The 72,089-nt window shown below is 39.5% G+C and overlaps 1 protein-coding gene across 1 annotated transcript; it reads right to left on the bottom strand.

Annotated features, from left to right (window-relative positions):
• Positions 1-13,341: 13,341 nt before the first annotated feature.
• On the bottom strand, positions 13,342-68,950 carry LOC103097295 (uncharacterized). The gene is made up of 12 exons (XM_007475690.2): positions 68,699-68,950; positions 64,688-65,156; positions 63,202-63,364; positions 43,938-44,049; positions 33,680-33,770; positions 30,747-30,833; positions 29,319-29,471; positions 26,686-26,815; positions 26,568-26,600; positions 21,834-21,937; positions 20,700-20,783; positions 13,342-14,588 (listed from the first exon to the last, which is right to left on the bottom strand). The coding sequence occupies exons 2-12, from the start codon at positions 65,120-65,122 to the stop codon at positions 14,472-14,474; spliced, it is 1,509 nt and encodes a 502-aa protein (XP_007475752.2). The 5' UTR covers positions 65,123-65,156; positions 68,699-68,950; the 3' UTR covers positions 13,342-14,471.
• Positions 68,951-72,089: the final 3,139 nt, after the last annotated feature.

Genomic DNA, 72,089 nt, shown 5'->3' with positions numbered 1-72,089 from the left:
CTCACACTAAATACCCAGTCCTCATCTGACTTCAGAGCCTGCACAGTCTCCCCTGTCCCCTCCTTGGGACTCCTCCTTTGCTTTCGAAATCAGAACCTCCCTAGGAAGAGCACATTTGGGGGCCCAGGGAGGGTCCCCAAGATCCTCCCCCATTCCAGAGGCCATCAAGACCTGCCTGCAGTGACCCCCACCCCCATGAGAGAGTTTTAGCAAGTGCACACATACTGGCTCACTGAAGGGAAGGAGACTCCAAGACTGGGGGGAGCAGGAGGCCCCCTGATAGTGCAGCCCTCGCCTAGAAGACTTCAGGACTTCAGCCAGACCAGAATCATTGGTTAAGCAATTCTTGCAAGCCCAGACTTGACTTGAACCCAGACCAGGATTATCTGCCCCAAAGGGCAGTTTTGTTTTTAAAAAGAAAGGGAAGCTCATCTTACTTTAGAACCCTGTTTAAACTGACTGTCTTCCCCCCAACCAACTGGTGGCAGCACTTGCTGACCCAAGAATCTCTCCCGTCTGGCTTTTCCTGAGTGAGCTACCTCAGGTGGTCAACAACATCCTGAAAAGTAGACCTTCCTCCATACAGGATCTATGGGGCACTCGGTCTCTGGGGGTAAGAGGCAGAGCATGGTATGTGGTCTCAAAAAGGTTCCAAAAGATTCACCATCACTGCCCTAGGACCTCATGTTCTCTAAAACCATAAGTAGAAAAATAGCAATTACTCAATTACTTTCTGGGCATCCAACCTGCCATTACAAATGGAGATGGGGGATGGGGGCAGCTGGGCAACTCAGTAGATTGAGAGTCAGGCCTAGATATGGTAGGTCCTGGGTTCAAATCTGGTCTCAGACACTTCCTAGCTGTATGACCCTGGGCAAGTCACTTAACCCCCATTGCCTAGCCTTTACCACTCTTCTGCCTTAGAACCAATACATAGTATTGACTCCAAGATGGAAGGTAAGGGTTTATATAAAATAAAATTTAAAAAAATGGAGATCAGGAATACAGCTCCAGCATAGGTGCTACAAAAGTGTGCACATACACATACATATGCATGTACACACAAACACACATGTATATATGTTTATATGTGTGTAAAAACATTTTATAGAGCTTATTATATTTCAGGCATTGTGCTCCACCTAATTGTCCATGTCAATATATGTGCATGTGTATACATATATTAATATTTATATTGTATCCATGTGTGTATATATATATATATAAAATTTGAGATATTTGTGAAAATAATGTACCAGAAACTAGGAGAATCAGGAAAGACTTCATATAAAAGATAAATAAATGAATGAATAAACAAATGGCATCTGTGGAATCTATATACACTGATCAAATAGCAAATAGTTCATGACATCCAAATGTGTTTTTAAGTAGCTACTTAGGTTGTTTATTACTCAGAAGAATGCCATGTCCTCCAATAAAAGCTCTGCACATCTTGTTCCAAAACAATTTGCATTCACAGAGAAGGGGTAGTACTCATGTTGTCCTCTTCTTTAGTCTCTGTTGGTCTCCAATGAGTTTCACCACCCAGGTACCATTTCACTTCTTCCCTTTGTGGCTAAACTCCTTGAGAAAGCAAACTAAAATTGATTTTCCCACTTCCTCTCTGCTCACTCTTTTCTTAATCCTCAGTAGTCTGACTCCCAACCATTACATTCAATTAAAGTTGTTCTATCCAGAATTACTGATGGTCTCTAAATTGTCAAAAATAATGACCTTCTTTCAGTGCTCAAACTTCTTAACCTGTCTGCAGCCTATGGCTCTATTGATCACCATCTTCTCCTTATACTTTCTTTTCCTTGGATTTCTGTTACACTACTGGATCTCTCCTGGTTCTCTTCCTAACTGTCTGACCACTTCTCAGTCTCCTTTGCTTGATCTTTATCTCTGTCATCCTTATTAATCTTGGGTGGCCCCCAAGGCTCTATTCTAAGCCCTCTTCTTCCTCTATACTATTTTTCTTAGTGATTGGATCAAGTTCCATAAATCTGCCATCATTATGCTGATGATTCTCAAATCTATTTATCCAGTCCTAACCTCTAGATTCCAAAAGCCTAAGAAAATCTCAAAGTAGATGTCCCTTTGACAAATTAAACTTTCAATATGTCCAAAACTGAATTCATTATCTTTCCCCCTAATCATCCCTTCTTGCTAACTTTCCTATTACTCTCAACCACCTTGGCACAAGCCTTCATCACCTCACATCCAGATTTATTTCACAGAACCTTCTGATTGGTCTCTCTGCCCCCAAGTCTTTCCCCAGCCACACCAATCTATTCTCCATCAACTATCAGATTGATCTTCCTAAAGCCTAAATCTGACCAGCCCTCTAGCCCATTACTCAACAAATCCCAAATGCTCCTTATACCTCCAGGTCCAAACATAAAATCCTCTGATGTTCAAAGCAGTTCATGACCTGGCCCCCTCCTTTGTTTCCACTCTTATTACACTTTATTCCATTCCACACAATCTGTGATCCAGTGACTCTCATCTCCTTGCCATTCCTATCTGCTGATTCTGTGAATTTTCACTGGCTATCCCCAAGCTTAGAAAATTTTCTCCTCTTAGTCTTCATCCCTTTCTTTCCTTGGCTTCTTTCAAGTCTCACCTAAAACCCTACTTTTTATGGAAAGGCTTTCTGAATCCTTCTTAATATTAGAGCTTTCCCTCTGTTAATTATCCTCAATTTATCCTATATATGTCTTATTTGTACCTGATCGTCTGTAGATTGTCTCCTCCTTTAGACTGTAAACTCTTTAAAGCTTTGAATTCTCACTGCACATCACCTTGCCTAGCACATAATAGGAGTTATAAATGATTGCACCTTGTTTTCAAATCTTGTTACAGTAAATAACATGAAAAATAATCCTCTCTTGAACATACAAGTTCTAGTCTGTTTATCAACAAATCAAAGAAGTCTCCCTTATTTTAATGGTTTGTCTAAGTATTCAAGGACCCCTCTTTGATTTTCTTGTATGGTTCCTAAACTGACTCCCAAAACTATTCTCAGCTTTCCTGCTGTAGGGACACAATTTTTGTTTGTTTCTTTGTTTTACTCCAGGGGCACAGTCCAACTTTCTCAATAACTTTCTTCGCAGATTTTGTTCCTCCAAGTGTACAGATTTCACAGAATTGAATTGTTCAGATTGGTATAATTTTCTATTGACTTTGAAGGAAACTCCAAAAGAGGAATTCCAAACAATTTGGAGCAATGGAAGTTTCTTTGAGATAAACATATACTCTCCCAACAGGACCATTTAAAAGAGGTACCTCCTGTGGAAGTACACATGTTGGTCATTTCTTGTATTCTCAAACCTGTACTCGAGCTGATGTATTAAGGGCACCGTCTGACACAATGAAGAGAACAAATCTGAAGCAACTTAGTTTAAATGCTCAAAATCATCTGAGAGTGTTTATTTTCAAAGCACATTTTTCCATCCTGTACATGTTCCCAGGCAATGCTATTTTAAGGCACTGAATGTATTTCCTGGCCTCAATAACATGTGCTGTGTTTTTTTAAGAGCACCCACAGATCACTGAAGAAATTCATGAATACTAAATATTGCTCGGCTGCATCTCTCTCTGACAGCTCACTCCTCTGGTGCCACTCACGACAGCCTTTTGTTTCTTCATTGAATCGTGTTATTGCATTGTCTTTGACTTCTGTATCTAATTTCACGATGAAGCTATGAATGGGAAATACTTGTAGGACATTTCCCCCTCCTTCTGTCCTTCCCTGATGGGAAAAACAAAAAGGAATTGTTTCTCAAATTTTTATTACAAATTCCTTTCAAATCTAAAATCATCTCAATTAGCTCCATTTTGCATTTAAGAAATAACTTCTGAGGTATAGCTTGATCCAAGCAGCCCTGAGAAACCAGGCCAAAAATTGTTGTCTAAATTGTACAGCTAAATACTGTACTTATATTTTAAAGCTTTGATCATTTAACAAGGGGAAATGACAAATTCTATTAGAGGATAAACTTGAAAATCTAAAGCTTCCAGGAGCTTCTCATGTGCTAGAGACTTTAGTGAAAGTAGACATTTTCTGGAAATGACCTTAGAGGTTGTGGGATTTAGATATGGAAGCAACCTTATATATTGTGTATTCTAACTCCCTTCATTTTTTTATTTATTTTTTATTTTTTTTAAACCCTTACCTTCTGTCTTGGAGTCAATACTGTGTATTGGCTCCAAGGCAGAAGAGTGGTAAGGGCTAGGCAATGGGGGTTAAGTGACTTGCCCAGGGTCACACAGCTGGGAAGTGTCTGAGGCTAGATTTGAACCCAGGACCTCCCCTAACTCCCTTCATTTTACAAATATATCTTATAATATCATAGTAGCCAAGCTGGGATTTGAACCCACATTCCTGATTTTAAATTTAGTAAGAAAGTAATTGGATAGTGTAAAAAACATTTGGATTTAAAGATATACAGTAAATCTACTCCTGCCTAGGAATAGTTCCTGGCATATAGTAGATGCCTGAAAATCCTAGTTGATTATATGACCATGACCTAATCTGTAGAATGAGATGTTGGGGATCTTATGGGCTCTAAGGTTTCTTCCATCTTTAAATCCTATGACCTCTCTAGTTTCACAAAACACTTCATTTACTTCAGTTCAACTCACAAGCAAGAGAGGAACTCCAATAATTTCAAAAACAATCACTCCATTTTTTAACTCTTACCTTCCATCTTAGGATCAAGACTGTATGTTGGTTCCAAGGCAGAAGGATAGTAAGGGGTAGGCAAGGGTTAAGTGACTTGCCCAAGGTCACATTGCTAGGACATGTCTGAGGCTAGATTTGAATCCAGATCCACCTGTCTCTAGACCTGGCTCTCAATCCACTGAGCCACATAGCTGCCCCCAAATTACTCCGTTAAAAAAGCCTATTTCTGAGGCTATTATTTGAATGGGGAAAAAAGAAAACATAAGTGGACAGAGCAATCTAGTTGCCTTATACTTATTTTGAAATTGATCAATAGAAAGGGGAGAAAACTAAGAAACCACTCAGTGATTTATAATATTTACAGCAAAGACAAAAAGAATTCTTTCTGAATATTGTTTCCTTGGAGGCTTGACATGTCTTGGTCTCCTGGAATAACTCTAAATGTTTTTTTTCTAAGCTGTTCTAATTAAGATTATACATTAGAATATGAACTCCTTCATTAAATTGTAAGCTCCTTGAAGGCAGGGACTTTCATTTCTTTAAATTCCTGGTGCTTAGTACAGTGCCTAGCATATAACAGATGCTTAATATGTGTTGATTGTTTAGTTGATTACTTGATTGACATCATCTCTAGGACACTGAAAGGCAATGTGGTATAGTGGTTAGAAATACTGACAACAAAAAGATCACTTCAAGACTTGTTTCCAGCACATTCTAGTTGTATAACTATGGGCAAGACAATGAATTCTTTGTGCCCAGGACTACTCTCTAAAAGAGCTCCTTTGGATTGATCACATGGTTCAATAGGTATATAATTGGGGATTTTGATCATTCTATTGCAAATATTAATAATTTATAAATAGGTCTTGATCATTGATACATGTATAACCCAGTGGAACTGCTTATCAGCTCAGGGAGAGGGAGGAAAGAGAGAGGGAAAGAACATGAATCATATAACCATGGACAAATATTCTAAATTAATTAATTAAAAATAATAAATTTTTAAAATAATTTCAAATAAAATAAAAGGACTCCTTTCTCTGGGGTTTGTGATTTTTTAAATTTATTTTGATAATTATATTTTAATATGATTGCTTTCCTTTGTAGTACTTTGTATTTTTATGCATTTTAAAACATTAAAACAATATCAAAACATCATTCTAAGAATGAATCCATAGTTAAGTAGGTTCCTACGGGGGCAAAAAGATACAAAAATTGGTTAAGAACTCCTACCTAAGACCCCAAATTTTAGAGAATTGCTCAACCTCATCTGTGAAAGGAGATTCCATATAGGAGCTCCTTACAATATACTCATAACATAACATACCAGTAACAGGGAAGCAGACTTTGAACTTCATTATGACCCCAGAGCTTACTTATCCTGAAGCTGATACTCAACCTCATCAGTACCCTCAGGTCTTAAGACCCCCTCAGACTAGAGGATGAAGTAGAGAGCTCTTCTCAAGACCTCCATGTAAGGAGGTAGCCTAGCCTAGTCAACTCTTAATTTCCCACCTGACTGGGCTCCTTTAAACATCATCATTCCCCCAACTGAGTCCCCTCCCTCCCACCTCTATCCTTTTCAGTTTCTTTTTGTGTGCTCTCTTCCCCTATTAGATTGTAGGCTCTTCAAGGGCAGATCTTTCTCTCTTACTTTTTTTTTCTTTTTTTTTTTTTTTGGTATTTGTATCCTCATTGTTTAGGACAGTGCCTGGCATGTAGTAGATGTTTTATAAATGTTCTAGCTGGATTGTGATGCTAATATTCCAGATAAGCCAGACAGATATTGGAGAGATGACAAGTTAAATTCTGCCATTCAAAAAATAAAAGATAAAAAGTCAAGTCATGCTTTCAAGAAGTACAAAAATACATAAAAATCATTGAAGTTAAAAGCTAAATGCATAGACAATCAAATGTTAGATGCATGAATACAGAGAACACCTTAATATAACAAGGTTTCTCCTTGAGATGCTATATTTTGCCTTTTCAAAAACTGTAAATTTTTATTTGTTTTATTATTTTTTCAATTTATATTCTGCTTTTCCTCTAAGGAGCTTCAAGGGACTCACTGTGCAAGGAGTCTTTAAACTGTGAATACTCTTTAAACCTTGCAGCAGTAAAAAGTAATAAGGGGAGTAAGAAAGAGAAACAGTTTAAATAAATCAAGATTTTTCTCTCTTCTTAAAGTCCTTTCCAATGAGTATGGAGCTGAATTTTCCAAAGAGCAAACTGTATAAAAGCAAGAGTGAGGGAGATTTTGATTAAATCAGTAGCCTCAAATTTCATATGACTGGACTACTCCTGAACCTACAAGTTCCATAAGCATTTTTGTATATTTGGTACCAGGCCTTGTAAAAAGAAAAAAAAATGAATAAAACAGTTCCTACTTTTCAGAAGTTTACATTCTTTTGGAATGCCATTTATTCTAACATGTCGGCTACAATCATATGTAGGGATTGAATCAGCTATGTTATGATCAGTTGACTATTTCAACCAACTCCACCAGTGGCTTGAAACAATTGACCCAGTATTTCATAGGACATCTAATTCACTGATTAAAATCATTAGCATGATCATCCAGGAAGCATAGTGGCTGAGGTCACCTAATCCCAGTCATCAATCTCCTCTCCCAATTTGGCATACCAATATTTACACCACACAATCAGCAGCAGCAGCAAACTATTGAAAGGAGTAACCTTATTATCATGTAGCAATTTGTTGAAACTATCAAAAAGTTTTAATATTCCAAGTTTATAGATACTACAGTGCTTCCAATTTTAGCTAAAGTGATTGCAATAAGAGGGATATGAATGCCAAAGGTGAAGTCAAAGATATCTGAGAAATTCCTGGGTGTTGACAAAAAAAGTGACGGGGGAATGGAAGGCTGCAGTAGACAGTACCAATTTATTTCTTCCAACAGTCTTATAATGCCTTTCAAATGGAGGCTTCCTATATGTAGACTTTGAATGATTGCATGGAAGAGCATTAACAAAAACATATGGATATTGACTGCTGAGGGAAATTAGTTTTTTAGCCATCCAACACACTCAATAATAAAGACACATCCAAAACCAAAAAGTTCACTCACATATACACATTTAATGCATACACACACATTAAAAACAAAAACTTTCACAAAAATCTCCCCAGTCCTGGGAGGTCTTCTGCATTTAACTAGAGTTAAATGAAAGGTAGAAAACAGAAAAATTGTTATGACCAGCACGAGTGCTGTTTGGGGACTCGGGGATCTGGATACCATGGAAATGGCAATTGTGTTCAAGGCTATTTTACATGATCCACATATCAATGAAGAAGGTTCATATTTGGGGAATTTAATGATCCACAGAAAATTGCTCATATGTTCAAAAACTATAGTGGTGAGTAGTATATTGGATTTCTCCACAGTTCTCAGTTTGATCTCTTCAGGGGAGGCACCAAAGAACCAATGCCTGCTCCAGTGAGACTTTAAGGCTGTTAAAAGGCAGAATACAAGGGTAAGGTGAGCACACTTGGAATTATTACCTAGGGTCCTGATTTCCTTCTGTTTCTTTTTCTGAGTTAGCTCATTTTGTTTTCATTCCATTTCTTCTTTTTAAAAAACCACAACCATTAAAATCTTTGTTTTTCACTTCTAGCTACCCTCACTGCTAGGAATAAATTTCCTTTTGGATTATTTGGTTCTCATCAATTTAACTCAACAAATACATATTAAGTGTTTGTTGTGTGATAGGCTTAATATTGGAGATACAAAGACAGAAAGGAAGCCATTCCTGTTTTCATGGAACCTACATTTTACTGGGAAAGACGACATGTACTCACATATTGTAAACATTGTAAAACATTGTAAAAAAAAGTCTCAAGTGACTACGTATAGCTTATTCTTTAGAAGAAAAAGAACACTTCAGTACTAACTTTCCTGGATCTTTCCATATTTTATTTAACACTTTTTTTTCCTAATTAGGATCCAATCCAGTTGTGCTTCATTTGAAAACCAAGACCATCATTTCCGTAATCCATGACCACTATGGATAAAAACTGTCTTGCACTAATTGGTTCTAGAGATAGTATTCCTTTAAATTATTTACCATTATCTGCCCAAGATTGCTAAATCCAAGAGTTCTCAATCTGTTTTTAACTAGCCAAAAAGTATGCATGAATCTATTATCATATCAAGTCATGTGGCTTTAGCATGCTCCAGTGAATGGCGTTATGAACAAAGCACACTTCTTCCACAAACCAGAATTATTATTTGAAGTCAAAAGTCAAGAAATATGGTGCTCCCCAATCTACCATTCATGGAACAAGTGACTTGAGCCTATGTTTCTAGGACAAATATGGTAGCCCTAAGGCCTGATTTCTCAGATAATTTTGATTTCAAGGAATTATACTTTTAGGAAGATTTTACTAATATACTTTTCCTAGAAGACACATTCTTAGTTCTAAACATGTGGTTACTAATAAATATAGCTATACTTTCTAATGTAAAATTGAAGATTTATTCCTGGAAAGTTATGTGTGAACTGAATTTTTGTAAACATATAAGTTCATGGAGAGGAAGAGAGAGAACTGAGGCAAAGATAACTCCAGAGATTTTTTTCATTTTCAATTCTGTCTTAAGTTTTATGTCTAATTTTTTGTTCAAAGTTAAGAAGAGAGAAAATAAAGAAGCATTACATTCATAAAATACAAACAAGCTGAAAACATACTAGGAAAACATATTCTATTTTAAAAAATTTCATGAGGTAAAGAATCTCTTTTGTAATAGGAATCCAACACACATAATCTAGCCATTTGTTTATGTCAGACTTTGACTTGTATTTTCTTGAAGTAAGTAGGGTTTACCTATAGTAGAAAAGAGTTCCATTCACAACATTGTGGTTCCCCCTTGTGATCAATGCCAACATTAACGAGGTTGATTGGTGTTATAGATACAGTCTTTGTCTATTGATGGAATGTTCCTCTGTAGGCCACTAATTGGCCTAGATAGAGATCAAACCCATGACCTTGGCCTCATTAGCACTGAGAACCAACAAAGTGGGCTAAGTAGACATACATGTAATGCAGGAGCTTTAGGAAAGCAATACTCAAAAACACTTTGAAAAGGTAGGAACTAATGCAGGAAAAAAATCATTAGGGGAATAACAAATTGGAGTGTATTCTGATTCATCATCTTGTCCTTACCTCTGCCTCTCCTACGTCAATGGATATGGATTAATGTAGTCTGTATTAAGAGTTTTATTCATTGAATAAATATAGGCCTGGGATATCTCAATTAGGAAGAAGAAAACACACCACCAGGAAGAAAATTAAAGAATAATTTTTGTTATTAAAAATATGTAGTTGAATGCAATAAAAAGAAGTATAATCCAAAATTTGGGGGTTTTTTCTGTAAAGCAAAAAGATTGTACCATCATCTTCAGAAAAGAAACCCGTTGAGATGAAAAGAACACACAGTTTAAGGAGGATTAACTAGAAATGCCAAGATCACCCTATGTCCTTTGTTTTCCTACCATGTGGATAGATGTAGATTCCTCTGTTTGGTGCTTAGCTGAAACAGATAATGTCTTTAAAACTAAGCAGATTGAGACAGTCTTTCTCTTTCCTAAACATTCTTTTTGCTACTTTCAGAGGGTGAGAGTCCCAGTTCACCCATTGTGAACTGGACTGTATGGGCATCATGAACTGAACAGTTAAGAGGGGAAAGGCTGAATTCCCTGATTGCTCTCTTGCTCCTTTGCTCTGTGGTTTCTCTTGACCTAGAGGTGTTTTGTTTCTATTCTGTATCTGTAGTATGCATTGTCAGCTTTGGATACTGGGCAGCGATCCCTGCTGGAACTAAGAGTTACACACCATGAGAGCCTTAAAGCCAAGATTCCATGAAGGATGGTGCAGCTAGTGAGCCTGCCTAGTAGAGAAGCCTAGGGACATCATGGTTCCTGAGACTCTGACCTAAGGGAGGTATTGGACTTGTCACTGTCACTGAGATCTAGAGGAACTGAGCTAAACTGTAAACCCAATTTCCTTCCTTCCCCAGAGAGAGAGAGAGAGAGAGAGAGAGAGAGAGAGAGAGAGAGAGAGAGAGAGAGAGAGAGAGAGTATATAAAAGAGGTGGAGTACTTTATGCCTCCCAAATGTTGGCAAAATGTTTGCATATTTGTGATTATACCTTTTGAAGTAAATGTATCTTCCTAAGAGCTCATTTAACTTTGTGGTAAAATTGAACTGGGGATCAGAAACACCTAACCTTATACTTGAACGAACACAACTGGTGAATGCTAGAGCCATTTGTGGAGAGCCTAGACACCCCAATCCCCTTAAAAAAACAGGGAACCCTGGGGGAGGGACAAAACATATCTGGCCTTCAGGCAATTGGAGCTATGATAGTATTACATGTAGGGCATTATCTGCCATAAAATTGGGTCCATTTTTTATGATACTCTACTCAGTTTTGATCTGTGAGATCCAAAAAAAAAAAATTGGCAAAAATAAAATTTAGTCTGTAAATATTAAGTAGATTTATTTTTACCTACTATATGTTCCCTCACCTCAGTTACATTGATATAATTTTGAAAATGTTTTACTTGCTGATTACTTTTATATTATTCATTCGAAGTATTGACATAAACTGATATGTTCTATACTACTGAGTCCTTTATAAGTATATATATATATATATTATATTTAATGTGAAAAATCTGGAAAGTAAATAGAAATGTTCATACTGTTCTTTTGTATTAAACAGACCTAGTCTGCTGTCCTTCTGTGAAAGCAAAATACTCTGCAATTTCTTGGGGCTAAGAATGCCTATGTCTAAAATCCAAAAGAAGTTAACATTCTTTGCCACCTCTCTGAGTTTACTTGTGTTGTCCTTGTGGGTGAATTTGTGATTCCAATTGTTTCACCCTATTTGTAGGAAGGATCCATGAGGGGAATTTCAGATGCCCTTTGGAATAAGGAAGTGTAACAAATTGCTTGAACCTTTATAGCAATGGTACAGGGTGACCTCTAGAGAATTATGATGTGTCTTGTGTAGAAAGGGAAACTTTTGTCCAGATCCCAGTTGGATGGCCTGATGTTCTGAAGGAATCATTGGAAAAATTTCCACCCAGGGCACTTTAATCATTTGAGGGAAGGGTGATGATGAGTTGACCCCCACATCCCAAATATTCCAAATTTCTGGGGGAAGAGCTCCATATAGTTTAGAAAGTTTGTTGTAGACCAGGTTTCCATCCAAAATAAGAAGCAGAGTTCTTCTACATCAAATAATCCAGGCATGCTCAAGCCAAGTGTCCTTACACCAATAACAACTCAAGGTAAAGGAACTCTATCTGGAAGTTCTGTGAGATTTGTACTCCCCAAAACAACATGAACATACAGAAGACAGTGAGCATCAGGTAAAATCAGTTTCAGATACTTACTAAGTGTACAACACTAAGCAAGTCACTTCAGCTTTTTTTTTTCAGTCCCAATTTTCACATCTGTAAAATAAGTGAGTTGGACTCAAAGATCTAGAAGGTCCCTTCCAGTTCTAAATCTGTGACCTATGATAATAAGTGACTGCAAATTGAATTGGATGACAAAACAGAGGCAAAGAGAAAAACAGAGCTGGAGGTAGTGATATGGGTAGGATGAAGGGGGAGCAGAAGATAGTTTCTAATAGCCAAATCTTCCTAATTAACTCATGAAAGAAAGTCCCAACCCATACCTAATTTTAGATCAAAAGCTGTAAAAGAAGAAATAGTGAGTGGATAGGATATTCAGTTTTAGTAAGTCACTGGAAGAGTAGAAAAGGAAAGAGATCTGGGAAGTTGGAATACTGATTCAGTACACAGGAGTAGAGTCTGATGGGTTATAGAATAAATGAGCAGGATGCTTCCTCCAGTATTCTTTTTTTTTTAATAACCCTTAGCTTCCGTCTTGGAGTCAATACTCTATATTGGCTCCAAGGCAGAAGAGTGGTAAGGGCTAGGCAATGGGGGTCAAGAGACTTGCCCAGGGTCACACAGCTAGGAAGTGTCTGAGGCCAAATTTGAACCCAGAACCTCCCATCTCTGGGCCTGGCTCTCAATCCACTGAATTACCCAGCTGCCCCCCAGTAGTCTCTTCTTAACCATGTTCTCTTTTCTTGAATTGATCTAATTCTTTTGAAGTGAATTTCCCACCTGGACTGCCTTTTCCTATTTCTCCAGGGGAAAGTAGATTTAAGGACAAATTGAGTTCCAAAATATCAATTCCTGTCTATAACATGAATCACCCCAAGAAACTGTCATCCAATCTTATACTTGAAAGTTATCTCCAAAGGAAAGTAGAAGGGAACAAGCATTTTATTAAGTACCTACTATGTGCTTAATATTATCTCATTTGACCCTCACAACAATCCTGAGAAGCAGATGTTTTTACTATATTCATTTTCCATTTGAGGAAACTGAGGTGTGCAGAAATAAAAGTACTTTTCCATGGATACCCACCAATAATTGTTTGAGGCCAGATTTTAATTCATCTTCCTTACTGCAGACTCAATGTGTACTACCCATTTCACCACCTGGCAATCTCTAAGGCAGCCTCTTCGGTACCTGAACAGCCCTTATTGTTAGTAAGTACTTCCTTACATTGAGCTTAAAGTTGCCTTCCACCCACTAGACCCAGTTTGGCTTCCTGAGTTCAAGAAGAATGTGTCTAATCACTCTTCTATATGATCCCAAAGCCTTCAAATAACCAAAGGCAGTAATTATGCAGTGTTTTTCTCTTGGTCCAATATGAGAAGCCTCTAAGGTTACTTTCTTTAGAGCTTGTGTGGAGTGGAATTTTGGGGATGCTTGTACCCCCAGAAATCACTCTAATGAGCAGACAGGAGACTTGATAAGATGCTGGCAGAGAAAAGCTGCTTTATTAGGAGAAAACAGAGGACAGAAGGAAAGGGGTGGTTGAGGAAAATGTATTCTGCCCACACAAGGGACTTTCTTGGGACAAAAATGTCCTCTCTTCTAGGTACAATTATAGACCTTTATAATAATTCTGACGTAAGACGCTCCTCCTCCCCTCTGTTCAATCCTACAGAAGGGGATCGGGGAGAGTTGTGACATTTCAAGTCTTGAGCGTGTGATTTTTGACATTACATACCCCTAAAGACCCCATGATCAAGAAAAACCCATGACTATCATGGCATTCCCAGGCTGGGATCATAATGATACTTTTGAAACTCACTACACTTTCCCTCCTTCAGCTTATCTTATAGTTTGGCTTTCTTCGCAGGGTACAGGTAAACTCTTCTCAAGGCTTTTGAAAATAGGTCAGGAAAACTAAAAGTTTTATGGGGGTGGGAAGTTTTGGTCTAAAGAATAGTAATACTAAGGGGTCTTGAAAATTGGGGTGATGGTAAGCTAAATACTACTTTGATAATTATACACTGAGTCTCAACCCACATAGAGTCCAGCATAGTGTAAATCCTAAATAACCACAACTAGTTACAAGAACTTCCTGAAGAGAGAGAGAGAGACAGACAGAGACAGAGAGACAGAGACAGAGAGAGAGACAGAGAGAGAGACAGAGAGAGAGAGAGAGAGAGAGAGAGAGAGAGAGAGAGAGAGAGAGAGAGAGAGAGAGAGAGAGATGGCCTCTTCTGGTTCATTGATGAGATTCATCTCTAATTTTTGTTACTATGGGGAAATATGGTACCATGTTAGGAACATTTTCATAAACAGCACAGATAAATCAGAAGCACTAACAGATTATCCAGCAATAACAGGCCCAGGAGGAAGAGAAGATGAAGGAGTTGTTTTGACTGCTACTTTGACACCTGAAGGTCCAGGTCTGCTTGGGCTTTTCTGAATTCTCTAACAAAGGTAGAGATCCATCCAAAGAGTTCTTGAGAGTCCTGGTCTGGTCGTTCCCCAAACTGCTCCTGTGAATGACAAAGACCTTTAAGGTTAAGCTTTGGCAAAGATTCTCAGACATGATATTTAGATCTTCCTTACAAAGTGCTTTGGATACTATGCCTCACAAGCCATCATGAGCCTCAAATGAGAGAGGTGTGATAAGTTTAATTCTCTTTCTAAGTCTTAACTATTAAGTGGAAAAAATAAAAAGGAGTCAACTCTCCTAACTCAATTTACTCTATGGGTGGTAGGGGGGAGAGAAAAGGAAAGAGAGAAGGAGAAAGCGAAAATATAATAGAGGTCGAATTATAAAGGGAGAAAAAGAGGGAGATGAGAAACCAGGAGAAATAGGGAAGAGAGAGAGGTAGTAGAGATAGAAGAGAGAACAATATAGAGATAAAAAGATAGAGGAAGTCTGAGATAAAAATGAAAGAGGGAGAAGTAGAGGTGAAGAGAGAGATAGAAGAGAGGCAAAGAGAAGGGGAAAGAGAGAGGGAGAGATAAGAGCTCAATAGAGGCAGAAAGACGGAAATAAAAATAGGCACAGAAAGATATGAGAACGAGACGAGAGAGAGAGAGAGAGAGAGAGAGAGAGAGAGAGAGAGAGAGTACAATCATAGAAATGAGAGAGCTAGAAACAGAGATAGAGGAAGGGAGGGAGAGTTAAGAGAGCATGGCATAGAGATGACAAAAATGGGAAGAAAAATAAAGATAGGGGTAGGAATTTTCTTGACTACAAGGAAATGGAACACAATTCAGAATTTCTCTGGAAACAATTTCAGAGATGGCAGTTTCAGAAGAACTATGGCAGTTCCATAAGGACCAAAGACTAATGGGGTTAGGGTCAGGTAGGGGGTGGGAAGGCTGAATGCTGAAGAGAGCTCCCTTCAGAAATCTCCATCAAAGGAATAAGACTAGCTCTCTCTAGCTGTAATTCTCCCATTAGAGTGACAACCTTCTGGCTCTTGCCTGATACTTTAATAGGACAGAACTTACTGTTCCCAGCGTTAGACAAAGATAAATAAAAGACTAAACATCTCACCAAGGCAAACACTGAATTTGTTTTTTTAAAGCAGCCCACACTTTAATTATACTTGTCCTTATTTGGATTTGTTTATTTGGGAGTTTTGTTACATTACTCTAACAAAAAAGATTATCCTCAAAACAATGACACTTGGGGCATTATGGAATATGGCAAGCCAGGGCATTCACATCTTAGTTGGTTCCTCAGTTTGTCCATATCCCTGTGGACTTCCTAGAATTTAAGGCAAATAGCAACCACAAAGGGAACTCTCTAGCTGAAGCTGACTTGAGTAAAAAGAGGAATGGAGGGAAAGTCGCTTGATTGAAATGAACATTGGCCCAAGAGGAGTATCACAAAACAAAACTACCTTTTTTCAAATTTAGCTTGACTCCTTGGCTGTTTCCTGGAACAGAACTTTGTATCCTTAAATCAAGAACTTAAGCTTCATGAGCTCTACTCTCATGTGAATTCCAATTCTGACTCTGGCATCTTCTGATAATGCCTTTCTACCGAATTTGTCTTCTCAAGGTAAATTAGCAGCATGGAATGCCATGTTCCTAACCTACACTTGCTCTGGGTCTCATCAACCAATCTCTCTTCTGTTCCTCAAGAAAGGGAGAGTTCAATAAGCATTATGGACCCTGCTCAGTCATGTTCCTTGCCAGACCCCCAACTAGGTCCTAGGGTCAAAACCGAATCAAGCATCATCTCCCATGTATAGGAGTAAAACAAAACTTAGGCAGTATAAGCCGTATTTGCTCACTCAAATAGCCTGGCAAACAACCATTTATACAAACAAGGGTCAAACTCCTTCATTTGGGCATTGGTCCAATGGCCCACCAATTAACCCATGATTTTTTTGTTTTGTTTTTTTCCAGCAAGATAAGAGTAAATCAGAGTTTTAAGCCCCTGAAAATTCAGCCTCCTAGTCAGACATACCAGGGGTTTCATCTGTCAAGGGAAAGTTATCCAACTATGATGTTCCTGTCCAATGATGCATTGAATGTTTCATATATTCTTTTTTAAGTAAAACTATACCTTACCATCCCCTATCATTCTAATTTACACTCTATAACATGCATGATCAATTATCTCCCTTATTAAAAACAAACTTTCATTTGATCTGCTAGTCTTTTAAGCTATCAACCTATATCACTCCTCTCTTCTTACTAAAATCTGACAAAAAGAGATCTATACTAGTTGCCTCTATTTAATACACATTGCATTCACTTCTCAAATATCTGTCATCTGGCTTCTGGCTCTGCCACACTAGTGAAACTGCTTTCCCAAGTTACCAGTTATCTCTTCATTGCTCAGCCCAATGATTTTTGCTAAATCTTCATGTTTCTTGACTTTTTCTGGGCATTTGGAAATGTTGGCTACCCCATCCTCCTGGAAAATTTCTCTTCCCTGGATTATCATGACTTGGCTCTCTTTTGATGTCCCTTCTATATGAATGTCCCTTTTCAATCTTTTGCTGAATCATCAAAGTCTATGTCTTAAATACTCTCTTCTTTCTCTGGGATTTTGTTGATTCATTTCAGTCTTGCCTCACTATTTGTGACCATATTTGGAGTTTTCTTAGCAAAGATATCAAAGTGGCTTGTCATTCCTCTCTCCGGCTCATTTTACAGATGAGGAAACTTAAGTGACTTACCCAGGGTAATACAGCTAGTATATGAGATCAGATTTGAATTCAACAAGATGCATCTTGCTGGTTCCTAATGCAGAACTCTATCCTGTACCATATAGCTGCCCTTCTTTCTCTAAATTCTCTCTCTATGTTAGCTAACCAATCTTTATAGGTCCAATTATCATCTCTATGTAAATCCTTGTCTCCAGTCAGGATTTAACTGGACTACCATCTCCAAATGGCTTTTCCTGATTCTCCCTAGTTGCTAGTCTTCTCCTTGCATGAAATTAATTTGTATATATTTTCTGTCTATTTATCTGCATACATATTCTGTCCCTTTTCTGTCTCCCTCTAGAAGAATGTAAGCTTCTTGAGGACAGAGACTTTTATAAATGTATTTATAGCATGGATGCCTAGAAGCATAGAGGAAGGAGGAAAAGAGAGAAACAGAAAGACAGAGAACTACAGATGGATAGACAGACAAATAGAGATAGACAGGGGAAAGACACCATGGAAAGAAATTTGGCCTTGGAGTGAGAAAAAAGTGGGTTCAAGTCCTACCTCTGATATACACTAAGTTACACTGGACAAATAACATAACCACTCCTTTAGCAACTCTCTACGGTAATAAGACTACAAATTGGGGGCAGCTGGGTAGTTCAGTGGATTGAGAGCCAGGCCTAGAGATGGGAGGTTCTGGGTTTAAATATGGCCTCAGACACTTCCTAGCTGTGTGACCCTGGGCAAGTCACTTGATCCCTTTTGCTTAGCCCTGACCACTCTTACCACTCTTCTGCCTTGGAACTAATACACAATATTGATTCTAAGATGGAAGGTAGGGGGTTAAAAAAAATAAGATTGTAAACTACAGACTACATACTCAACTACATGGGAAGAAAGAATTCCTTCTCTGAGAGTTCTCCATGCAAATATTATAGCAAATCACAGGCCAGGAACATAGTAGGCACTTTATCATTTGAATTTAAATTGAATTGAATTTGACCTCCCATTTGCTTAGAGATCCTAGAAATGATTTAGTCCATTCCTATGCTTTAAAAAGATCTCCTCCAGGACAGCTAAGTGACTCAATGGATATAGAACAAGACTTGGAAATGGAAGGATTTCGGTTCAAATATGACCTCAGAAATTTCCTAGCTGTATGACTGTGGGCAAGTCACTTAACCTTGATTATCTCATTCCTGCTCTTCTGTCTTAGAGTTGTTACTAAGACAGAAAATGAATGTTTAAAAAAATAAGAATCCCATCTAGAATATACCTGATAAATGATATCTTAGCCTTTGCCCAAGACCTCTAGTGAAGGAATAACTGCTATCTCCCAAGGTAGCCCATCGCAACTTTGGATTGTTAGGAAGTGTTTTCTTTGTATCCAATTTCCTCATAACCCATTTTCCAATCACTACTATTCATTCTGCTTTCTGGGTCCAAGCAGAACAAGTCTACTCCCTCTTCTAATGTATAAAAGAATTGTCATGTTTAATCTTTGCCATTAATACTAGAATACTTGTTTCCAAAAGTAGGTAGTTTATAATGGACTTGGAGTAGGGGAGAGTTGTGGATTGCTTGGAACTAAGAAACCTGATTAAGAGACCCTAAGGCTATGGAAATATAGTAAAGTCCCATTATAACACATGTCATTATTATATGGCTTTGGCTCTGCCATCTGTCAAATTATGTCCCCTGACATATTATACCTACATAGGATGAGAGCCTCTAATAAAAGAGCTAGTTTAAATGAACCTAACCCACAATTTTAGATTTCTAAAAAAAAAAAAAATCCCACTATACCACTACAAAGGAAGTTCCATGAGGGAGAACTGATGCTTATTTGTCCCAACTTTTCAATATCACAGACCAAGAAGCAATAGAAACTTAATCTGACTTGCTAATATATAGCAGAAGAAATGAATAACAGTGAGACGCTCAAGTTGACTCTCTGAGAAGGGAATAAAAAATAGTGCTATAAAAGGGATTTCACTGGAGGTGAATTCCACTGAACCTCAGAGTGGGATCCTGTGGGACTCTGTAATATCTCTACTGGGATGGGGAAAGAGGAGGAAGTAGTGGAGGGATCTGGTTCTTCCCAGATTCACAACCCAGGCTTCACCTCATCTAGTCATCTACAACTCTCCTGTATGCACTAACTAAAAGGGCTTCCTCCAAAGGAATAATGAATATGCCTATGGCAAACTTTATTCATATTCCATTTATGAAAGCAGTAACCTAGACATAGGGCTTTTCTTCAAGATTAATGGCTCATTGGGGTTATTAGTGCAAAGTTACTTCCAGGGGTTACTGGCTCCATCAAACTGATCGTTAGCCCCCAGTTTCAAATACTAAATGTTCCCTGCACTTGATGTGTTATTAGTTGCCTACAATGTACGTGCAATGACAATATTTGCCCTTATACCCAGAACATAATATTTTCAAGGCAAAAGAAAAAAAGACTTTAAAATTGGAAAAAGATATTGATTTATATTAAAAGTGGTCCCAGTTAAATAAGGCAGGAATGTTTGGTTTATAGACTTGTAAAATGTACATACATTAATATGCTTTCTCAGAGAAAGCATATTAATCATTCATTCAACTCTAGGGGCATTTGGGAGGCAATATGGTTTAATGGGAAAAATACCACAACAGAAATCAAAAGAGTTGGGTCCTGTCCCCAGGATGGTGCATATATACACTCTCTTGGATCATGAGACTTCAAACTAGAAGAGACCTTGAAGGTCACTTATTCTGACCCCCTCATTTTAAAGATGTGAAAACAAAAACTGAATAAGTCTATGTAAGAAGGTTTCATTTCCTCATGTAAATTGAGTGGTTTGGTCTAGATTGTTTCTAGGCAGTGTTCCAGGTCAAACATCCTAAGAATCTCAGAACATAGGGTTAAGATATTCTTCCCTATATTAAACTTAAACCTGTGAGATGGGTAGGTTTTTCATTTCATTTCATACATAATATTAGAAGAACTTTGTACTTCATTACAACCTTAATATTTTTGGTTCAACACTAAATGTTCTGATTGTAAACTCCTTTAATCATCTGGTTTTGTTCAACCAGAGTCACCATGGATCACCGCAACTTGATCAGACTTTGCATTCACTATAGTTGCATCATAGAAAGATACAGATTCTCAGAAGTAGCCATGTGTAATAAGCTTTTGAATTAGTATAAAGGGATGTAATCTTTCTTCTTCTACACGTAGACTTTTAACTTCATTTGTTCAAAATAATATCCTAAGAAAAAGTCAAAATGCTAATTGAAAGCATTTCATTCCTCATATGTTTAAAAAGAAAGAATGAATCCTGGAATTTGCTGTCCACACTAAAATTCTTCCATTCTATTCATATTTTAGATAGAAACTCTAATATCACAGCCTACTTCAGATATGTGAAGGTTTCAACATTTTATAAATTTTCTTAATGTAAGATTTGAGTTATTTTTTAATACACCATTTACCAGAATGTCACCATAGAGTTTCTTCATTTCATCACATCTTTTTGACAGCTGAGAAAGGTCCCCTTCATACTTCTGAATTAGGTCCTATAATAAAAGTGCAATCTTGACTTGAGACAGGTTTATGGCATGACCGCAATACCAGACTGAAAGCTTATAATTAAGCAATAACATTAATAGACGGTGAGCTTGTGCTCCAACAATATTCAAAGATTGGAAAGGATTTGAGTATTGCCTGATAGAGGGATTTCCCATTTAATAAAAGTATTTGGAATGATATTTCATCTAAGTAAGCATTTGCGGGTACATTTCTGTTCTCCATCCCATTTTCTGCCATTCTCAGGTTTAGTTCTCAAAATAACCACAATAAAGTTCAGCTTCTTCCTGCTAATACATTTTTCATCTTTAAGACTAGTGGGGAACACACACACACACACACACACACAATCTTGTAAACTCTTGGGTGGGATAGTAATTATTCCCAGCATGCAAGCAGGCAGCCCTTATCAGAAAGGTTATAAAGGCAGACCTGGGATTAGAAAGAACAGAGCAATGCCAAATTTTCAATTCTGAACCCCAGTCTTGGATTATTATGCCTTTCTTTTCTTCCAATCTGTATAAAGCACAATAAAAATGTTCAAGAATCAGAAAAAAATCTGGGCCATTTATTCCTGCTAGTTTTCCATATTTAAATCTTTCCCTTTCTGGGCCTCAGTTTTCTCCTCTGTGTTTCCACTTCCAGTTTTGTTGGTTTCTTGGATCAAAGGCTTTAGAACTGGAAGAGAACTTAGAATATATCTAGTTCATCTCTCTCATTCTAAACATGAAGAAACTAGGTTGTGTGATCCTAGGCAAGTAATTTTTTTCTTCTTGGAACCTCAGTCTTCACATCTGAAAAATTAGAAGGTTGGACTCAGTCACAAAGAGACTTGAGTTCTATTTTCTGTGATCTCGTGAATAGGAAGCATTTTGTTGTTATTAAAAGATATGCTGATAGCAGAGGGTAATTTTTAATAGAAATTTATTCTGACAAGTCAAATAATAAATTCACTAAATAATGCATACTGCTGAAAAACAAATGAGTGCTTTGCAGTCAGTATGAATTGTCGACAGACAAAGAATTCATTTAAAAATTACCTTAAGATCTTGGTGAAACTGGCTCTCCTGCTCCGAAGGGCGGAGGTTCTTAGGTTTAAGAATCTTCTTGTACTGAATAATTTTTTCTAATTCTTTCTTTAAAACTAATGGCAAAATAAGAATTAGCCAGTTATATATGTGGGAATATAGGCATAATAAAACAATCCTTCTTATCAATTTCTAGACTGATGACTGGTAGGACCTAAACCACCCACTATGGGAAAGAATATCCTACATGGGGAAAAATTTGTATATTCTATCATGCTATAAACTCCCCTTCCTACAAGAGGGCTCCACAGAGCCCTGTACTTCTCCAGGGAACACATTACAGAACTTAGTGTAGAAAACCGGATAGAATTTACTTGAGTTCTTTTGCAAGCTGCTGCTCTGTCTCTTGCAGCCCTAGGGACATGTGCACAAGTCTAAAGGGGCATCACTTTGACAGGCCCAAGCTTTTAAAAGAGACAGAGCAGAATAAACACAATAATAATTCTTGGGACTGACTTATAATAAGAAAGCATTCTTAGTTGACCAAAATAGCTGATTAACAGAAATTTCCCATTCCTTAGATATACCAAGTAATCATTTAATGTACTTTAAATGATCTCATTTCAGAATTACCATATGACCCATGGATGGATATAAATTTTCAAAGAACTAAAATGCAAAACAATATACTTAAAACTATATTTGACATAATCTAAGCTTTCTTCATCCTTGCAATTCTTTCATATCGTTTATGTTAAGGTCCTGCGATTTCATTGGTATAGCACTGGATGATACAATCCATCAAGAACTTGGGAGATGTCTAAAACTTCCGAATCATCAGAGTCACACATCTAATAAGGGTCAGAGGTGGGATTTGAACCCAGAACTTCTTGACTCTAAGTCCAAAATTTCAACCACTATTACTTTTCTTCTTCACTAAGAACATCATTTGAAATCTCACATAGTTAACTAAGAGAACTTGGGTTGAAATAAGGACTAATAAACATGTTTTTAGGTACAGTGTGCCAAAAGAGGGCCTGAAGTCAGGAAGATCTGAGTTTAAATCTGGCCTTAAACACTTACTAGTTGTGTGACTCTAGGCAATCACTTAGTTTCTGTTTTCCTCTTCTGTAAAATGAGGATAATAACAACATCCAAGTCATAAGGTTGTTGAGAAAATCAACTGAAATCCTATATATAAAGTGCTTTCTAAAACTTAAAAGTGCTGTATGAATGTTAAATTTTTTAACATGTTCCAATTAAAGTCTTATAGGCAATAAAAATTCCAGGAATAAGTATAATGCTTGGAAAGTCTTGGGACTTGCAGAATGTATGATTCCTGATGTCCAGAGATCTCTGGCACTATTGGCCACTCCAGACAAAATTATAGACAAAGGCATAATCCTGTTCCAAAGTAACCTGGGCAGGTTTCCACTAGGCAGTTTATAGAGAGCTGCATCCCCTTCTATTTTCCCTTTATCTCATTCTTGAAAAATGGGGGGGGGAATAAAAATCACTCTCTAATCCATTAGACAAAATCCTCTGTTCCCCCCAGAACTAGTTCATCCTTATTTGTAGCTTTTAATAGTCACCAGTTTTGTGTCTTCCCAGTTATGACTACATTTACTCTCCTCATGAATAGCTCAGAAACTCTGTCTCTCTAATAAAACCAAAGGAAATTCATGATGTCCCCTATTCTGTCTTAAAAATAGACTCTGAGAGCAAGGACAAGGTGAGGCCAGATGGTAGACTTTTTTAAGGCAAAAGAAGAGGAACCAGAGATTTGGATGACTCACATGAAGGGAGCTTGTCAGAGGTTCTGCCGCCATTTTTTTCTACAATGTGATGGAACTTCTGGGCAGGGACAGACTCGCAAGCAAAGTGATGAAGTAAAAGAAACTGAGGTCATAGCTGAAGCAGGGCAGCCAGCAAGATCAGTTGGAAGAGTAAACAGTTTCTAAACCTAGATTTAGTGTGGCTACCCTGAAGGAGGAAGCAGAGATGAACCAGGATGCCTCATGTCTTGAATCCTTCAATTAATTAAATACTAAAGGAGGGAGGAGAGGGAGAGAGAGATGGAGGGGAAGAGAGAGAGAGATGGAGGGAGAGAGGGAGAGAGGGAGAGAGAGAGAGAGAGAGAGAGAGAGAGAGAGAGAGAGAGAGAGAGAGAGAGAGAGAGAGAGAGAGAGAGAGTGAGTAAAGAAAATGGTTGCTAGCTAGCTTTTGGTAGAAGCAGTTGATTTGTACCTGAGCTAAATCCTGGAATTTGAAATATGTACATAGACTAGATAAGGGCAAACTGTGTTTAGAAGCCACACAAGTCTAATTCCAAAAATCTATCCATACGTACCAAAAATGTCCAAATAATTACCCTTTTAGAAACTAGGTCCCAGGGTTGGCAGTCTCATACTCACCTGAGAGTTTATGTATTTTCCTCAATACTAGGGGATATGTTAGGGAAATATTAAGTTCCTGATGGTTATCAGAGAGACAGAGAATAGGTGATGGGGATGGAGAACTTTCTGTCCCTTAGCTCTCTCTTCCTGGACAGCACTATTCATTTCATTAGCCTAAGGGATGGATTTATCCATTTAGATTTTTATGGCTCATGGTTTCACTCACTGGGAGACTCAGCCCTCTTCTCTGTTGCATTTCAATCTACCCCAATCACATGAGCATGGCATAACAGAACTGACTGCATGAACATGACTTGACTATATATAGTGTTTTACTCATTCCCATAGAAGTAAAAGGAATAAAATAAAATATTTTAGGGCATCTCTCACAAGTACAGATGCCTTCAATTTCTCCCACATACAAATCATCCCTAATGAATCTAGAGCTATGCCCCAAACCCCAAAAATCCAAGATGCAGTTCAGATTTTGAGACTCACATCTGCCCAACAACTCTTTCACTAAGAGCTAACAAATGTTCCCCAGTACCAGAATTACCCAACCTCCCCAAGCTGCTTCACCACTTGTAGGCTCCTGTAGTTTGATGTCTAGGCAGTTATTTATAAAAGTCAGGACCTGAATTATCTCAGGTAACCTCTGTTTCCTTCTCAAGGATGACCACCAGCAATCTGGATTAAAATGCTAATGCCTTTTCCAAAAGATTGTATCATTTGGCTGCTCTGCTTCAGTCATACCTCTGGCCCTACCATTCATCTTATGATCCTATTCTTGTCAAGAGAGGCTATCACAGACTTTTTGCAAAAATAGGGTTAGGTGTACTGGAAAAAGCCTTTAGATCTTGCTACTGGGGAAGGCTGAGGCTGGTGAATTACTTGAGTTTGGGAGTTCTGAGATACAGTGGGACTAAAGCCAGTTGGGTATCCTTACTAAATGCTGCACCAATATAGTGAGGTTTAAATAATAAGGGACCACCAGGCTACTTAAGAAAAAACAACTAGGATGACCCAAATCAGAAAAGGTGCCAGTCAAAGCTTATGTGCTGATCATAGTGGGGCCACACGCCTGACTAGCTACTTCATCTCAGCCTGGGTGAGATAGGGATACTCATTTTCAAAACAAAACCAAACTGTAGGACAGGAAGCAATCTCTCTCCTAATGGAGGTTGTCTTATCTTCTTTTGTGTCTCCTATTATTTTGTGTGTGCCTCTCTTAAACACCCTTCCTAATGCCCACTTCCTATCTTTGGTTCCTTTGGTAACATCTTTGGAAATTTTACTACCCAGGTTATATTGACATAAGACTTTTATTTTCTGCTCCCTAATAAATGAATGAATGGATGGAAGAAAAAATATTTATATAGCACCTACTATGTGTCAGGTACTATGCAAAGAGTTTTATAAATACATATTATTTATTTGATCTTCACAACATCCCTGTTAGATATTGCCATTATCCACATTTTGCAGGAAGGAAGGAAATTAAGGCAAGCAAAGATTAAGTGATATGTCCAGGGTCACCCAACTAGTAAGTATTTGAATCCAGATTTGAACTCAGGTCTTCTTGATTCCAGGCTCATCACTGTGTACTACAAAGGAATAACTGGTTAAACAAGATGGTATTAAATCAATATCCTTTGGATTGATATACTTAATACTCTCTTTTTAAAAAATAAAACCCCTTACCTTCCATCTTAGAATCAATACTATGTATAGGTTCTAAGGCAGAAGAGCAGCAAGGGCTAATCAATGGGGGCTAATTGACTTGCCCAGGGTCACACAGCTGAGAAATGTCTGAGGCCAGATTTGAACCCAGGACATCCCATCTCTAGGCCTGGCTCTCAATCCATTGAAGTACCCAGTTACTCCCCCATTTTTTCACGTAATACTCTTCAAAGCATTTTCAAATAAAGCATTTCTTTTGGCCTTCTCAAAGGAGATGTGATTATATCCATTTTTCTGATGAAGAAAATGAAGAAGAGAGGTTGAAAAGCGGTTTTATAGTGACAGAAGAGTCTTCTGGATGCTATTGCTTCAGCCTTATCTAAACTGAAGATTAGAGGACTGGGAAGGAAGAACCACAGTATTTATACCATCTATAATATATTTCCAATTATGAGGATCCTCTTTAAAACATATTTATAAATTCTTCCCTGTGATGTGGCAGGTTAGAAATTGTCATGGCAACATCCAAAAAAAAAATCAATACTTCAAACCTTTAGTTCTCCTCACAAACTCCTGGCTGAGTGGGGAAAAAAAAAAAAAAACCTCTTTCCAAATGAGTGCCCAAAGTAGACACAAAAAGGCATCTGATATTTAAGAAGCATTTACATACCATCCACTTCAGCATTGAGGCCTTTGATAGATGCTGAAAAGCAATGGAAATGGGCATTAATAAAGTGTGTATTCTGGAGCTCTTTCCTGAGTAGAATGGAAATTTCTGATCCTCTTACCTCCAGGAGCAGCTTCAAATTCTGTCAGTTCCTGAGGAAACTTGGCCAAATGGGGCTGGTGTAAGAGGATCTGTTCCGCAAGGGCATGAACCAACGTGAATTTCTTCTCCTTACCTCGAAGCAGGGACAACTACCAGCCATAACAAATAACAGACAAAACCATTAAACTCTTTTTTTTTAATTGGGATTGGAAGGAAGTTTACAGTTCCTGAATTCATCTGACAATAACTGAAAACACAACAGGAGTCTAATCCCTCAGGACTACCGGGCCCGTATGGTCCTGATAAAATTAATTTTTATAACAGAATACACCTTCCTACCATCTCCAACCTTCCTACATTCTCTCTTTGAAGTTTCCCCAAACAAGGACAACACCTTAATGGATGGCAACAGATTGGGATTTTGCTCACACCAAAAAAGAATGCTCCAGGGTATCCTCTTCTCATGCCCATTTAAAATCAGTGAATTTCAGCAATGTGTGGTATTTGTGCAGATAGCAAGTTCTTAATAGAATCTGGGAAGATATTCTTTGGCAGAAAATGATTTCATAGACATTTTTCATTCTGATAGATGGAGTATTACAGCCATTATATAAAAAAAAACTTCAAGCTGTGTCACCCAATTGTCACCAGTGTTATAAATCACTCACTCATATATTAAAGTCGGTAGAAAGAAGCCGGAAGAAAAAAAAAATCCTCGCATCTCCTATTTACAGACCAGGTATAATTTGATAATATTCTTAAAGGTTCAAGGTAGCTTAGAGAATTTGTATTCATTGCTTAGACTGGGATCAGGAGATCACATTCCATTACTGCTGAGAGGAGGAGGAAAACTCTGCTTAGTGGTAACATTTTCTGCCAGTAAATCCTGATGAGACAGGTAAAGAGGCTGCCTCTCAAAAGACGGGATGGCAACACAACTGAGGTGCCATTTACAAGGTAAGTGAGTTAAGGAACTGGTTAAGAACTAAATAAATTACATATTTGAAAGACAACTCCAAGGCCCTGGTATAACTAGCTTTATATATGTATGTGCACATACATTCAGGCAGAACTGGCCCTGCATATAGTTGGACTATGTGGTTGTCTGATATTAAAAAGCTTTAGCTAATCTCTCCCCTTTATTTCCCAGGCTTTGGGTCTCTATGAAGAAATATCTTGGACATCAATCTATATAAAGAAGTTGTGGTGTATGACTGTGATGAAATATTACTGCACAGTAAGAAATGATGAATGGGGGCAGCTAGGTGGCTCAGTGGATAGGGTGTCAGGCCCAAAGATGGGAGATTGTGGGTTCAAAGCTAGCCTAAGACACATCCTAGCTGTGTGACCCTGGGCAAGCCACTTATGCCTCATTGTCTAGTCCTTACTGTTCTTTTGCCTTGGAACCAATATGTAGTATTGATTCTAAGATGGAAGGAAGGAAGGAAGGAAGGAAGGAAGGAAGGAAGGAAGGAAGGAAGGAAGGAAGGAAGGAAGGAAGGAAGGAAGGAAGGAAGGAAGGAAGGAAGAAAGGAAGAAAGGAAGAAAGGAAGAAAGGAAGAAAGGAAGAAAGGAAGAAAGGAAGAAAGGAAGAAAGGAAGAAAGGAAGAAAGGAAGAAAGGAAGAAAGAAAGAAAGAAAGAAAGAAAGAAAGAAAGAAAGAAAGAAAGAAAGAAAGAAAGAAAGAAAGAAAGACTTTATCATCAGTGACTTGTCTTAGTTAGACCTACTAATGAATGAGTGAATACAGTAGGCTATCTTGCCTGCCTTAATAATGAAGGTGGCCAATTAGGACTGCTCAAGGAAACATCCCCCCTCAAGGATATGGACAACACAGCTCTGACCAGAGACATTAATTCATGACCCTCTACAGGGAGGTTAGGCAGGGTGAGGTACTAGACTAACTGCAGGAGATGAAGAAGATTGGTTAGACATACTGTGATAACCTAGCATGTGATCACAGCCAAATGCATATGTGTAGGAGCCTTGGAAGTTCACAGAGCAAGATGGGGATGGAAGTGGGGAGGGCAGAAAGATGTAGAAAAATCACCAGCAGTGAAGAGACTTTGCAGAGAATAATATAGGCAGGACCTGATTCTTATTCTTCATTATATTTCCCATAGGATGGAGCTAGTTGATGCAATATATAAGAGTATTGGACTTGGACTTGAGAAGACCTGAGTTCAAAAACTGCCCAGGACACTAGCAGGATGTACCTAAGCAAGTCTCTTTCACCTCTCCAGGGCTCAGTGACATCATTTGTAAAATAAAGATAATAGCATCTACCTCACATGGGAAGATTCATCAAGATAATTTCTGTACAATGGTTTGCAAACCTTGAAGGATCCTAGAAGCGTTAGCTATAGCACTGGACACACAGAAGGTGCTGGATTTACTGCTGGGATTAATGAGCAGGAGATGATGGCAATTAACCCAGTTTGCTGACGGAGTCCTTGAATCATTCTCCAAGTTTCTTTGGCCTAGGTGTTTCAAATCAGTAAATAGTAGCCCCCTTCCATCACAGAGTCAACTTTTTTTCTTTTGATGGGTGCCGGCAGCAAAAAAGATAAGAGCTGGAAGCTCTTTAAAATAATAATGGATTCTAGGAGATCTACATCAATTTTCTGTCACAAAGGGTGAAATCTTAACTTACTTTAGAAAGAGAAGATAATCTAAATCCTCTGGCTTTCTCTTTCCCGGCTTTCTCATTTAAGTAGTTACCGATGGCTAAGAGATATTCTAATATAGCCACAAACATCTGGCTGGCTTTCAGCTGTTGGCATGCTTGGATTTTCTGGTTTAATAGCTGGAATGAAGAAATTTTGGTTAAGTTCCACCATAAGCTGTGAATAAAAAAAGTCTTTCAATCAAGAAGAAATTTCCTCCAGCTGGTCAACAAAGCAGCTTTTTCAAACAGAACCACCCTTTTCACTAAGTTCTCAGAAGGTTGTTTGAAAAGGCCCTGGAGATACTGAAAATAATCCTATGTCTTTGCAACATAATAAATCTCTATTCTAGTGAAGAGGCTTAAAGGGCGATAAATAATTCCCAATTTCATTAGCACACCTGCATGATCAATCATTGCTTAGCTCTGCTCTTACATCATTATGTGGGTGGGCTTTGATGGTCTAAAGACTGGATACTGAAGAGGAGCAGAGGGAGACATGTGAATTGAAGACTAGACTGGTGGGTTTTTTCTCCCTTATGTAAAACCACAGAACTGGACCCAGTAAGCCCCATAAATGTTATCAAGGATTTTCCCATTTATATAGCAAAGGATGATTGTAGACTGGAGCAAGAATGGGCATCAGCAAGGTGATCCACTGAGGCTGGGCTTGCAAAGAACTTAGCAAGTGGCTTGGCACATTGTAGGTGCTTAGTAAATGCCTCCCCCAACCTTTGTCTCCTCAGGATTTATCTAGCCCATTTTATAGATAAGGAAATTGAGGTCTGAGAGCTTAATGAAGTGGTTTGTCCAAGTTCTCATAGGTAGTGTCAGAGGTAGGATTCAAACCCAGATTCTCTGACTCTAAAGGCAGTGCTCTTTATTCCATGGCATGCTGCTTCTACATCATAAGGAGACACAGTGACACCCCATAAAATGGGCTGAAAGGTAGCTTTGGTTCAGTAACGGAGCTCCTGATTGGTAGGGAGAGTACACCATCCTGCCAGAAAGCATTTCCTTGGTGTGTTTGGGGAAGACAAACAGCCACAACAATAGGCTTTGCCCAGGGGTATTTAAAACCTAGTAGCTGATAGCCTGGACACTGCACTGCAAATCCATCCCATCTCTGTTGGTTTCATGTTCTTTAGGATTCCCTTGGCTGTAAAAGCTATAAGCTGGAGATCAAAACCCTTTTTCACATCGCCTCTGAATAATGCAACAAAATGACATCTGGAAGATAGGGCTGGATCATTACAGTATGAACTGGTAATATTAAGGTTGGGGAATCTTTTCCATTGGAAAAGGCTCATTTCCTTTACAAGGCTTAGGATTTGAATGGGCCCAGGCTGGTGCTTTAATAAGACCTAATTGATGTATTTCAATTACAAAGGAACCAAAGAAAACCCCACTACTTACCGGCTGAAGATCTTTCACATACCCTGGAAATTCTCTTATCATAAGCAAGAGCTCCAACCGTTGGCCTAAATGAGGAATTTTACACATCTTCACAGAAGATGATTGAAAAGAAATCAGCAAAATAAAGAGAAAAATGCAGCAAGTACAGATTACTTTTAAATACATCATGAATTATTCTGATATAGTCTATATTATAAGGGGTCACAGTGACACCCCGTAAAATGGCCCAAAAGGTAACTTTGGTGCTGAAATAGGACTCCTGACTGGTAGGAAAAATATACCATCATGGCAGAAAGCCTGGATGTAAGGAAAAGGGGAGCTCCAAGATGGAGCCCCTCTAAGGAAAGGCAGCAGCAACTGGAGAGGGAGTAAAATGCCTGTCCTCAAAACTCATTTTTTTTTAATTTTCTTTAAAATCCCCACCTTCTCTATTGTGAAAACGTATCAATGGTCAAAGAAATCATAGGACCACAGAATTGGAAAGAACTTCCAAAACCCCATACCATAGTGTATACCCTGTGCAATTTTCACGAAAAGTGATCACCCCACTAAGGATAATTAGTGTCAGGTAACAGATTACCTTTTAAAGCAGTCCATTTGATCTTTGGATAACTATAATTGTTGAGAAGTTTTTCTTTACATTAAGCCAAAATCTGCCTCTTTGCAACTTTCATCTAAAAAGTGCTCTAACACTGAACCTCGAATCAAGAAGACCCAAGTTCAAATCTTACCTCAGACACATACTAGTTATTCGAGCCTGGGCAAATCACTTAACCTCTATCTGCCTCAGTTTCTTCTATTGTAAAGTGAGCATAATAGCATCTATCACAGTGCTTCTGTGAGAATCAAATGTTAACATTTGTAAAATGCCAAGAGCATAGTAGGTGCACAATAGATGTTTATTCCCTACTCCTCTATATAACAACCTTTAAAGTACTCAAAAATAGACATTAAATGCCCTGAGGTTTTCTCTTCTATAGTGAGCATCCCCACAGCTAGGCAGGAGTTTTCTGTGTTCTTCATCTCAATCCAGATAACTGATGGCATGCTCTGAGCACATCTGCCCCACTTATACCAGATAGAGAAAGACAAGCTTAGATGTGGACAAATGAAAATTAAAATACAGACAGGCACTTGGGAGCTCCTCTTTTCCTTGCCCTACATTGTTTCTTTGTTTCTTATTTTTCAATCTTATCATCATCAGTTTAAATGCAAGCTACTTCACCTAGAAGTTCATTCCCCCGCCTCTGAACTTCTCCCCCCAACAACAATTAAGCACTCACATGATTTATAACAAATTAAGGACATATAACATTTTGGACATTCAAAATATATATATTTTTAAACCACTTTCTCTTTCACCTCCAACATGTAGCTGTTACCTTGGGTGCTTAAGCATCTATAAAATGGCAGGGTGAGATGAGATAGTCTTTAAAGCCCGTTTCTTCTAGAGCTCTTAGAAGCCTAAGTCCTGAAAGAAGATTCCAGTTTCCCACCTTAACATTTATGTAAAGCTGACTTAAGACGGAAGGCTTTCATTTCTTGATAACTATGGGCATCTAAGTGATGCAATGAGTAGAGTATAAGATCTGGAATCAGGAAGATCTGAGTTCAAAGCCTCAGATACTTATTTTGCTGAATGACCCTGGACAAGTCACTCAACCTCTGTCTACCTGTTTCCCCATTTGTAAAATGGAGATAATAATAGCAGCTACCTCCCAGGATTTTTTTTCTTTTTTAAACCCTTACCTTCTGTCTTAGAATTGATATCAATTCTAAGGTAAAGAGTGGTAAGGGCTGGGCAATAGAGGTTAAGTGACTTGCCCAGGGTCACACAGCTAAGAAGTATCCCAGAATTGTTGTAAGGGGTAAGAAAATGAGTATAGAGCTTTGCAAACCTTAAAAGCACTATATAAATCCTAACTACTATTATTATTATGCACCATACTCTACCACCACAACATTAAAACACATAATCGTAATTATATCTGGGCTCTTTGTTCCAACCACATCCAGGAGCAAGATTCGCCTTTAAGTTTCTGACCTTTTTGTGGCCAGTCAAAACCTTTAAGCCCAGGAAGTATAAAAATAGTGCAGAGAAGAAATACTGAGTGACCTGAGATCAGAGGTCACAATCTTGCTATATAGGGCCACTCTGACTAGTTTCTCTTCCTTTACTTCTCTGACCTCCTGGGCTCTACACCTGTCTGCCTTAGATCTATGGCCTTCCTTTTTTCCTCCCTATCAAAAGTTATGCCTTTGGTTTTTACTCCCTTAATTGCCTAGGCCTGAAGCACGTGGCATACCCTTCACATTCGCCTGAACTTCTAAGTGATCCACCTGTCCAGCTCTGTCCTGCTGCTGGCCATGGACTGGCATAACAAATTATGCCTTACTTCATGTCTTGAGCCCCATGAATGCTGAGTCATGTTATTGAAGTGCTCTAGAGAGGAGAATGAGGTTCTGAAATATCAGGATATGTGCCACACAGAATTGAGTGGGAGTGAGTGAGCCATGCAGCAATCACTGCCAACCCCTCTTAAACATTCCATTTTGTACCCAAAAAAAGAAAGAAAAGAAAAATGTTATCCTTTCACTTTCAAAAAAAAGCTCATTCAGACATTATCATTGTTTGACAAAAGGCCAAGTGGATCAGTTGGCCCAACTGATGACCAATTGATAATTCATCAGTTGATAAAATTGATAATGAAGTTACTAACCTACAAAAAAAATAAATATTCCAGGGAAGGGTTTTTTTAAACACCTCATGGGTCTCAGTACATGAAGATTCCTTGAGATTCTAAGAACTCTCAGTTTTAGCCACTCCAACTCCTCAGGTAAAGCTACCTATTTGCAGAAAAGTGAGTAATGGAACAAAATGGCCCAGGCCTTGAGGACCCATTAGCACATTTACTGCAGAAATATCAGCTTACCTCTAACATAAACTGGTCAACAAGATGTAGTTCTGAAGGGGATCCCTGATAAGACTGGTACATTTCAATGTCTTTTATTGTTGGCACATATCTGTGTAGAAAGAAACACAAATGTGCTTACAAATTGTGAGCTGAGTATTTTTTTCTTCCAAAAACTGAAGAAAAGACTTTGGCCCCAGCTGGGAAACCAGTATGATACCTGGCAATGTAAACCAAGAACTATTACTTTATCTGACTGGAGACTGTGTGAGAAGCTACATGTCTAAGGTGTTGATTTGAATTTAAACATGTGTTTACAGAACTGTATTCAGTGAGATTGGGTAGGTCAAATGTTTTATTTCCATCTCACTTCTCTCTCTTCCCCACCTACTCTCTCCTTCTCTCTCTCTCTCTCTCTCTCTCTCTCTCTCTCTCTCTCTCTCTCTCTCTCTCTCTCTCTCTCTCTCTCTCTCTCTTCTGGTTCTCTGGCTTTCTCTCTCTCTCTGTCTCTGTCTGTCTGTCTCTCTCTATCTCCTCTACCTCTCCTTGCTCATTCTATCCCCTTCACTCTTTTCCTTAATCATTTTATCCATTTTCTTTCTTTTCTTCTTTACTTTCACAGGGAGGGGTAGTATCTCTGGTCTGGAGGGCTTGTCGTGCCCTCCTAGGGCAGCTCTCCAGCCTCTGACCCTCACCTGACACCCAGCTTTCACTTGTGGCTCCCAGTAGCTGCTAGCATGCGGCAGCGGCCACACCCCACACCCCGGGCAACGGCTTCGACAGGCTGGCTAAACCTTGTGAGGGTAGCCATCGGGTCATCGACCCCTGGTGAACCAGGGCTTTGCTCACCCAGCATGTGAAGACTGCTTCGGCCAAACAGACAGAAGAAACCAATAAGAAGGTTCAACGGCTGAGAGGGCGACGCAGCAAAGCACTGTGGAGTGCTCAGGGCGTGTTGGAGCATAAAAGACTACATGGCCATCCAATGCAGCTGAGGAAGTCTCCAGACGTAACAATTTTTCGTGCCACTGGACCCAGGCTTCCAACGCTGAGAGAGTGGGACTGTCTCTGTGCATCGACTTTTCCACTTAAATCTCCTTCAGTCACAAGTGTCTTTGTGCACACTCATCTATCCTAACCCCGTCCAGTCCATCCTCTTCAAGACCTGCGGCAATGGGGGAGTGGTGACGCAACAGGTGGAGGTGACCACTGGCAGTTGTAGTCACGATCCTGCACGTAGGCGGCCCACGGACCAGTGGTCGCTCGGCCCTGTGGGCAGTAGGGATGTTCGGCAGCATCCTGGGCGACTGAGCAGCCCTCTCTAGGACAGCACTGCTCACCCTAATCAAGGGAGGGGACTAGAAAAGGTGTCCCAAACATTGCCTGCCCTACAAACACCCGGTCAGCACACCGTGGCTGGCGGGTCATCCCTTTAAGTGGTCGAAATCAAAAGAAACAAAACACAAAGAAACTCCTACTAGGAGCATGGAACATCAGGACATTACTTGATAGAGAGAATAACCTAAGACCCGAGAGAAGAACAGCTCTAATAGGTAAAGAATTGGCGCGATATAACATCGACATCGCAGCCTTAAGTGAAACACGCTTACCAGAAGAGGGATCACTCAGCGAACCCACCACTGGATACACCTTCTTCTGGAAAGGCAGAGCCTCAAATGAAGACAGAATCCACGGTGTTGGCCTGGCCATCAAGACCAGTTTGCTCAAACAGCTGCCAGACTTGCCTGTGGGCATCAGCGAGAGGCTCATGAAGATCCGTTTGCCTCTCAGCAAAGACGGGTATGCCACAATCATCAGCGCATTTGCCCCAACACTGGCCAGCACAGAGGAGACCATCAAGCAGTTCTACTCTGACCTGAGTGCCATCCTGCACTCAGTGCCCACCAATGACAAGCTGATACTACTGGGAGACTTCAACGCCTGCGTTGGCCAGGACCATGAAAGATGGAAAGGAGTGCTCGGCAAACAAGGCGTGGGCAAAATGAACAACAACGGCCTACTGCTACTCAGAAAATGCTCAGAGTTCGAACTCATCATCATGAACACTGTGTTCAGAATGGCGAATAAATATAAACCAACGTGGATGCACCCACGATCAAAACAGTGGCATCATCATTGTACGCCGGCGAGACATCCAGGATGTAAAGATCACCAGAGCCATGAGAGGAGCTGAATGCTGGACAGATCACTGATTGGTTAGAGCTACTCTTCAAATGCGCATTGCGCCTCACCATCCAAATGTGCCCAGACAGTTCACGCATTTTACAACGTGAGTCGTCTTAGAGATCCATCTTATCTGCAAACATTCCAGTCCTGCCTGGATGACAAGCTGTCTGCCAAGGGACCACTCACTGGAAGCTCAACCGAGAAATGGAACCAGTTCAGAGACGCAGTGAAGGAAACATCAAATTTTTTTCCGCACCTCCCGTAACAACTGGCGTCCCATGCCCCATGTGCCACAAACTCTGGACTCCAAAGCCACATGAGGGTACACCGTAGATGAAACTGCACAAAGACAACAGTCATTCTCGGTCACCGAGAGACTACCACTACTCTCTATCACTTTCACTTACTCTTCTCTCTGCCTAGCTGTGTCTTCTCCATCTCTCCCTCTCTTCTTTATCTCTTTCTCCCTCTGTCTATATCTTTCACACTCACTCATTTCTTTTTTTCTTCCTTATTCTCCCTCTCTTCTTTACTCTTCCCCCCCCCTTCTCTCTGCCTTTCTCTGTCTATATCTCTATCTTTCATTTTCACTTCCTCTCTCTCCTCTTTAGCATTGACCTCTCACACCAACCATTGTTTGTGTTTCTTTCTGAAATAAAAAGACATCCATCTCCACTGGATGGTACTCTTCATGCTGATCCAGACTTCTCTTTATTTGAGCACATATGAAAAGTGAGAATAGGTCTTAGGCAACCTAAAAAAAAATCTCCTATGCTATTCTCAGAGAAATTATTACCTGACCAAGAATGGTTTCCTTCTGTGGAAATCAAGAAACCTGGCTAAAACTTTAGAAAATGTTTCTTTTACTTCAAGCAATCTCTGAGTTATAAAGGACCTTAGAGACCATCAATCTACTCCCTCCATTTACCCAACCCACTCATTTTATGGGAGGGAAAACTGAGAACCAGAGAAATAAAAGTTACTCATCCAATTTCACACAGGTAGGAAGGAAGAAAAAGATATGGGATCAGAACCCAGGCCTCCTGATTCCCAGTCTAATCTTTCCATTAAACAATTCTGCCTTGTATTTCTAATGTGTGGGCACTATAATCAAGTGGAAAGATCCCTGATCTTGGAGTCTCAGCTCTGATGCTGACTAGCTAAGATGTCATCCCCTTCTCTGAGTCTAAAGTTGATCAACAATGAAACAAGATAATAATGCATATGCTATCCATCTCAGCATGGTTGTGTAGGAAGTACTTTGTAAACCTTTATGTACTAGAGAAAGGTGAGCTACTATTGTGACATCAATTATTTTAAACATTGGTACTGTTTTCCCAAGCCAAAGTGTCCCTTGGGAATCTAAGATCCCACCAGATCACAAGATGAGGATTTACTGTCAAACAGCCTTTAACCTGCCTTAGCTAAAGAAATAGTATTATCCTTTTATGAAAAAGCAAAATTCTATATCATCTGGTCTTGTTTATTGTAGTGTTTTAATAAATATTAATTACATAGTAATTCAAATAATTCAACAAGCATTTACTAGGTTCTTAGGTGTAGGATGAGGGTTAGAGTTTAAAAGCTAAGATAAGTCATGATCCCAGCACTCTTAGAAGTTCTAGTCTACTAGGGGATTATGACACATATAGATAGCTGGAATATTCCATAATACATAAACTTACAAATTATGTGCAAAACAAAGTACTAAGAAAAGTCTGAGAGAAGGCGAGCCCTGGAGCATTGAGGAAGGCTTCGGAAAAGAGATGGCAAGTTGGACTGGGCTTTAAAAGGTAAGTAGCAATTCAACATACAAAGAGACAGAAGGTTCCCAGTGTTACCAGGAATAGCACAAGCAAAGGCCCACAGCCAGGAGAATACTGAGCACATTTGAAAGACAGAGTAACCCAAGTTGCAATGAGGATAATGTGTGTTATTGTTGTTTTAGTAGTGTTTTATTTCCCTTTGACCCAAAAACTAAAAATCAAAAACAAAGAAATATTTATTTCAGGACATATCATGGAAAGTCCCAGTGAGTCTCAGGTGTTTGAATGAGTGCCTTATTCAGGTAATTTCAGAAATATGACCCAGATTTCTTTTTCCAACACTCACTGAACAATTCCTTAAGTCTAATGCCCTGGAACTGGAAAATTCCACTCCTAGGGTGTGTTTGATCAACAAAAATGAAGCCTAATGTGTCCCAGCCCAAAGCCTTTCAGAAATTACACATACATACATACACACACACACACACACACACACACACACACACACACACACATTTCCTGATACTCAGCTAAAGGACCCTGGCATCTTCAAAACCACAATAGCTCAGTACTTGCAACCATTTCTGCCTAGTCTATGAGGATGCTCACCAAAAAGGATCCAGAATTCCATAACCCATGGGACCATGAAAGTATCAGCCACTAGGCTTGTACCCAAATGCATTCCCAAATGAATCCTCAATGTGAACCACTTTGTTATCCTATTCAAGGCCATTTTAAGAAATGAATCTTTGGCTTTACACCCTGGTGCCCAACAACAAAAAAATGTCCCTCAACCCAATGATATAAATCCCATTTTTTCATGAAGTAGAAACCACAGACTTATAGAGGAAAGAAGATAGAGACAAGGGAAGAAACTCCAAAGGACATCTAAGTAGGACCACACTTGAACAATTCAAAATAAAATGATTATATCTTTCCTATTCTTAAAGATCTCCAAGACTTCACAGCTTCTCTTTGTTGAGCCAGTAATTAGTGGCCCTAGCAAGAAATTCTTTTTTGAGTTTAACTCCAATTTTCTTGCTGTAAGATAAACTTATCTGTTCTAGTGTTGGCCATTATGAGGAGATGAACACCATCAAATTAAACTTTAATCAATTGGGAATCGATATGGGATTATTTTTTTCTCTGTCAAATACCTCTGAACTTCTCCAAAGTCTTTGAACATAGAGGTCTACCATAGCCAAGGCAAAGAAGAGTTTTTGTTCCTGTGTGAGGAGCAGCATTATGAATCCTAAACAAGATTCAACATTTAACATCCTCATTTTTTTCTCTAGCAACGGCTTACACTACTTGCATCTAATTTGATTAAGCATTCATGATGATGGGTGTACATTTTTATTAGGAATATGACAAGTGATTCAGCGTTAATTTAAAAATGGGATGTTTCACAGAATGCCCATTCCACTTAAAGAATAAGGCATATATTTTGTAGGAGGATCCAGTGTTCGGGGGGAGGGAGGGGAGCAAAAAAAGAAAAAAAGAAAGTTGTTTCAGAAAGAACCAATAGCTCGAATAAGCAGCCACCCAAGCAGGTCAGCTGTTAGTACAAGTCAAAAACAGTTAGAAACCCAAGTGAGAAAGGGAATACCCTGATTAATGGGGAATAATTTGTTGACTAAAAATCCAACTCTGTTGGCTACATATTCCTTCCTAGCCTTCTCTTCCCTAACACTGCCTCTCTTCCCCATTTCCACTCTGACCCCAGTAACTAGATATGGGGTTTGTCTTGGGTTTTAATCAGAGCATGTCCTTGGAACTCTTCACACCTGTATAGATGATGGGATCATTTCGCAAATAGACAGGAATATGACTGGGGGAGGGGGGAGTAGGAATGAGGTTGGACAAAGGTTTTGACAGATAAGATGCCTTACACCTCACTTCAGTTCTGGGTGTTCACAGCCAAGTTTTGTCTGGAATGGAAAACAAGGAGTTCTCTCTACTCCAGAGAAGGTAAACCAGCAATCAGAGAGAAGGTTGATAGTAGATTAAGGAGCAAAGCCTTCAAGAATGGGAAGAAGACAGATTCATGGGGGCTGACATGGAGAGAATGAGGTTTGATTCAGGGTTGGGGAGGCAAGGAATCAAACAAAGGTCAGAGGGAACAGCCCAGCCAGGATATTTCTCCAACAAAAAGGTATCAAGCAAATGGAACAGGTTTGGATTGTGAACTTAAGTTTTATTTGGCTCTGGGTTTTGGTGGGGAGGGGGAAGAAGTGGGGGTTGGAGTTTTAATGTATTCCAACATAATTTGTTTCCTTTGTAGTCCTATATAATTGTTTTTGTACATTCAAAAATATTATTCTAAGAAGGGGTCCACAGGCTGCCAAAGGAGTCTGTACCACAAAAAGATTCAAAATCCCTAAATTAAAGGCTTCCCAGATGGTTTCACCTTTTAAAGTGACAATGGGACAGAGTAGTTGTTCTCTATATATACCAGTAATGGCAAACTTTTTAGAGCCCCTATGCTCTACCCTACCCCATCCCAGAGACTAAGTACCACACTGCTTCCCCCCACCTTCCCCCTGCCTTACCCCAAATAGGAGAGGAGAAAGCACTCCAATTGGCATGCTGGGCAGAGGGGAGGGTGAGGTGCAAAAGGGTATAAACATATTTAGGGTTAGGTTATAGGGTTAAAAGCAAATTTCAGGTTAGGGTTAGAATGTGGGTTTGGGTTATGGAGGGAGTAGTCTGAGTCCCTACCAGCTCTGCTCCTGTGACTGTCCCACCTTATCCCAGATAGGGGAGGGAGGAAGAGCTCCCATTGGGTTGCTGGGCTGGGGGGGGGGGGTTGAAGTGAAAAAATGTCCTCAGACCAGTGGAAAGGGAGAAGGGAGCAGCTCAGATGGAGTCTCTCTGTCTTTCTAATAATGAACTCTGGTGGCAGGCAACTGGCTCATACCCAGAGGTCTCTGAGTGTCCTTTCTGGCACATGTGTCATAGTTCATCATCACAGCTACATACCTTTGAAAAGCCCCAGAAGTCTGGTTTTGCCAGGTTGTTTGTTCTGTCTTCAGCCCAGAAATCTCTAAATCTGATTCACCTAGTAAACCCAGAGAGTCTGCCATGCCTAGGCTAGGCACAACTTCATGTGGATCATCTACCATTAACAACCAAATACAATGAACTGCTTTAAAACCCAACAGTCAAAATGCAAAGGAAGACTAAAAAACCAGTGGTAGAGAGTCCTGGGCTGGAAGGAAACCAAAACTATAAATTCATGTTGCTTTTTACTTTGCTTTTAGGAAAATAGATAGTTATCTTCCTCAACTGGCCTCTCTACATGAGCAAAGTAGAACAATGCAATCTTCTCTGATTCTTGGCATGAAGAGTGTAACCTTATCTTCTAGTGTCTCAGAATACAAGAATAATTGGGGGGGAAATCAACCCAGGATGGAAATCCCCAAATGAAAAGGAGAAGATGTACACATAACTATGAATAGGATTATCTCCAAGTCCCTGAAAGCTGGAAAGTTCCATTGCCTTGACCTTCATGCCAAACATGTGTCTTCCAACCTCAATTGGATTATATAGGTTATAAAGATAATCTGACAACTAACCACTTGTAACAGTGAACAGCTATTGCTCAAATTTGCAGTTATAAACAGTACTGCATTTATAGATGGTACAGCTTAGTTGTCATGTCACACTCCATTTATTTCTTCCACACATAGTATTCATTTTCCAAAGTCAGAGAAACTTCACTAACTCTGACCAGTTGGTGGTAAGGGCAGAGGTGGAAAAGTACTTAGATACCAGGCAATGCAGTTGGTGTTAAAACTCTCCATGATTTGGAGACAGCCTCTATTTCTCCCCAAAGAGGCCACAGTTGCTATGCTGACCAAGACAGAAAAGATGGAAGCTCTCTAGCTAGAGGGAACTCAATGGGACCTACAGGATAGGACCTAGTTACATACATCAGGGCTTAGACCGAAATGTATTCATAGGATGGCAAGTATGGCAAACTGGAATTCTCCTTGCTTGGTTACCCAGCTGTCGCCCAACTTGTAACTCAGTTTTGGATTTCAGTTCTTACTAATTTCTCTGAAGTTAGTAATACTCCTGGATTTAAGGTGCCTTCCTCTCTAGACACCACAAGAACTCTAACATTCAGCACTATGCTTGGCTATCCCAGCTACTGATTGAACCAGTATTATAAGTGAAAATTACTTCTTGGCCCTGTGTTTCAATTCCAAGACCAGTGACCCTGATTAATTGGCTTCTACTTACTCAAATTAGGGCTCTGCCCTAACCCTTGTCCCATAATCCACTTCGGAATATCCTAGCTGAAAACCTCTCCCTTGCTCACTCAGCTCAGGAAAGCTTCTGTTAATATATTGGGATCCCTGTATTAGAATCTAAACAGCCGCTATCCCACCAGAATATTCCAGAGGAACAGTATGTCTGGATAATGAATAGATAAAAGTTGATTTACAACTAACATATCAGTTTTTATTTGCTTCCTTTTAACACCTATAGAAGCACTTACTTCTTTTGTTTGTTTTTTGAAGGTTTGAATATTATTCTTTAAATCTTATTAACATTATCAATGTGCTTTGTAAACCTCAAGTTGAGGTAATACAAACTTCAAGCAATTGTTTACAACTTCTTATCAATTCCTGCTTATTAGGATTCAAATCACTAAAGTTTTATTAAACTTGGTAAAGAAGTCCTACATATTAGCCATAAAGGGAGCAGCTTAACCTACCCTCCCATAGCTTTGGTCATTGATATACTATGTGACCTAAGCTAAGCCACTGAACTCAGGTCTTCTCTACTGAGGATAATAATGTCTACTAGAATTGCAACATGGGCCTCAAGTTATAGAAATTTGGAAGGACAAGGGCAACACCTACAACCATTCAGCAGCAGAGAAATAATTGAGTTTAGGTTCTAGTTAGGAAGAATAATTAATTTTAAAAAAAAGAAAGAAAAGAAAAAAAAGCTTCCATATGGCTGCTTCCTCCCTCCAGCAATGGTTTTGAGATAGTCAAGGATTTCTGGTTTTTCTCCCTTCAACTGAACTGAGGGCATGCTTCTTACTTGTCTTAGATGCATTTTGTGCTACCTGTCCCAGATATGAAAACTGCTAGAGTTCTGGTGGCTATCCTTTAATTACCTCTCCAGTAATGAAGCAAGTGAGAAAGAAATGTCATGCACGTGGAGTGCCTTGAGTAGCTAAGAGTAAGCTCTAGTGAAGGAAATTACTTTAAATTCACAAGGCAATGTAAAAGAATATTTTCCCTGCCAAACCCAATTCTTAGGCTCTCCTGTTTGGAAATCCCATTTACTCATCATCTATATTGACTCCTCATTATGACAGATTTACATTCATTATACTCTATTTCAGAAACCCAGAAGTCAAAGGTGGGTTAGTAAATGTCTTTTGTTTATTTTTTAGTTTAAAAAAAAAAAACTCCTTGCTTTCTGTCTTAGAATCAATACTGTGTACTGGTTCTAAGGCAGAAAAGTGGTAAGGGCTAGGCAATGGGGGTTAAGTGACTTGCCCAGGGTCACACAACTGAGATGTGTCTGAGGCCAAATTTGAGCCCAGGACCTCCTGTCCCTAGGCCTGGCTCTCAATCCATTGAGCCACCCAACTGCCCCCTGCTAATAAATGTTTAACAACTGATTCTCCAGTGGAAGAAAAAAATAAGTAGTCACAACACATTTAAGTTTAATATACATTATTAGTATTTTCTTCATCACCTTAAGTCTAAATAATCAACTAAACATCATATCAAGCCTTGATGTGTCAGATTTGCAGATTTCTAAACTGAAAATTTAACAACTGTCTCTCACTGGCTGGAAAGAGCTGGCTCCAAACACACCCATTCCTGAAGTCAAGTCAAGAAGCATTCATTAAGATATGCAAAGCACTGTATTAGCCACTGGAGACAGGAAGAAAGTTAAAAACACAGGTCTTGACTTCAAAGAGCTTCTAGTCTAATGGAGGGGGAAGAGGAGAGAGAGAGAAATGTCAACAATGAACAAGATCAAGTATAAGATATGTCCTACGTAGAAGAAAGGCTTTAGCATAGGAATTGGGAAGGGAAAAGATCTGAGACCTGTCATTGGTAGTGATTTTGAAGCTCACCATCAGAAGGCCCAGTACAGAATGCATCCTATAGATAGTGAAGGGGCTAGTTAGCTCTCCCCATATGTCTCCCTCCTGCCCCTAGAATATCCACAGTTCCCTTTCTCAGCAATTAATACTTGGAGTCTCTCCCTTCCCACCAGAAAACTGGTGCCACTTCTAAGAAGTGGAGGGAAGTATTTATCAATGCTGTTTGGCATCTAAAGTTTACCTTCTTAGTGTTATGATATGCTCATAGGCAAGTCCACCAGTTTCTTCCTGAAGAACATACAATCTTCCTTGGAGCTCCTTGGGTTTGAAGTGAAAATGTCTGAGGAAGATACCTTGAGAGAGACAGAGAGAGAGACCAAGATACATCACTTTGTATAATCAAAACTAAGGTAAAGGCTAGAGAAAACTGAGGAACATTTCACAATTGCTTTCCAACCAAGTGTCACGATAAGAGCTCTAGACCTAAGAGTCAAGAAGACTTGAGTTCAAAGTCATCTTCAGACACTGATTGTTTAACCCTGGGCAAGTCCTTAACCTCTCTCTGCCTTAGTTTCTCCATTTGTAAAATGGGGACAATAATGGTTCCTACACCTCAGAGTTGTGAGGATCCAATGAGAAGAGTGTTTTGCAAAACTCAAAGAACTGCACATATATTAATAACTAACAGCAATAATACATATCCCTGGAGCTATTCTACATCCAGGAATGAGATATTCCAGAAATATTTTCTCCTAGAATTTTCTCACCAAAACAGTAGCTTGACCTATGTTGGATCTATGGGCAAATTAAAACAGTATTGGAAAGTATGTGATAATAATAATAATAATTTCTACTTGGAGCCCTCTAAACGCTATGTGAAATACTACACTGTATCTTGGTCCTTTGTCCTTAAATTTTTAAAGGCAAAGATAAAAAATGAACAGCCCATTTGGTAGACCTTCTATGAAGCACTTATTGAAAAACTTGTACCAAAAAAAAAACATCAAGTGAATATATCCATTGTGATCCACACAACATCAGCCATGGCGGGAATAGGGGCTCAACATGGGGGAGGATCGTTTTTAACACAAAAGACTTATAAAAGCATCACCTCATTTCTTGTTAGATTTGCTCAAGTAAAAGGTACAACTACACTGAACTTTTTCACTTGTATTGGATTTTCAAAGACCCAATACATTTCACCAAGAAAGGGGATGGCAGGGTAAGAGCAAGAGGTGATAGGCCTGATCTCATCAGAGACAGAGCACTGGTCTTGGAGTCAAAAAGAACTCTTTTAATCCCAACTGGGCCACATACTGTATGATAGGGAACATGTCCCTAAACTTTCTGAGCCTCAGGTATTTCAGTTATAAAATGGGGATGATGATAATCCTGGCACTACATGTTTCATAGGGTTTTTGTGAGAACAAAATGAAAAATGCTTGGTAACCTTTAAGTTACCATTACATTACCATTAATAAAATAATATAATAGCATAGCCATTATAGGCAGCTAGGTGGCACAGTAGATAGAGGTCTGGGCCTAAAAACCAGGAAGATTGACTTTCATAAGTTCAAATCTGGCCTACAACACTTACTAGCTATATGATCCTGGGCAAGTTTATCTCAGCCTTCCTCATCTGTAAAATGAACTGAAGAAGGAAATGGCAAAGCACTGCAAAATTTTTGCCAAAAAGACTCCAAATGGGGTCATGAAGAGTCAGACACAACTGAACAAGAAAATGGAAATAATAACCATTGTAAAGATTTTGGAACACAACTGATTTCATGGGATGAAGGATAGAAGTTTGGGATGTGAAAACATACAAGGGCAATGGTTATCTGTCTTATTTACCAATGACCTACAAAATCACAAAGTGCATACAAAATGCACTAAGGCTATAGAACCAGTGTTTAGATTACAGAATGTGAGCTCCATGACCTGTCTTGTTCAGGTCTGGTACCCTTTTTCATAAGATTAAGAAAGAGCTGGCTGGCTCATGCTTTGCTAGGTAGGGCAGAGAAAAATCTAGCACCTTTAAAAAAAAACAACTTTTCACCATTAAATACCGGCAAAGAACAGGAAATCCAAGATAATATCCTATTATTTCTCATTCTTTTAACTAACTCTGTGGTTTTGAAGCTCCAAAAAAAATCTCCCTAGAGTCTTTCAATGTAGGCATAATGAATGATGGTATGAGTGAAGTTCTTTGCTGTTAAATATCCTTTGGGTTCAGACTTGGGTTTCCCCACTGATGGTTCATCTTCTGCCCTCTAGACTCCTGCCAGACATTACCCAAGGTTCGGGCTTTAGCTCAAATGCTCATCTTTCTCTATTATTTCTTTCAGAATTAAGGAACTCATCCATTTACACAGCCTTAACTTTAACTTCTAATGGCTCCCAAATCCTTTCTTCTAAACCTTCGCAGCTATCTTATCTCCAATTGTTTACTGGGTTTTTCTACACAAATGCCTAGCTTATTTCAAATGAACCATGTCCCAAACTAAGCTAATTTCTTACTTCTCACAAAAGAATTTGTAATTAAGATTATGCCACCTTTTAATTTCTTTTTTATGTCCATGGAATCATTCTCCCAGTCACTGAAGCATATAAATTTAGAATTATCTTTGACTCATTTTTTCTTTCATCTATTATATTATACTACATGATTTACAAAATACTTGATCAACATTTTCTCATATGATCATTTACAACAACCCTGTTAAAATATGTTAAGAAGCAAATTATTATCCCCATTTCACAGGTTTTAATATGCTATTTGGGATCATCTATTCAAAATTATGGCCTAGGTCCCCACCAAGATATCTCTATGTCAAATTCAAACAAGCAAGCAAATAACAAAAAATAAACAAAATAAACTCATAACTTCAAAAGCAAAAGGCAGGTAATTAAATGATAATAGCTAAGTTAAGTGGCAAGGAATTGAATCAGGCAGTAAATATTCTGACCATTCACACACAGAGTGATGATGTCTACCATTCCCTTTAACCCTTCTATTTCCTAAACCATAGAGAATCCATTCAATTCAAACTTATATCACTATTGGTAAAATTTAAGGTATATAGAACTCTGCTTCTTGAGGATCTTTTTTTTCTCCCATTCTTATCAAAATAGACTAAAGAATACTAACACCATAGGACCATTGACATCTTTCATCATGACACAGGAGTCATCATGAAATTGCCATGCTCCATTGTGTGGCCTCTTCCTGTATTCTCAAGCACTCTTACAGCCTCTCTGCAGCTGACGCCTCCTATCCACACTAAGGTTTCCACATTTCCCATTCCCTGGGCCTCTCTTTTCTCTCTACACGGTTTTTCCAAGTCCCTTCCCCTGATTGCTAATCATTGCTCCATACAATTGTGCTCACCTTTCTTCTTCAAGAGCTGACATTTCCTATCCACTTCTCACATGCCTGAGGTTACTCCACATCTAGGCACCAGAAGTCTCATCTCCTAGAATGGTGATGGCAAACCTGTGGCACAGGTGCCAAAGATCGCACACAGAGTGCTCTCTGTGGTCACCTGACCATCCTCCCCCAACCCCTGCCAGAGTTCCTTACTAGAAAGGCAGGGGGTCTCAGGTGGAACTGCTTCCCTGTCCTCCACCACACCTGACAACATTTTCCCATCCCCCACCCCTCTGCCCAGCAGCCCAATGGATTACAGGGGGTAAGGTGGGTTGCTCAAAGGTGGCAAATCTGGAGGGGAGCAGAGCATTTGGACTACTCTCCTCCCCCTCTCTACACTTACCAAGGATATTCCTCACTTCTTGTGCCCCTCTGCCCAGCAGCCCAATGGGAGTGCTTCTTCCCTCCCCTATGTGGGGTAAGAGGGAAGGGGGGGAGTCCCAGAACTTGGTTGGATGAGGGACACAGTACTCAGTCTAGGGGTGGGGGAGGTGAGATTCTCCAGCTCTCTGTCTCTAAAAGGTTCACCATCACTATCCTGGAGCTTTTTCCAATAAGCAGCAGCCTGGTCAACAGTGGAACTACTGGCAACATGAAACTATGAGAAATCATACATCTAGAAGTAAATGCTTCTCTTTTTTAACTTTATTTTTCTTGCTCTGTGTGTGGTTTTTCTTTTGAAACATAGCTAATAGAGAAATATGTTTTGCAAGACTTCATATGTGTAATATATATAAAGTCCTCATTTTATGCAACTAATACATTCCATGACACTTTGTGGAAGGCAAAAATTACATATAATAGCAAACCCTACTATATACCTATATATATACCTATATACCTAGGTACTTTACAACATTTCTTAGGCTTGTCAGAATCACTACTCTTGTACTTTGGGGCCATTATTAATAACTAAATAGTGTTAATGAAACAAAGAGAAGCACTGCTCTGTCAGGGACATGACTTGTTACAAGTGAGAGCTCCAAGTAAAGATTGATATGGTAGCTAATGTTTGGCACAAAATAATGTAACAACTCAAACTAAGACTTCCCAGAGGAATAAAGCAGTTTAGGAAAATGACTGATTTAACACATAATTAAAATTTTATTTTACATATTTTTTCTGATTTTTTTAAATTGCCAATTGAATATACCTGATTTTGCACGTGTCAACTTCATATAAAACCAGGTTCTACTATAATAGGACTTTCTCAATGGGGAAGGAAGGGGACAGAGGGAGAAAATATGAAGCTTAATATTTCAAAACATAAATGGTAAAAAAATTACAAGTAATTGAAAAATATTGAACAAAATAAATAATATGTATTTTTTACATTTTTAAGTAAATGCATCTATGCCTGCATTAAGCTTCTCAACCGAACCTCTTCAGTCAACCAAAGCACCCTTGACCAGATCCCCCAAAATCGCTCCATTGAACAACTTGACGTCCCTCCTTCAATAGAGGAGGTCCAAAAAGCCATTAAACAAATGAGTGCAGGCAAGGCACCCGGTAAAGAAGGGATTCCAACCGAGGTCTACAAGGCCTTAAATGGAAAGGCACTCCAGGCATTCCACATAGTGCTGAGTAGCATATGGGAAGAGGAAGACATGCCCCCAGAACTCAGAGATGCCTCCATCGTAGCCCTATACAAGAACAAAGGCTCACGAGCAGCCTGTGACAACTACAGAGGCATCTCACTACTCTCCACTGCTGGAAAGATCCTCTCCCGTGTTATACTCAACAGACTCCTGTCATCTGTTTCAGAGCAGAACCTGCCTGAATCACAATGTGGCTTCCAAACAGATCGCAGCACCATCAACATGGTCTTCACAGTGAGACAAATGCAGGAAAAATGCCTTGAGCAGAACCTGAGTCTCTACATTGTCTTCATAGACCTGACAAAGGCGTTCGACACAGTGAACAGGGATGCATTGTGGGTGATCCTCAGCAAGCTTGGTTGCCCAGCAAAATTCGTCAAACTGATCCAGCTCTTTCATGTCAACATGACAGGGGAAGTCCTATCTGGTGGAGAGACTTCCGATCACTTCAACATCTCCAATGGCGTGAAACAAGGCTGTGTCCTCACTCTGGTACTATTCAACCTATTTTTCACCCAAGTATTACGACATGCTGTGATGGATCTAGACCTGGGCGTCTACATCAAATACCAACTGGATGGCTCACTATTTGACCTTCGCCGCCTGACTGCAAAAACAAAGACAACAGAGAGACTCATCCTGGAAGCTCTCTTTGCAGATGACTATGCTCTCATGGCCCACCAAGAAAATCATCTCCAAACCATTCTGGACAGGTTCTCCACCACAACAAAACTGTTTGGCCTGACTATCAGCCTCAGCAAAACAGAGGTGCTGTTCCAACCTGCACCAGGGAGGCCAACTAACCAGCCGTGCATTACAATCGACGGCACGCAGCTTTCTAACATCAACACCTTCAAGTACCTGGGCAGCACCATCGCCAACGATGGGTCCCTAGACCACGATATCAATGCCAGGATCCAAAAGGCCAGCCAGGCACTCAGGTGGCTGCACTCCAAAGTCCTCCAACACAGCGGTGTAAGCACTGCGATGAAGCTCAAAGTGTATAACGCAGTGGTCCTCAGCTCACTCCTGTACGGTTGTGAGACATGGACACTGTACCGGAAGCACATGAAACAGCTGGAGCAATTCCACCAATGCTCCCTCCGGTCAATCATGAGGATCCGATGGCAGGACTGAATCACCAACCAGGAAGTCCTCAACAGAGCCAACTCCACCAGCATCGAAGTCATGGTCCTCCAAACCCAGCTACGATGGTCTGGACACGTCATCCGCATGGACCCACAGCAAATACCAAGACAGGTATTTTATGGTGAACTGTCAGCTGGACTCAGGAAACAAGGCCGACCAAAGAAAAGATTCAAGTATCAGCTAAATTCAAACTTGAAGTGGGCTGGCATCACACCAAAGCAACTAGAACTCGCTGACTCTGACAGAAGCAGCTGGCGAGCCCACATTAACCATGCTGCCACCACCTTTGAAGATGAGCGACGTCGACATCTTGCCGCTGCGCATGAACGCCAACAGCAGACCACAACTGCACCTCCCGTAACAACTGGTGTCCCATGCCCCATGTGCCACACACTGTGCGCCTCAGCCTTTGGACTCCAAAGCCACATGAGGGTACACCGTAGATGATAATGCACAAAGACAATAGTCATTCTCGATCACCAAGAGACTACCACTACACTAAATTTCTTCTCCAAGTCTCTCCATTGGCATATAATTAATGCCATGATCATCTTCATACATATTTAAGATATAATTTCTCTACTGATTCAATAACTTCGATATATAACAATGCCTTATTCTCTTGAATTTGTCATGTCTTCCTATAGTTTCTATAGAGAATGAGTTGTATAAAAGTTACATTTCTTTTGCCCTATCTTGTGTTAAAGAAGTGGAGCTAGCTGAGTGCCTCAGTGGATTGAGTGTCAGGCCCAGAGATGTGAGGTCCTGGGTTTAAATCTGACCTCAGACACTTCCTAGCTGTCTGGCCCTGGGCAAGTCACTTGACCCCCATTCCTAACCTTTACCATTCCTCTGCCTTAGAACCAATACACAAAATTGAATCTAAGATGAAAGGTGAGGGTTTTAAAAGAAGGAAGGGAGGAAGGAAGGAAGGAAGGAAGGAAGGAAGGAAGGAAGGAAGGAAGGAAGGAAGGAAGGAAGGAAGGAAGGAAGGAAGGAAGGAAGGAAGGAAGGAAGGAAGGAAGGAAGGAAGGAAGGAAGGAAGGAAGAGGAGGGAGAGAGAAAGGAAGGATTAAGCACTCATTACATGCCAGGCACTATGATAAGTGTTTTACAAATATTATCTCATTTAATTCTCATAATCCTAGAAGATAGGTGCTCCAGAAAGAATTGATAAGACTTCCCAACTGAATGGAAGGAGAGGAACAGGTGGTGAAAGAGGAGTTGAGGATGTTTGAAGAACCTGGATAACTGAAAGAATATAAGCTCCTTCAACAGAAATAGGGAAGTTTGGAGAAGGTGAGCAGAGATATTGAGTTCTGCTTTGACCATGTTGAATTTGAAATGCCTATGGAATATCCAAATGGAGATATTCAGAAGGTCATTAAAAATGTGAGATAAGCTCAGGGGAGAGATCAATTTTTTTTAGTTTTTACAAATTGATAGAGTCACTCAGAATCTGTATTCCTCTGTTATAGCTTTAAGAGCCATGGATCCTTTCAAAAGCATGAGGGATCAGGACTTTTGCAGAAGCATACTAACAACCTGAATTTATATAGAACTTTAAGAGTTGGGAATATTAAATGGGAATATGCCCCCTCCTCAACCTTATAAATTCTCATTTTAAGAATGAGGTTAATTCTTGTTTTTTAGATTGATAATTTAAAAATGAATTAAATTATCATATAATAATTCATTTTTAAAGAATGATTTCTCCGTGAGGAGAGGAATTTTCCATTGTGGTTATACTCAGAGAACAGATCTGATTGTCCATCCCTCACCCCCATTACTTTCTCAGTGTTTTTGCTCGACTCTCCCTCTCTCCCAATAAATCACTTTCCCAAATCCCCAATATTAAATTGATAGCTAAGCTTTTAACTCCCAGCAGCTTCCTATATTTCTTAACCTCTAACTTTCTCCCTAGTAGCACCTTTCTATGGCTCACTAAGAGTGTTTCTCATTTCCCTTATGCTCTAGTTTGCTCATATATACCTAGATCTTTTATAAGATGTCTTGAAATTCCTTGGACTTTTGGTCTAATTGAGCAACTCTTGCTTCTCCATAGATTTTTATCCACTTATTTTTTCACTCAGAGTTTAGAAGAAAAAAAAAAGCTGATGCCAAAGACCTTGGTAATTTTGCAACTGTCCCATATTATTTTTAAGAATTGTTTTCATTGTCATTAACTTCTATTATCAAAGGAAAGTGTGAATAAAGTCAGAGTAAAGTTTTGCTTTTGACAAAAACCCAAAGTACAGAAATTTTGCTAAATAGCTCACTACTGTTAACAAAAGATAATTCCCTGTCTTAACAAAAAATAGCTTCAACAGAAATAGCTTCATTTTTCAACTAAAGTAGCTCAAAACGAATAGTCCTATTTTCAAACAAAGGCAGCATGATTTTCTAATGGGAATCATCTTGATTTAGATGGGGAGGAAATGCTTTTGACTTCCTTTGTGCATATTAACACTTCCGGACAGATTTATACATTTATAAGACACCTGTGATGTGGTGGAAAGAATGATGGGCTTGAAATCAGAAGACCTGGATTCAAGTCCCAGCTCTGCTATTTAACTAGCTGTATGACCTTGGACAAATCACTTCACCATTTTGAGCTTTATAATCTATACTTTATAAATTTAAAAAAAAAATTGGACCAGTGTTACCTGTCTCTGAAATATCAGTCACTTCTTTTTAACTGGCTCCTTCACTGCTGCCCACAAACATATCACTGTCTCTATAAATGCACCCAAGACATCCATTAAAAAAAAAAAAAACCTGAATTGATCACATCATCCTCACCAGCTAGCATCCTATATTTCTCCTGCACTTCTCAATCAGCGAATCAGTAAATATTTATTAAGAACCTACTATGTGCCAAACATTGTGCCAAGTGATAGGGATACAAAAAGAAGAAAAAGTCTAAGCCCTCAAGGAGCTTAGAATCTAATGGAGCATGCAAACAAATATAAAAAGCAAGCTATATATTGGAAAAATAGGAAATAATTAAGAGAAGGAAAGTATCTAAAAGGGGAGGGGAAAGACTTCCTGTATAAGGTAGGATTTTAGTTGAGCCTTAAAGGAAATCAGGTAGGTCAGTACTTAGAGGAGAGAAGGGAGCACCACAACCAGAGAAAGTGACAAGCCAAGAAATGCACACTTCTCAGGCAAATTCCTGGAGAAAGTCATCTATCAAAGAATCAGACATTGAAAGGATACTCAACAAAAATGGGAAATAACTGAACAAGTTGTGATATATGATCATGATGGAAGACTATTATGCTATAAGAAATTACAAGCAGGATGATTTCAGCAAAACTTGGGAAGAATTATATGAACTGATGAAAAGTGAAGTGAGTAGCACCAAGAGAATAGTGTACACAGTAACAGAATAATAGTATAGTGATCAGCTGTGAATGACTCAGCTATTCTCAGCAATACAATAATCCAAGAAAGTTCCAAAGGATGCATGATTTAAAATGCCATCCACTTCTAGAGAAAGAACTGATGGAATCTGATTGAGAGTTTCAGGTTTGGGGTTGTTTTTTTTTTTTTTGGTCTGTTTTCTTTTGCAACATGGATGATATGGAATGTTTTGCATGATTGCAAATGTATAATCTATATCAAATTGCCTACTTCCTCAAGAAAGAAAGAAGGTTTAGAAGATGGAAGGAGAAAATTTGGAGCTCAAAATTTTTAAAAATAAATGTTTAAAATAGTTTTTACATATAATTAGAAATATATATATATAATTTTTAAAAGAAAACTATCTATAATTGCTATCTTTACTTCTCTTCTCCCTTTTAAATACTCTGTAGTTTAGATTACAATCTTACCACTCAGCTGAAACACTTCTCTCCAAAGTCATCAGCAATTCTTTAAATTGCCAAATCTGATAGCCTCCCTTCAATCTGTAGCTTTTGTCAATCTTCCTCTTCCCTAGGATAATGCCTCTCCTCTAGGTTTTCCTGACTCTGTTCTCTCTTGGTTCTCCCACTGTATGACAACCCCTTCTCAGTCTCTTTTACTGGCTCTTTATCAGAGGTATCTCCCAAGGTTCTCTCCAGGGCTCTCTTCTCTTCTCTTTCTATACTCTCTTGTTGGGTACTCTCACCAATATCTCTAGGTCTCAATTATCATCTCTGCAAAAATAATTCATACATCAAGAAAGCCATCCTCAATCTTTCTCCTGAGTTTCAATCTCATACCACTAACTGCCTTTTGGACAGCTCAAATTGGAGGTCCCATATTCATCTCAAACTTAATACATCCAAAACACAAATTGTTATTTTCTTCTAAAAGCCTTCCTTCTTCCCAACTTTCCTATTACTGTGGAGAGCATCCCTATCTTCCCAGTTATCCTCCCAAGCTTCCACTGAAGTCCAAAACCTCAGTGTATTTCTGAACTGCCCAGTCACACTTACTCCATATATCCAGTATGTTGTCAATTCTTGTTTCTATCTTCACAATATATCATATATTCTCCCCCTTCTCTCACATCTACACCTGCCACCCAGGGACAGGTTCTCATCACTTCACACATGGATTATTGCAATAAACTGATGCTCCAAGTCCCTGCATATAATCTCTATCTCTTTCTATCCATTACTCAATTGTCCAAGTAATCTTCTAAAGTAAAGATCCCACTCAGTCAAATATAAAATCCTCTTTGGTTTTTAAATCCATATATAACCTGGACCCTTCTTCAGTCTTCTAGCACTTTATTCTCCTTCATTTTCTCTACAGATACTGTGATACTGGCCTTTCTATTCCTTATGTATAACATCTCCTCTACTCTATACCTTTTCACTGCCTCTCCCATGTGCCTGCAATACTCTCCCTGCTCTCCTACAAAAAAAAAATGGCAGCAGAAGCAGGAGAGCAGCATAGTGGATTGATAACCAGGTCTGGACACAGGAGGTCTTGGGTTCAAATCTGGCCTCAAATACATCCTATGTGATCCTGAAAAAGTCATTTAACCCTGTTGTCTACCTTTTACCATTCTCCTGTCTTGGAACCAATTCTTGATATTTATTCTAAGAGAGAAAGTAAGGGAAAGGAAGAAACAAACAAAGGAAGGAATTAAAAGATATAGTGTAAAGCCAAGAAAAGAAGGAAAGTAAAAAAGGGCTATATCTGTATGCCATTCATTAGCTATCATTGTTGTTGTTGTTATTAACATATTCTTCTCTTATATCTTTTCAAATTCTAGTCAGTGAATGAGAACAGAGGTAGACCTTCTAGATTGACTCTTTCCATCCAAATATTCCAATTAAAACTTTTTATAAGCTTTTCATGTGCATGTGCTCATCAATATTAATAAAGGTGAGGTCATCATACCTTCAAGCATCTAATTACCCAAAATGAATTGTTCAGTTAACATCTTTAAAGACCTGGGTATTCTGTCTTTGTGGCAAACCCTTGCTGATAGAGAAATTAACACCAACTTTGAACATGGATTTATTTCTTACCCTTTAAAAACCACTCTTGAAATAAATGTATGAGCTTCTCATCATCAAATTAGTCAGTTCAAGGTGAAACTATTGGTCCATTTAATTAGCTAGAAGACTTCATGCTAGCTCAACTCTTCATTTTGTGCCCCCCCCCCAAAAAAAGCCCCCTCATGTAACAGATCCGGAGAGGGATGATCTGGCTTTGAATCCTGTCTTTGCTACTTGCTGCCTATGTGACCTTGGGCAAGGTGCATCACACTTCAGTCTCCTTGTCTTTAAAGTGAGGGCCTTAGACTAAATACTCTCTAAGTTCTTTGCTATCTCTAAATTCTGTGGCCCTATACTCAATCAAATTTTCAAACAAAATAGGATCCTGCTTGTTGTGGAATTGCTAAACAAATTATGAAATATGAATATATAAATACAATGGTAGATTATTTTTCTCTAAGAAATAATGGATATGAGGAATGCAAAGAAACATCAGAAGATACCCAGTGACTACAATGATCTGAATGATAGCAACATTAAATAGCAGTAGAATTATAATGTACTATCATATACAATATAGGTCTTGAAGAACTGATAGTAAAAAAAAAAAAAAACCCTATGCAATTCTAAATAAAACAAGCTAACAATTTTTAAATCCTTTTATTTAATGGATTCCATTTGATAAATAGTTGTCCAGAGAGAAGCAGTGGAGTCTGGAAGTGAAATAGGATATATGTAAGTCATATCTGATCAACATTTTGCCTTAGCTTTGCTTAAATGTTTTTCTATAATAAGGAAGAAAACCAATGGGAGAAGGAAAGGAAAAGAAAGTAAGCCAAAGATACTACTACATAAAAGCAAAAAGCTTTTAAAGAGTAAAATAAAACCTATCTAGACCTAAATAATCTGCTCTTCCCATAATCTATGATCCAGATGGAAAAGTAATTAAAGAACATATAATTACATTAGCCTCATTTACTGATTATTTGGTGCCAGGTTGGGGGGGGGAAATAAACCTTTAATAACTGATCATGCCATTCAGTGGCATACCTTTACCCCTAGCAATTCCTAAACAATTTCAATTCACATGGGAAAAGAAAATCTGTAGCCTAATGATGAGTCACATCCTACAAATCTATGGCAAATAGAACTTCTTTGGTTTCCCAAGCATTGATAGGATTCCACTTTTTCAGTTTCTGTGTATTGTAGCATGTGAAAGTTCCTTTTTACTACCCACAGAAATTGAATCCATAAGACCTAACAGGGAAGGGCCAGTACTTTACAGAAAAACTGTAGGATTCCAGGGCAAAATAGGTTATTGTGATTCAGACATTTTCAGTCATGTCCAATTTTCCATGAGCCCATTTGGGGTTCTATTGGCAAGATACTAGAGTGGCTTGTGATTAACTTCTCCAATGCATTTTACAGATGAGGAAACTGAGGTAAACAGAGTTAAGTGACTTGCTCAGGGTCACACTGATAGTGACTGGAGCCAGATCTGAACTCTTGGAAATGAGCCTTCCTGATTCCAAAGTCTAGCATCCTATCTACTGCACACCACCTAGCTGCAAAGCAGTTTATTCAATTTCAAAAGAGGCCACATTTCAATAAAAAATTTGCTCCCACCCCCAACTCAGAGGCCTTGATGTTAGATGGTACCCACCTGCACACATAGTGGTGGTAGTCTCTCGGTGATCGAGAATGACTATTGTCTTTGTGCAGTTTCATCTACGGTGTACCCTCATGTGGCTTTGGAGTCCAAAGGCTGAGGCGCACAGTTTGTGGCACATGGGGCTGGGACGCCAGTTGTTATGGGAGGTGCAGCTGTGGCCTGGTGTCAGCGTTCATGCGCAGCGGCAAGACGTCAACGTCGCTCATCTTCAAAGGTGGTGGCAGCATGGTTAATGTGGGTTCGCCAGCTGCTTCTGTCAGAGTCAGCGAGTTCTAGTTGCTTTGGTGTAATGCCAGCCCACTTCAAGTTGGACTTTAGCTGATCCTTGAATCTTCTCTTTGGTCAGCCTTGTTTCCTGAGTCCAGCTGACAGTTCACCATAGAATACCTGTCTTGGTATTCGCTGTGGGTCCATGTGGATGACGTGTCCAGACCATCGTAGCTGGGTTTGGAGGACCAGGACTTCAATGCTGGTGGAGTTGGTTCTGTCGAGGACTTCCTGGTTGGTGATTCGGTCCTGCCATCGGATCCTCATGATTGACTGGAGCGAGCGTTGGTGGAATTGCTCCAGCAGTTTTATGTGCTTCCGGTACAGTGTCCATGTCTCACAACCGTACAGGAGTGAGCTGAGGACCACTGCGTTATACACTTTGAGCTTCGTCGCAGTGCTTACACCGCTGTGCTGGAGGATTTGGAGTGCAGCCGCCCGAGTGCCTGGTTGGCCTTTTGGATCCTGGCATTGATCTCATGGTCTAGGGACCCGTCATTGGCAATGATGCTGCCCAGGTACTTGAAGGTGTTGACCTTAGAAAGCTGCGTGCCGTCGATTGTAATGCACGGCTGGTTCGTTGGCCTCCCTGGTGCAGGTTGGAACAGCACCTCTGTTTTGCTGAGGCTGATAGTCAGGCCAAACAGTTTTGTTGTGGTGGAGCACCTATCCACAATGGTTTGGAGATGATTTTCTTGGTGGGCCATGAGAGCATAGTCATCTGCAAAGAGAGCTTCCAGGATAAGTCTCTCTGTTGTCTTTGTTTTTGCAGTCAGGCGGCGAAGGTCAAATAGTGAGTCATCCAGTTGGTATTTGATGTAGACGCCCAGGTCTAGATCCATCACAGCATGTCGTAATACTTGGGTGAAAAATAGGTTGAATAGTACCAGAGCGAGGACACAGCCTTGTTTCACACCATTGGAGATGTTGAAGTGATCGGAAGTCTCTCCACCAGATAGGACTTCTCCTGTCATGTTGACATGAAAGAGCTGGATCAGTTTGATGAATTTTGCTGGGCAACCGAGCTTGCTGAGGATCACCCACAATGCATCCCTGTTCACTGTGTCGAACGCCTTTGTCAGGTCTATGAAGACAATGTAGAGACTCAGGTTCTGCTCAAGGCATCTTTCCTGCATTTGTCTCACTGTGAAGACCATGTTGATGGTGCTGCGATCTGTTTGGAAGCCACATTGTGATTCAGGCAGGTTCTGCTCTGAAACAGATGACAGGAGTCTGTTGAGTATAACACGGGAGAGGATCTTTCCAGCAGTGGAGAGTAGTGAGATGCCTCTGTAGTTGTCACAGGCTGCTCGTGAGCCTTTGTTCTTGTATAGGGCTACGATGGAGGCATCTCTGAGTTCTGGGGGCATGTCTTCCTCTTCCCATATGCTGGTCAGCACTATGTGGAATGCCTGGAGCGCCTTTCCATTTAAGGCCTTGTAGACCTCGGTTGGAATCCCGTCTTTACCGGGTGCCTTGCCTGCACTCATTTGCTTAATGGCTTTTTGGACTTCCTCTATTGAAAGAGGGACATCAAGTTGTTCAATGGAGTGGTTTTGGGGGATCTGGTCAATGGCGCTTTGGTCAACTGAAGAGGGTCAGTTGAGAAGCTGACTGAAGTGTTCTTTCCACCTGTTGCTGATGCCTTTTTTATCTTTTATGAGAGTGTCACCATCAGAGGATAGCAAGGGAGTAGTGGTGGGTTTTAATGGCCCATAGCCATAGACAGGCTTGAGGGCACTGAAAAATTGTTTGTAGTTTTTCATATCAGCAAAACGCTGGATTTCTTCTGCCTTTTTCCCCCACCATCAGTCTTGCATCTTCCTGATCTCACGCTGTGCCATGGCTTGGAGAGACTTGAATCTGTCCTTTTTAGGAGCAGAGTTTGGGTTATTTTGCCACTGCATAAAGGCTTTGTTCTTTTTGCTCAATAGGTCTTCAATAGCAGTGTTGTTCTTGTCGAACCAGTCCTGGTGGTTGCTTTGTTTGGGGCCTAGGACTGCCTTTGGTGTTTCCTTCACTGCGTCTCTGAACTGGTTCCATTTCTCGGTTGAGCTTCCAGTGAGTGGTCCCTTGGCAGACAGCTTGTCATCCAGGCAGGACTGGAATGTTTGCAAATAAGATGGATCTCTAAGACGACTCACATTGTAAAGTGCATGAACTGTCTGGGTGCGTTTTGGATGGTGAGGTGCAATGCGCATTTGAAGAGTTGCTCTAACCAATCAGTGGTCTGTCCAGCATTCAGCTCCTCTCATGGCTCTGGTGATCTTTACATCCTGGATGTCTTGCCGGCGTACAATGATGTAGTCAATGAGATGCCACTGTTTTGATCATGGGTGCATCCACGTTGTTTTATATTTGTTCGCCATTCTGAACACAGTGTTCGTGATGGTGAGTTCAAACTCTGAGCATTTGCTGAGTAGCAGAAGGCCGTTGTTGTTCATTTTGCCCACGCCGTGTTTGCCGAGCACTCCTTTCCATCTTTCATGGTCCTGGCCAACGCGGGCGTTGAAGTCTCCCAGCAGTATCAGCTTGTCATTGGTGGGCACTGAGTGCAGGATGGCACTCAGGTCAGAGTAGAACTCCTCGATGGTCTCCTCTGTGCTGGTCAGTGTTGGGACATATGCACTGATGATTGTGGCATACCGGTCTTTGCTGAGAGGCAAACGGATCTTCATGAGCCTCTCGCTGATGCCCACAGGCAAGTCTGGCAGCTGTTTGAGCAAACTGGTCTTGATGGCCAGGCCAACACCGTGGATTCTGTCTTCATTTGTGGCTCTACCTTTCCAGAAGAAGGTGTATCCAGTGGTGGGTTCGCTGAGTGATCCCTTTTCTGCTAAGTGTGTTTCACTTAAGGCTGCGATGTCGATGTTATATCGTGCCATTTCTTTACCGATTAGAGCTGTTCTTCTCTCGGGTCTTGGGGTATTCTCTCTGTCAAGTAATGTCCTGATGTTCCATGCTCCTAGTTGGAGTTTCTTTGTGTTTTGTTTCTTTTGGTTTTGACCGCTTAAAGGGATGACCCGCCAGCCGCAGTGTGCTGACCAGGTGTTTGTATGGCAGGCAATGTTTGGGACACCTTTTCTAGTCCCCTCCCTTGATTAGGGTGAGCAGTGCTATCCTAGAGAGGGCTGCTCAGTCACCCAGGATGCTGCCGAACGTCCCTGCTGCCCACAGGGCCGAGCGACCACTGGTCCGTGGGCTGCCTACGTGCAGGATCGTGACTACAACTGCCAGTGGTCGCCTCTACCTGTTGTGTCACCAATCCCCCATCGCCGCAGGTCTTGAAGAGGGTGGACGGGGTTAGGATAGATGAGTGTGCACAAAGACACTTGTACGTGAAGGAGATTTAAGTGGAAAAGTCGATGCACAGAGACAGTCCCACTCTCTCGGCGTTGGAAGCCTGGGTTCAGTGGCACGAAAAATTGTTACGTCTGGAGACTTCCTCAGCTGCATTGGATGGCCATGTTGTCCTTTGTGCTCCAACACGCCCTAAGCACTCCACAGTGCCTTGCTGCATTGCCATCTCAGCCTTTGAAACTTCTTATTGGTTTCTTCCGCCGAAGCAGTCTTCACATGCTGGGTGAGCAAAGCCCTGGTTCACCAGGGGTTGATGACCCAATGGCTACCCTCACAAGGTTTAGCTGGCCTGTCGAAGCCATTGCCCGGGATGTAGCTGCTGCCATATGCTAGCAGCTACTGGGAGCCACAAGTGAGAGCTGGGTGTCAGGTGGGGGTCAGAGGCTGGAGAGCTGCCCTAGGAGGGCACAACAAGCCCTCCATACCAGAGATACTACACCTCCCTGAGCACCCCACACACCCCACCTGCACACATAGTAAAAGAAAATGGTAGATTATTGGGCCCAAGACAGAATGCTTATAGATCTTTATGAATCATAGCATTTGGAAGCAGCTGAGCAGTTCAATGGATAGGAAACTAGGCCTGGAGACAAGAAGTCCTGAATTCAAATCTATCCTAGCTGTGTGATCCTGGGCAAGTCACTTAACCCCAATTGCCTAGCCCATATTTTTCTTCTGCCTTGAAATCCTCAAACAGAAGACAAGGGTTATAAAAAAATATTTTTAATTAACAAACAAGAATATCATAGCATTCATCATAAAAAAAAAGCTTAGATACCTAACTCAACACCTTCATTTTATAGTAGTAAATATAGGATCCAAATCTACTCATAAAATTCAGGAAACCAGTTTAAATTGGGTCTCCTTTTACCCGTCTCTTTTCAAACCCATAAAATTTTTACTTAAATATATTAGAAACTATTAACACATCAAGAAGGCATTTTAAAAATAAAAATAATAATAATGGTACAATAGAATGAACATGCCACTTAAGAGTCCAAGGACCTAGAATTGAATCCTAGCTCTGAGCCTTCCACACTTCAGCATGGCCCTGGGCAAATTATTTCACCTCTATGAGTTTCATTTCCGTCATCTATAAAGTAGAAATGAATAGAGTGAGCATGACACAGTGGTTAGAGAGTTAACGTTGTTGAAAGAGAGAAAAAAAGCTGGCTGTATTTGAGTCCAATCTGGCTGTGCCACTTGTCAAATCACTTCACCTCTTAGTGCCTCGGGCAAATCTGAACTAAACTGCCAAATAGTTGCCAATATGCATTGGTAGAGGTAATTTCCTCATTAGGAGGTGCCTATTCTAAGAAAATTATAGGCCTGGTTTCCTATATCTTCACCTGTAGAAAGGGAAACAATAATTGCACTACCCTATAGGGTTGCTTTGAGGGATATACTTACATCATTTAAAGTGCTATAAAAATGTAAACTACTATTATGTCTTCAATTTCATGGATCTGTGATTGTGTCCGTATGTATACTCCCTTAACCACTTAGTAAACAATCTCTGAGAATTTCTGTGGCCAAATAATAATAATAATAATTTTGTAGCCCCCTAGTGATGAGTCTTTCTTAATTTAGTGTAACTTAACCAACCAATGAACAAGTATAATTAAGCATCCATTGTGTACCCAGCTCTGTCCTGGATGATGGGAATACAAAGACAGTAATAACATTAAGCCTGCCTTCAAAGAATGTGCATTCTTTAAGGAGACAATATATACCTACATATATCCAAAATTTACACCTAATAAATCCAAGGTAATTTGGGGAAATGGCAGGCAAAAAGACTTCACATAAAAGTTTGTACTTGAGCTAAGCTTTGAAGAAAGCTGGGGCTTATAAGAAGCAGAGGTGTACATTTAAGATGCAGGGGGGAAGCCTTTGCAAAGACAGTGAGATGGGAGGCAAGTGTCATTTGTGAGCAATAGCAACAACAAAAAAAAAAGTCAGTTCTGCTGGATTATAGAGAAATGGTGCAACATAAGGCTTAGAAAGTAGATTGATTGTAGCCAGTCCATGAAGAGTTTCAATATAAATTTTGAATCTAAAGGCAATAGGGATCTACTGCAGGTTGTTTTTTTTAGCAGGAGAGTAACCTTTTTAGATATGTACCTTGAGAAAAATACTTTGGAAGCTGAGTGGCAGATGGATTGGTGAGTAAAGATAACTTGAGATAAGTCCCCGGATAAAAAACACACAATCTATCACTAGACCTCTCCTTGAATATTTTCCAGCTTTGTAGAAAATTCCTAAGTTAGTCCTCTCTGGTGCCACAGCCTTCAAAAGCTCAGCACCCACTCTCTCCCATGAGGAGGCACAAGAGGAAGAGAGAGGTATCTCTATAATTTATTTATTACTTTCACAAACAAAAAGAGTAAACATAAAGGTGATGTCTCTTTTTGCCCAACCAACAGCTAGATATATTCATAGCCCCAGTGAGGAAAGTAGCCATCAATCTAGAAAGCAGATATTTAGATGGTTGGAATCATTATCACAGGTACAATCTGACAAGTGTTGATGAGTCTTAGTTAGGAAAATCTGGAAATAGGAGACCAAGCAAGTAACTTATCACTTACTAAAGTTGTGGGCAACTTTGTGATCTAAAAGAAGGTGTTGCTTCCCTAATAAATCATTGTTCAACATCACAGGGGTATTCAGAGTGTGGAACTGGTCATAGAGTCTTGTCACATCGATTTTTCTCTTTTGGAGGTCACATGTTGCCCAGATGGATTTTTGAATCTGAAAAAACATAAGGAAAGGAAAGAAGGAAACTGAAATCTGCACACAGTGACATTACCAGAAACATGTTCTGACTTCAGATTTTCATTCTCAGAAAGGGCAGCTCTGTCTTCCAAATTCACAGAGCCATTCCAATTCATGTTTTAATGAATCCCTGAATAGTGACAGGAGAGGCATTCAGACCTAAATAACTGGGGCACAGCAGTTTCCCAAGGGTCTCTAGAACTAGATTCACTAGTAGGCAACTGGTTGGGGGTCAGATCTGAATTGGCCCAGGCTCTATCCAAACACACCCTGACCCAAAGACACAGGAAAGAGATTGACTGGGAAAAGGACGTGAGAGAGCCTGAGGCAGAGTCTGGCAGAAGGAACAGTAGACCCAGTTCAAATGTCTAAAATGACTTATCTGGGAAGATATTCCAGCCCAAAGCTGTTTTTTTTTTAATTTTTTGGTGTTTTGTGTGTGATAGAATCTCATCTGTCTCTGAGACACATGGGACATTTTAGTTCTGAACACAAAACATTTCCCTTGAAAAAATCTCACTCTTTTCTTTCAATCATAATTCAAAGAATCTCTGACTAAGGAGGGACCTCAAAAGTCATCTAGCTCAACTCTTACCTGAACAAGAATTCCCTCTAATATGTCCATAACCAGTGATTAGCCAGACCTCTAGAGTGGGGGATCTCACTAACTCCTATGACTGCCCATTCCAGTCTAGACAGCTCTAATTTTTTTTCTTAGTATTATGTTGAACTGTGGCAACTATGTAGCACAGTGGATAGAGAGCCAGCCCTGGAGTCAGGAGGACTGGGTTCAAATTTCGTCTCAGATACTTCCTTGGCAAGTCACTAGTCGAGTCACCAATTGCCTGGTCCTTGCTGCTCTTCTAACTTAGAACTGATTCTAAGCCAAAAGGTAGGAGTTTAAAAAAACTTTTACACTGAACCAGAATCTTCCTCCTAGGGACTTCTGGTGTATCAATAGCCCCAATGAATCAGTTTAATAAGTAAATCATTAATTCAGCTAACAGAAATAGTAAAAAAAGATTCAGCACCACTAGGGACTGTAATTTATGCATACTAGAACTCCTCATATTAACTTTGATTGTACTGTTTTATTTACTTAGCAAACCTGTGTCAGCTCTGAATCATCCTAGTGCTATGCAATAATACCTCAGCATCTCCTCAATCAATATATTAAAGTGATAGTAAGCTTTTCTAAAATATTTAAAGTAAACTGGAAAAGCATCTCTGTACACTCTATCTTTTTCGTATTGCCACAGTATAACCCTTGGGTTAAATTAAAGAAGAGAAAAGACTTACTTTGTCATGAGGAACAATATCCCAGTGAAAAGCTTTTGTTCTTTCAGTGGCTGGAATGGAATTAGTAGCTGGAAGGCTGGCAGGGGGAGATAGGCCTCCCTTGACTACAGAGAGACAAGGTTGGGGTACACTTGCCATATCCTGTCCCACTGAGGTTCTCCTTTGAGATTCTGACTCACAACAGGAAGTTGGAACCATACTCAGTGAGGTCATGGAAGAAGCTGAAGCCAGCAAAGACACCAGTTCTCTCTCCTTTCCTTCTGGAAATATGTCTGTTCCATCTTTATTGATCTTATGTTTGGAGGTTAGGCTAGTCTCTACACAGGAACTTCCATCCTGAAATTCAGACTGATGGTCTGAATGAGTCAGAGAGTGTGTACAATATTGGTTTATTAGGGTGACCCATCTGTCTCTCATCTCAATGACATCCTCCATTGGTCTGCTTAGGCTTGAGGCAGGTATTCGGAATCTAAAAATAGAAATATGTGTCTATTCTCTATACTTCTCTATATATAGTAAATGGAGTCAGTGATGTAGAGTTAGAACAAGGCAGTTATAAAATAGAGGTTATACCATTCAGTAGTCATGATGGTGTACAAATCACTTTATCCCTCCCTCTGAGGTTCAATTTCCTCATCTGTGAAATGGGAATAATAATTTGCTTTTTAACCTACCTCAACAGAATTGTTATGAAAAATGTCTATAAAGTGCTTTGTAAACCATGAAGTACAATAAAAATGTGAATTATCATCATTGTCACCATCATTATTATTTGTACAAAAAACATGTTAAGGCCAAGTAGAGAGGTAACATGGTCTAATGGTTAGAGAACTGGGTTTGAATCTCATCTAAGATACTTAATAAGTTACAGGACACTGGGCAAACTATTTAATCTTTTTGTGTCTCCATTTGCTCATCTCAAAAATAGATTGAGAAAGGGGTAGCACAGTGGATATAGTAGAGAACTTGGAGTCAAGAAGACAGAAAGTGTGAATCCTGTCTCAGATAATCCCCTAGTATATTACCTTGGACTAGTATCTCAGTTTACTCATCTATAAATGGAGATAATGGCACCTGCTTCCCAGTGTTGTTCTGAGATCAAATCAGTTGACATATGTAAGATACTTTGCAAACCTTAAATCACTATATAAATGCTAGCTATTATCATCATTATCATCATCATCATCATTATTAGAAGGAGGAGGAAAAGAAGGAAGAAAAGAAAAAAGATGGGGCTCAGTGACCTCTAAGGTCCCCTCCAACTATATATGATCATTATCTGTGTGCATGTATCATTGAATCTCCCCATAATGATAAAAGACAGGGAGGGAAAAAGTCCTTCCATGGGAGATTTTTACTCTCTATCTCCCATCCTCCCCCTCCAGTTTCTATAAACTCCTAGAAAATCTCAGGCCCTAATCAGGCTATCGATCATGTCACTCTTGCTCAAAAGCCTTTGATTGCTTCCTTGTCCTGTAGGATGAAATACAAACCCCTCAGCTTGACATTTAAAGTCCTTCCCAATCTGCCTTTCTAGGCTTATCACACATTATTTGCCTTTACACCCTTTCCAGTCTGGCTAAATTGACCTATTCTTTCTTTCCTAAAGCATTCCAACCTTCACTCCATGCCCATGCACAAGCCAGTCCCCTATGCCTGAAAAGTTCTCCCTTCTCCCTTCTGCCTTAAAATTCTTAGTTTTCTTCAAATTGTCTTCAAGTTGTCTTCAAATCAGACACCTCCTCCAATAGGAAGCCTTTGCTGGTCCTTTCAATTGTTAGCACTCTCTTTCCCCATTTCCAATTATGAAATATATCCTTACCTCCTTTACTTTGTTTTCCCTAGTAAAAGGTAGAGAATTGAGGGCAGGAATTTTTTCATTTTTATCTTTTTATTTCTAGAATCTACTATAGTGCCTGGCACATAGTAGGTGCTTGATAAATGATTATTTTATTGGTCAAACAACTTCCTAAATGTCTGAGGCACTTTTACCAAGACCAACAGAACACAAGGAAATAAAGAACTCAATAAACATTTGTTAACCAACTTTCTACTATTTTGCTATCCCCTGACAGATGTTAAGGAGGATGCAAGATTTAGTAAAACAGTTTTCTTATAGAATGTATTTTCTAGTAGCTATGATATATTCACAGAAAATTATAACATAAAATAGCATTTAAATGCAGAGAGATACAAAACCTGGGTAAAGAGACTTAATGACCCAGGGGCATTAGAGGAGGCTTCCTGAAGGACAAAGCATTTGAGCTGGCCTCAAGAAGAAAACAAATAATACCAAAAGCAAAGTATGAATTTATGAAGTCATAAAGGGGAAAAGCACTGACTTTGGAGTTAGATGATCTGAGTTCAAGGCCTGCCTCTCACACTTATTCCCTAAGGAACAGGTCCTTACGAAAGTCACTTAACCTGCTTAGTTTTCAGTTTCCTCATCTGTAAAATGAAAGGGCAAAGCTGCATGTCATGCCAATTCCTTCCCAGTGCTAGATCTATAATTCTGTGCCTCTAAAGACAAGAGAGAAAAACAGAATGGACCTCAGAAAGAAGGGATAACCAATATAACTACGTTTGTTTGTTTGTTTTTCAAACTAGACTCCTCTTCTCTGCCTTCCCTATGTCTATATTCCTGACAAAGCTTACAATATGTGGGTGGTGGACTTAATGATATGTGAAAGGATAAGAAGTCCAGCTGAACATCAGAAACAAGTTGCAGAAGAGAGGAGCATGGAAAATTGAGGACCTTTCAGAGGAAAAAATTGAGGAAGAAAAACTGCTTCATAATAAGAAGTTCATACTGTGTATCTGGGATCCAAAGCACCCTGGTTCAAAATTTTTAGCTAAATTTAGATCCATTAATCATGAGTTGAGTTTACATGGAGTTTGGTGAATGGTTTGATATATCAAGTACCTTAAGACGTTTTCTCAATGCATATAGGTATTTTAGCAAACCATCTCCTCTGTCTCAATGAAGCAATCATTGGGAAAGACATTTGAAAGCTATCAAAAGATAAAACCCCCTGCAATGCAATGGTATAAATAACATCCTGATTAACTTTGCCAAAGATAATTCTAATTTAAAATGAGTTGTTGGACGGGCTAACTTGTCAAAGGAGAATAGCACAGGCTGCTCTGACCTTTTCAAACAAAGTTAATTGCTTAGGTTTTTAAGGTTACAGAGTTGAAATTTTGCCATATATTGATTCAGTGGTGCAAATTTTTCTCATCATTCCTCCTTTCCCCTGAGGGTAGGTAAGAAAGTTCCCTAATACTTCCTTTCTACCAAGACAGTGGCAGAAATAGTCAGAAACACTCGAATTTGGGTCAACTTCATCGGCTACACAGAATTGCTTCTAAAGTGGATATTATTCAGATTTATCTCAGTTGCCCCAATCTGTTTAAACACATTTTTAATTCAAAGATGTTGAGAGCTAGATGTTGAATGAAAACTGACCTAGACCAATCACATCATTTTACAGATGGGAAAACTAAGAATCAGACAAGGGAAGTGACTTGCCCAAGATCACACAAGTATTCAGTAGCAAAGTCAGGATTTGAACCCAACTTTTCTGACCACAAATTCAGTGCTCTTTCACTACAGAGCTTCCCTCTCACTTCACTTCTTCAAGGATCCTTGAATTCATTACTGTGAGTCTTCCTTCCACCAATGTAAATCCTAACCCCTCTACCTTGTTAATAGGTGGCCTTCCTGAGTTACTTTGTCTAAAAACTATTCTTTACCAGAAAGTAAGGATTCTTTGCAAACTCAGCTAGACAGAGCCTCAGATAACAGTCATACAACCCCACAGTAACCTTTCAATGATGGAATGGCATTGCAGTAAACCTTGAATTCATGATAGATGTTTAAACCCGTTAATAGGTTTATAGATAAATTAAATGACTATGAATATATAGAAAGGGCTGTTTACTTATTTTAATGGTGATGTAGAATATTAAGTAGACTATATAACTTAAAATAAAATATATAACTTTACTCACAAGTAAATGTCTTCCTTAGCCTGGACAGAAAATTCATCATGTTCATTTTCTTTATGGACTTTCACATCCAACAATTCCACTATGTTTGCTTCCAGATCATTTTTTTCATTCTCTTCATGGAAGCCAAGAGGGTACAGAGTCAATTGTCTTTTATGGAGCTGTACTAAGCACCTGAGATAAGAAAAGAAATATCTGAGAAGAAAACGATATTTTTTTTTCTTTCCACATATTCCTTCTTTCAACCCTGATGATTCTTATTCACCCAGGATGATCCTAAATGCTGCTCAGTAGATATAACCAGAGACCAGGTCAAAGCTGTCAGAAGAGTCAGTTTTCTCACTATGAGACTGGTAAAGCACATTTCAAAATAAAGAATTTGTTCACTGGGAAAGTGAAGGCTTTTGCCATAATCTCTTGGATAATAGCCAAACCCTCTACCAGATTTGTCTCGGTTGCCAGAATCATTTAAAGGCATTTTTGATTCACAGATTTTGAGAGCTAGATGCTAAATGAAAACTAATCTAGACCAATCACCTCATTTCATAGATGAGAAAAATGGGGGACAGACAAGTGAAGTGACTGGCCCAAGATCACAAGAGTAGCCAGTGACAGTTAAGATTTGTACCCAGCTTTTCTGCCTCCAAATCCAGTGCTCTTTCACCACAGAGTCTCCCTTATCCTTCAATGCTTTGAAGATCCTTGAGTCCATCGGGGTGAGTTTTCTTTCCACCAATGCAGACCATAGCATTGCTCAAAGGTGGTGTTTGATTGTTGAGTGTGTTATGGTAGGATTTGGGGTGAGGAAAGAACAAGAGGGAAACATAAATAAATTGCTTTATTGTTTGGGAAGGGTAGGAAGGAATAAGGGTTTAGGAATAAACTTAATTTAAAAGCTAATATCTATAACTAACTAAACTATATTACTACGCTAAACATTAACTTCCCAATATCCAAGTCTCACACCAGGAGTCCAATCACTAATAGGGCCAGGATCTCAAGTTGGTAGATGTCCAAGTAGGTCCAGAGATCTTCTCACTGATGCTGCCAGCAGCCAGGTCCAGAAAACCTCTTTCCTCCATTGGTCACAGGAAAAAATCCTCTTCAAGCCTTAGATCATTCCAGGAAAGCAGACTCTGAGATGAAAACCACCGTTGGGCATAGAATTTTCCCAGATTCCAAGGCTCAGGCTCCCATGTGACCCCCTAGTCACATGCTCTTGTCAATCATTCTCTAAGGTTTGCATCTCTCAGCTTTTGCAAGTTTTTGAAGACCTTTCATCCTTTATCACAAATGGTCAGCTTTATACTTAAACATTTTTCTAATAAAGACTTTCACCACTTAATATGCCTTTAAGTAATTATACATACAAACACAAGTGCCTCTGTCAGAAGATGAAGGGCATAACTTAATTCCACAAATGTCAATCATATGTAGAATACTTTATAATCCAAGAGAACCCAAAGGTACAGAAAGTGGTTAACAACTGACTGGCATCCAGAAAGATGGTGAATGAATGCTGATGATTGTTTGGCATCTTCCTATTTAGTGACAGCCCTCCTTTCCATGCCACACAATGTCTCCTCCATGACTTGAATTGTCACTGTCTCCCCAACAAGGAACATATAACTTGGGGAAAATTAAAACAGAGCTTCCTTCGAAAATGGTACACAATTCTAACCTAAGCCAATTATGTTAATTTAAGACTGAGTATTTGTTCCCTCTATCCACCATGAATCTTTTGCTCCAGCTGGGGAAATAGGTGTAGGGCAGCTATACAAAGACTGTGATATTCTAATTTGAAAGAAAATATTGCAGACATACACTTCATAGAAATTTATATCAAAGCATTCCCTCTATGGATTTTAATGGCAGCTAGAATTCAACCTTTGTTTCATGGGCATAAAAGATATCATCTAGAAAATGTATGATCCAAAAGGGAACAAAAGGGTTGGTCATGAAGCCAGAGAGAGGGATGACAGATGGAGAGCCCAAGTGTTTTGCTGCTTTCCAAAGAATATTAAGAGAATTTAGAGAAAACTTCCAGGGCATTTGAGTAGATGCTCAGTGGAGGATTTCAGGAAGGAAAAAGACAAAAATCACCCAAGATAAGAGGGATGGGTTGCAATCTCTACCACTGGAAGTAATATCTACATTGATGTGATCACAGGTGCACCAATGTGCTGTGTGAAGATTGGATTTAGCTATCTCCTGATTCCAAGAATGAAGATACTTAGCTCTTCCTTTATTGTGAAAATTAAGTTGTAAACCCCTAATTGTAACAATGAAGGTACTTAGCTCTTCCTTTATTGGGAAGATTGAATTATAATCCACAATCTACTTTTAGATTTTAATCTACAAAAGGTGGTAACTCAATATTTGAAGTAGATCTACCCATTTTAATCTACAAACATGTTAACTCAGTATTTGAAGTAAATCTACCTATTTTAACTACAAAAAGGTGTTAACTAACTACAAAAGATGAACTAACCAAAAAAGTTGTTAACTAACCACAAAAGGTATAACTAACCACAAAAAGGTGTAAACACCCATTTCATGCATTGAGTGGGAGGTCTGTGACCCATGTGTGAATGAGTGGGCAGTCCTGGAGAGGAGCATCTGCTGTGATTGGTAGATGTGAAATTTAGGGGAGGTGACATAAGAGAAAAAGATCTTTAAATAGAGGAAACAAAGACTGAAGAAGACAATCAGTCACCAGGGCTTGGAGTGAAGGATCAGTCACACTTGGAGCTAGGGGGAAGACAGAAACTTGAGGAGAGACTGGTAGACGGACACTTGCACTTGGCTGTGGAACTAGACCTCTGGAGGAGCTCTTGCAAAAGACCTCAGACTGCTTTCCTTTTAGACAGTCATCGTTGGTGAGTTAAAGGCTGACTTAGTGACCTTGCCTAAGGCCCATCATCTTGAGACTCTTTTTCCTGATTAGGGCCTTAGAATTTCTACCTGGCTCAGAAGAAGCTGGGGCTTTCTCTCTCTTCCCTTTTATCTCATTCCTTAATATCTTCCCTCTATTGTAAACAAACTACCATAAATTAGTAATTCATTTTGGGATTTAGAAATTAAATCCCTGGTGACAACCAAATTTACTATTAATTCCAACAATAAAAATTTAACAGCTGGAAAACAATACAACTTGAAGCAGTAAGTAGAGAGATGGCAGAATAATGCTAATTGTTCATACTTCATAGTTTCATAATTGATCAAAATACACTTAGAATATTTAGAATGTTAGCATTCAAGTTTCTTGAAAGCAAAGATTATTTCATTCATTGTCTTTGTATCCCCAGCTCAATGCCTGGCAGATAATAGGTATCTAAATATTTGTTGATGGATTGTGTTAACTAAGATTTCAACTTATTCTCTGACTGTCCTG

The sequence above is a fragment of the Monodelphis domestica genome, chromosome 1 (genome assembly GCF_027887165.1).
Source record: "Monodelphis domestica isolate mMonDom1 chromosome 1, mMonDom1.pri, whole genome shotgun sequence".
Classification (NCBI taxonomy): domain Eukaryota; kingdom Metazoa; phylum Chordata; class Mammalia; order Didelphimorphia; family Didelphidae; genus Monodelphis; species Monodelphis domestica.
This window is presented reverse-complemented; position numbering and strand designations above follow the sequence as displayed.

Coding starts and splice junctions, on each gene's coding strand:
- LOC103097295 (XM_007475690.2), bottom strand. CDS start 65,122: ATGGAGGATGTCATTGAGATGAGAGACAGATGGGTCACCCTAATAAAC. Junction 44,050..63,201: donor CAAAGTTGCCCACAACTTTA/GTAAGTGATAAG, acceptor GTCTCTCTCAAG/GTATCTTCCTCAGACATTTT. Junction 26,816..29,318: donor GATTATCTTCTCTTTCTAAA/GTAAGTTAAGAT, acceptor TATGGCTGGTAG/TTGTCCCTGCTTCGAGGTAA.